We start from the raw sequence: 64,698 nt of genomic DNA on the forward strand, positions 1-64,698 counted from the left end.
GTGGTGCCAGGCATGGCTCCTGCCCTTCCAGGGAGCTTTAGTGAGACGTCCTCAAAATGATGTGCATCCTTGTGGTCTTTGCAATTCAAGCTGCAACAGGTGCAGAGGACACAGGACCTGGGTGGGCACAGATGGACAGAAACATTCTTTTAGCCTTCTTTAGCAAACATTATAAAAGATGCAAAGAAACACACATATCTGCATCCAGACATATTTTTCGTCCTGAAGGAAAAAAATTGAACTGGTTCCAGTTTGGAAGGTGAAAACCATGTGGTAGCTAGTTAAAGAGCACATGTGATTAATAATTTACCCCAGCTATTCAGGAGCTGAAGCCTTCACACAGGTGATAGCAGGAAGGAGTGAAAGGGAGCCATGCAAGCCATGCACTCTGCACTGGGACACTCCAATAATGCTTTGCCTAGGTCGGAGGGGAAAAGATTTACAGCTGTTTCCAGCTGGAATACCAAGTTTGGAGGGAGTGGCAAACCTTGCTAGCTATCATCATTCATCTCTCCTGTCTCTTGTGTTAGTCTCTAATTTTAAAAGTCAGTTTAAGAGCCATCATTATGTTTTCAATTTCCAAACTTTTCAGTTTCTCTAGAGAAACAACAGAGGAAAAAAATCCCAGCTTTTCACAGCTCATGAGGAAATGATGGGTTTAGTGTGATCATTTCCTTCTAGGAGTTGGGTTGGTAAAGGTTTTCCAAGAACAGACTCAAATCGGTGTGTGCTTTGTGTTCAGCAGTATTGCTGGGGAATTTACACACCCATCACTTAATTGCCACTTCCTTTGTAAAACAGAAATGACAAGCCCAAGTCATTTGCTTTTACAGTGGGTTTTTTTTTCTTTATAGTAAAACTCCACACCCTTTTGAAAAGAAGGGGCAGATTTCCTCCACACTTGGGATTTAGCATAGGCTGCAGTCTTGAAGATGTAAGTAGAGTGGGTTTCCTTTGGTATCAGACTGTGCAATGTATTATTAAAATCCAATTTAAACTTCCTAGTCTCAGGTGCCAGATGGCCAAACTATGTTTACAGTCCTGGAGGAAAGCTAGGATGGGCCTCTCACATGCTTCTGCCATTGTCACTTCTATCTACACAGAAATTTCTAATGTCACTTAGGTTTTTAAATAGCTGGGAGCCTGTTGGTCATTTCAGCTTCAGCACATACAAATGCTTCACAAGTCTGCATCACAATGTACAAACATACCTGAGACTGCAGAGATCCTGCTTACTTCTTGCAAAATGGAGGTTGTCCTCAGATGAATGGAAGTACCATTAATATTTCTATATTAATATTAATTTATATATTACGCTGGACCCTAATGTTTGTATCTTGTTCCACTGCAAAGCCATGAGAAAACAGAGACTCAACATACACAAAGAGACTACATTTCCAAGGTCAGACCATCTGGATACCAAACATGAGGATGGGGACTGCTTGTTAAACAATAAAAGGAGAGAGAAGTCAAGGAGAGAAGATTCTTATACCTCCAGGGTTTAGAAGTCTTCTCCCAGGAAAGTTTCCTTATTTATTTAATCTCAATTTATTTCTCACTGGTATTTTCTATGCTCCATTACATTCCACATTGCTTTGTAATTGAAGTTTTTAGAAGATGGGACAACTTCTGAGCTGGCAGGGTAACAAGGACTAGGAAATATTGTATAGGATGTGGCTTGGATAGAATTTAGCCCAATGACATCCTCGCTGCATTACAACCCCTTCCAAAAAAAAAAGTAGCCCCCAGATCACATATGGAGCAAGGCATCCTCTCTGGAGAACTGTCTCATGGTTGTCCCTGGGACAAATGGGATGGGGCAGATGCAGCTGGAATGTGATTACAGGGGAGGTGGGCACAGATTTACAGTCCTATGGCTGGAGCTCCTTCCCTGTGCTCAGCTGTACTCTTGTCTCCTCTGAGGAGGGATGCTTTGCTGCTTTGAGCCACTAAAGAGCACACAGCCTCTTCACTACTGAAGGCTCCATGCCTCTTAGTGTAGCTTCCATCTCCCCCAGAGAAAGGGGCCAACAAAATCTGCCTCATGAGGATGTGTCATGGAGCCTCCTGCAGGTTTTCTCCATGTATTTCCTTCAGAAAAACAAAGATCAGACTGGATTTCTCATCTGTAACTGGGGGAAAGGCAATCCCCCATGAGAGGGAGGAATGAGGAGAACGGCAATCTCAGCACGGGGATCATCATCAGAGGACTGGGCAGCACTCAAACTGTTTGGAGGCACTATCTGCCCTCTCTCAGCTAGCTCAGTGTGCTCAGTAGCACGACAACACGACCGAGTCATCTCTCTCGAAGCTAATACCCCATGGGGGGATTAACTGCAAGCAGGCAGGCAACAATAATGGGCTCATTGAAATTCAGGGAGAGCTCGGTTTAAGCCACACTGAAATGCCCCTTCTCCATGCCGAGCTTCTCTCCCTGCTGCAGGAGTAGCTGCCCTGCCTGCGTGGCACAGACCTGTCCCTGCCAGATGTCACCTGCACCGTGCCTGCACAGGGTGCTGCCACACAAGAGGTGTCAGAGAGTGATGTGAGATGGTGGCACAATGGCAGGGGAGTCCCCAGCCCATCACAAACTTGGGGCAGGAAAAGGAGAGCAGGGAGGAAGTGTGAAACTGGCAGCAGGTGGCAAACCGGGATGCAATTCCCAGCAGGGAAGCGTCTGACGGACACAGTGCTGAGAGGGGATTTATCCCCTCCTCCTTCTGCCTGCAGGCCCCAGAATAAGTTAAACAAGGCGTCAGATGTTTCTATTTTAAGAATAACCAGGAAGGCTGGCAACTACAAAAGGAAAAGGAGGGGAGGGCAGAAGTTGTCTAGTAAAATTAGCAACACATTTTCCTCCCTGCCTTCCAGAGAGCGTGCCCCCTTCCAGCAAGCCAGGGTCTGCACAGCATAAATTATTGCTGTCTAAATTTGAGCCTGTGCTGTTGATTCTGCCAAGTGTTTACTCTTGAATGCTATATTTTTTCAGGCGCAGATGACACTGGGTGACATGTGTCATCACAGTACATGCCCCTGAAAAATAGGCACTGTGAAATTGCTCTGACATTCTCCAAGACGGGCTGCTCACGTGTGCAGAGACAGGAGTCAGAAGGTCCTGGTGAAGAGGCAAGTCTGTCTCACTGTGCCAAAATGGGACAATGGGTTTGGGAAGATCCCTGCTGCACGTGTCATGGAGCTCACAGGTTATCACTGAACTCTGCTTGTATAGATAAGGCTTTTGGGCACCTTCTGCTTCAGATAGCTCTGCACTGTTGCTTCCCCTGTGAATAAGACCTGTCCTCATGGCAGTGAGTAGAGCCACAACTTCATCATTTATCACAGTCTCTACAATATCCAGGAGCTGCATCAGACATGGCACAGTGATTGTGCACCACTAGCAGAGGCTGCAAGGGTAAAAGAGATATGCTGGATAAATATTTGACAGCTATTTTCAGCCTCCCAAACCCATCTTCCCATTAATTCCTTTTGGCCACGTGTCACCTGCCAGCAGCAAGTCCAGAGTTCTTCAAACAGATTGGATGATCCCTTTTTGGTCATATTCAGATTGCTGAAAGCCCAGATCTGTGCAGTGTGACTGACAAACCAAATCAGTTGAATAGTCTGCAGGTCTGTTTTGATTGTGTCAGGCAATAGACTTTTATGGCTGTGGATGCAGTGGCTGTATTCTGCCATTGAAACAAAGAGCTCTAGGCTTGGCATGGTCACCTGCCTCCTCATCAGCTTTGGCCTTCACCTACTCACAGGTTTCTGTTCAATCTAAAGCACACAGAATAACACAAACCATACATTTAAAGAGAAGGCTTTATACCCCCAATTAGGGAAAAACGTTTTATGTTGGTATCTTAAGCCCTGGCATGTCAAGGTTAGAAATGTTCTTGTTTCATTGCTCTGACAACATATGGCCAAAGTCAACAAGGGGCTGATGTGAGCATTTGATATATGGCAGCCCAGCATGATCTCATCTTTGGCAGGTCACGGGATTAGAGCATAAAACAGTCAGATGTGATTAACATTAGGTACTATATCTGTGTGAAGATGTACAGGTCTGTTGCTGTGCCTACGGACAGAATGCCAAAGCTGGATGAAGGTCAGACTGTTTGGATAGACAAAACCTGTGGCATCCTACCCTGTGTGGTGCCACTGGTAGAGGAAAGCCACTTGTCCTGAAATGCCTCTGACTGCCATCAGCATTATTGTGCTTCGCAGCTCAGGTTCACCCCGCACACCTGTCTGCTCCACGAGCACACAGCAAATGGAGCAGGACATCTGTGCCAGGGAATTGGCTTCTGCCATCTTCTGCTATTTTTACATGGTGGCTGTGAAAGCTTCCAAAACGAGACTCATCGCCACAATTAAACTGCACGCGTTTAATAGTGAACTCTATCGCAAATTGCAGAGTGAAGCCACTTCATATTTCCATGGGGCTTGCTAGAAAAATAGCTCCAATTAATGAGGCACACTGTAGACTTGTTTATATTCAGCTGACTCTGTTCAAGCACCAAATTGTCTGTGTGTGATTATGAGGCCAAATTCACCCTGTAATTTTTCATTTAGCATTATTTTACTGCCTGGCCTGTTCTGCTGAGCTGAGTTACTCATGGAGCAGAACCTCCCTGTCCTCACTCCCAAGCTTCAGGGGACTTTACAGGTGTTGCACAAAGTCACAACATCCTGTAAATAGCCACCACTTGGTAGTATCAGCTTCCAGGCTCAGAGTTAGCAGGCAGAGGGCTGGCTCACTCTTCTGGCTTGGTTTGGCCTTGCTGGACTCCATAAACAGAAACTAAGCAGCAAGGATATTCTGAAATCAGCTTGGATTGGTAAAATTCATTTCACAAGCATGCACCAGCTCCAGGCAGAATTTGGGCTTTGACATTTGGAGGGAAAGGGCCTGATTTGCTTTATGACCTTTCCCATGGCACTCATGGTGCAGCACATCATTGGCTGCCCACATATGGGCACACTGGGATTCTGTGCAAGCCATGATGGAGCAAGGATGAAGAGAGACAGAATAGCCCTATATTGGAATCCCAAATTAGGACAAATGTCCCCTGCCCTTATGTAGTGCCTTCACTTGTGTCACACAAGCAGCACCAATCTCAAAGCACCAAGCTTCTCCTTTCCCTTCTCTAAGCTTCTGGAAGGCAGAGCCCAGCAGCAAAGCCCCTGTGCCCTGTGCACACCAGAGTGCTCAGTCCCAAGGACAGGGACACAGGACCCCTCATTTCCACAGTTACAATTGCACAGGGTTTGTATTTGTAGCCTCCCACAAATGTCCTGAAGAGGAAAAGATCACATAAAAGTGCCAACCAGAAAAGCAGTGTGTGTCTGTGTGATTCCACTTGTTGCTCAGATGCCTTTTATTTTTGGTGTCTGTCCTAGCAAGCAATCTCCCCTATCCTATTTCTACCCCAATCCTTCAGGCACAAGCTCTGAGGACAGTCAGGCCACGAGTTCAAGCCTGTACTTATAAATTGAGATGTGAGTGAGGCCAGGACACTGGAGCAGGCTGCACTTTCCCAAACAAACAGAAGATACTTCAGTGGTCCCTGGGATGACCAGGAATTGCCAGTACAGTCCTGCAGGGTTGGGTCTGCAGGGTCACACAAGGGCTGGATGGGGAGACACGTGGCTTCACTGCCACTGGGCACACCTCACACCCTCCTTGGGCAGGTCTGCACCTCTCAGCAGGGCTCAGTAGGGGACAGGTGAAACTCCCTAGTGCTAAATTCAGGTCAGATCTGGAGTGTCTGCTGTTTCATCTGTTTGGATTTTAGTGGCAATCCCCCCATTTTGTAATACTGGTAAAATCATGTCAGATAACATTCATCATTGTTATTTCCACATGATTAAATCATGGGTACTTTTTGTTATTTCAGATTTTTTCCTATATTACAATTCGTATAGTAAATCCATTTCTCTTCATCTATATAGTAAGACACAGGCAGACACAGTTAGCAAGACATACCAGGAGCAAACTCATTCAAGAGCATTTCTGCAAGCAAAGCACACCCAGGTACCTCCTTTCTTTTTAAATAAATGTATCTTAGAGACATTTTAACATGTGGGGAAAAAATCCACCTCTCAACCTCTTAGGTTCCACCAGTCCTGTTCATTTCTCACTTGGAGCCATAATCCTTTCCAGTGACAACTAGCTGGGATGTTACAAATAAAGGATTATACCTCCAGGTGAGGCAGAGCTTCTTATGAGCTTACTGTTTAACGATTATAGACCCTGTTCTCATGTAGAAATTACACACACGTAAGGATGTGTGCATTATTTAAGATGGAGCAGCAAGACTGCAGATGGATGGGTCTTCTAGCTCAGGAAATACTAATTATTCTTCCCGTGTAGCCATCCAGTGCTGAGGTGGGGAAAATAATGCACAGGGTATTAAATGGTCTTACAGACACACTTCTGAAACATGGTACTCAGCAGGGAAGCAGAAGTTCTTATCAGGATGTGTTTCTTATAGTCAAGTGACCAATGCTGGATTTAGGTTGATGTTTTGACAGGTTGCAGTTGTTAACCCCACAGTCAGGTTATTCCATTTGGATATTTCTGGCATGTTGCAAGATTTCAAGAAGAGAGTGCACTTACATTTTTAATGTGCATCCTGCTGACACACCACCTTTCCCAGTGGGAGAAGCAGTGCTAGAGGAGGGAAGACTAAGAAAGAAGATAAGTAATTCCTCTCAGTTGGATGAACTCATTGATTTCATGCGCACAAGATTAAAACAAATTGAAGTCATCACTCTAATGTGTTTATTATTTCAGTGAGTGGCAAAATGTCATTCTAAAAATAATATCAATTTACCATGGGAAGCCACATAATTCTTATCAGGATAATTGATAAATCAGACCTCTATCTAATATTTCCCTTCATAGAAAATTGCAGCCTTGGAGAAGAACATTTAATGCAGAGAAAGTCAGAGTATGCACTGAAGAGGTGACAGCCCAGACTGGAGAGAAAGATTGCTTTTCATGGACAAAACAATATTTTACCAGTGCTAAACTGATTTGGACTGTGTGACAATCAAAATAACAACATCTATGGAGCTCAATCTCCCCTACAACCCAAAGGGTTACAAGAAGATTGCCCTTTCACCGCACTTATCACTGAAACAAGTAATATATATATAAAAAACCACAAACTTGGAGGAAGTCTCCAATAATCACATGTTTTCCATCCTCTCTCCCCTGGATAAGAAGGATCTGTCATTCTGACACCAGATGAAGCCATTCCTGGCCATTGTTTTCTTGCATCACCTGGGCAGAAAGCCCACTGTGGCTGCTCTGCAACCGCTTCCGACAGCCTCGGTCATGGCTCCTGTTTTCCATTTCCTCTCTCCAAAAGGGAAGACAGGCAGCTGTTTGGGAAGCCTTGGAAAAAATCTTGTGCAAGAATTTAAAAGAAGGAGACAGTGTAAGAGTGTGTGTATCCAGGTTTTGGCCCATCTCCAGCTGGCTGATGGTATGGCACTAGCTTTCTTCTTTTTTCCCAAGACGCAAAAATGACCATAGAAAACCAAAAACCTAAATAATGTACTAATGGCTTGATTAATTTAACTTTCATTCATGTATCCCAGTATTTGTGCAGCCCCAGAGATGTTTCACTGTGTAACTCTAAATAAAGGAGCTCTCTTGCCTGAGGAAGGGGACAGAAGCCCTGGTGTGAGTTCACAACAGCAAATAACACTCTGCTCTTCCACATCTACAGCTTGTAAAAAAAAAACCAAAAAAAAAAAAACAGCCAACAACAAACCAGAGATATTTCAGTTCAGGGAGAATGAAGTGTTCTCTGAATTTTTTTCCTAAGTGCCTGAGAGCAAAATACAATGCAAACAAGCATTTCCAGGAACACCTGAGAAGATGGGTATATGCTGCCTTGGATTCCCAAGGACACTCATGTTACCCACGGCCCTGGATATTGCACAGTAGCAGAAGAGAGGCATTGGTACTGTTCTTGCTGATCTCAGGGTGGTCATTCGGAAGGCCAGGACTGCTTTTGAGAAACTATTTTCTTAAGAAAACAAGTCCCAAGAAAGGCAGTAGGGAGTAGTTCTTGTCCATTGCTTAGCTGAATTCTGGTTAATATTTAAAGAGATCAATCCAGAATCACTCAAAATTAATGTCGCTGTTCAGCTTCTCATAAGGCAGCATGAATGTTGCATCTTGTCCTTGACCTGCCACTTCGTAAATTCCCCATAAATTTACAAAACTAAACTAAATTTAATTCAGTTGAGGTCTTAGCTCTTTGTCCAGCAGAACACATACCAGCATGCACACAGCATTTTAAGTGACACAAGGAGCCACTAACACAACTGTGATAGGCACTACAGGCAAATATCTTTCAATGATGTTTTTATTTCTTCTGCTTGCAAATGATCACTTCTCATGGTGCATTCCACAAATCTTACTCATATCCTGTCACTGAGCTGCAAGAAGTCATCTGTCTTCTTTCAGAGGGAATCTGCAAAGAAAGACAGACAACCTAAATCCTGACTCTGGTCCTCCCATAGAGAGTGGCTGTGCTAAAGAAGCGTGGTTTGATATAGCCTGCAATCCAGCTGTATTTATGCTTTGCTGGCTTTATTGGTAGTGAAATCTCCATGCAAAGCTAAAAAACCCTCCCAAACACTTTATGTGCTCTGCTGTGAGTTCTTTATCCTGCAGAACATCAAATGTAGAGCAATGCCAGATAAACTGCTCAGTCTTTCCCAAGACATATTCCTAGTGCTTTCACTTTCAGAGTCCACAAGAGCAGCACGATGCCCTTGCCTTTTAATTAGTTTAAGCCAGAGGGAGCAAAGATCTGAGATCTGGGGCTGTACCAGAGAGAATGAGAGCTGAAGAGCCAAGGCAGAGCCACTGCTACCTGCCATAACTCCCCCTCACCATCAAGCCCCCATCAGTGTGAAAATCAATGTGGTTACTTCCCATAAATATGTGAAATCAGAGCCCTTGTGTAATTTCTGTTAACAACTACTTGATCACCCCATTTTTGTGCAAGTCTGGTGATTGCAGTCCTGTCAGGGGATGGGTGAGAGGCTGGAAGGGATCAACTTATTGCTTAAAAACAGAGTGCAAAAGCTAGAAGAACTGCATTTTTGCAGAGCTTTTTTATTCACGGGCTAAAATTGTCTCACATTAAACAAGCTAGGCTAATAGATGTGGCAAATTAAATGCTAAGACAAGCCTGCCTTGACCTGCCACTGCAGCTGTGAGTCTGATTTTTGCAGCCACCAGCTTGCTGGGCAGTATGAGCACAGTTTGCTGGATGCTCTCATGGCCAGTGGTGCAATGTAAGCATAACACTTGGAATACAATCCACCAGTGTCTCCACGCCAGATCCCAAAACCTACTTCCTAGGCCTGCTGCCAGAGTTGTGCTATGAGTCACGAAGAGAAACAAACACAAGGAATGTCAAATTAAATAGGACGCAACGCTTTCGCGGGATTTAAAAGCGGAGCAATTGTGCTGTAGAGTACAAACCTCCCTGGACTCCTCTTGGACTGCTTCTCATCTTGGTAATAAGAAACATCCCTTTAATTAGTTGCACCTAATGAAATTCATAAGTCAGGGAGTGGGAGTTTTGCTCCTGGGTAGAAACCGAAAACTTCTCTTCACTTGATCTGCCCATTTTCTGCAGCAGTCATTAGCAAATTTTATCAAATCTCTGCATTAAACAGTAACAACTATTGTTCACTCAGAACACAAGTCCATTTATGAGCTGCAATATGACACATCTTGGAAACCCCAGACTGAAAGGCACTTCTGAAAAAAAAAAGATTAGGACTGGCAAGGAAAAGTAGTTTCAAATTGTTAAGAAGAAACAATAGAGAAACTTCTACCTGATCTTTCCGGCTGTTGAGATCAGAGAAGTTCTTTTACCTTTCTGGGTTTGGGCAAAATAACTTACAAAATGTATTTGTCTTTCCTTACAACTAAGGGGCACCCATTTACCTCTCCAGCTGAACCTCTGGGTGCTTCACTCTACTTTCATTAGGGACAAGTAAAATAATACTAGGAAGCCTCAAACTGCATTTTCTTCTATGAAAATATTGACCCACAAGCATCTGTTTAAATTCATTTTGGTTATGTGTCTCTCAAGACAAAGTGATATCCATGGCAACAAACAATTTCACTGCAGAAGAGGGAGCACATCCAGAATGAGCATGTAATCGCTCTGTTTATCGATGACTAAAAGCCTGGAAGCACAAAGTTTGGGATCTCAGGCACAGCACCAGTGCTCTGCAGAAGACCAGGACCTTTATCAGGACACTTTTGTAAATGTCTGTCATAGAGGATGGAGAGGGAAACTGAAGCCTTGCCTGCTGTTTTCCTTTCCAAACTTTTTTGCAAATAGACATGGCTCACTGTGCAGTTGTTGGAATTGCCTTTCAAGAAGTTTTACAGAAGAGAATGGGAAGCAGGGATATGACGCTCACCTACATTTGGAGAGTGCAGAAGCACAAGTCACCACTAAGACAAACTGTTAGGACAGTCTGGATCTTGGTACAAACTGTTTTCAGCACCTACAGGGGCCCCTTGGTGCATCTGCACGTTTCCCTCGAAGTGGCTGCTGACCAATACATTCGTCCTGTTGCTCCCCGCTGGGCCCCATAATTACAGAGCTGATTTACAGGGCTAGTTATAGCTGCTATTATGGGAAGGTACGAGGTTGGACACAATTGCAGTGCTGATGGGGGAAGGAAGGAGGAAGGTGGCACGTGGCAGCTCTGGCATGAATGCTTGCTGCACTGGGCAGTGTTGGCAGAGGGAAAGTAAGAGGAAGCCATAGCCGTCCTAGGGTCTTCCTAAGAATCTTTCACACTTACAAAGCTATCTTTGATTTGGGTTGCATGGAGTAATTTTCTAGTTTAACACTCAGGGGCAACAGCTTGAAGCACTTCTGCTCTCAGGTCTGCTAGAGAAAGGTGTTGGTGCAGAGTGCATCTTGCTGTGGCCCTGCTGGAGCTACAGGACTGCTCTACAGGCTGGGTGCATTCTAAGCCAGGAGTGTCTTACCCTGACCTTAATCCCTTCCCCTCCAAGCCTGGCTGCCTGGTAGCATTTGCTCTGTTCTCCAGTCTCTGTTACACTGAGACAAAGAGCTCCTACCAGCACTGATCAATGCCTCCAAGACAATTTCTTGAGCTTTTGGGATCCTGCTACCTTCAAACCAGACCCAGCACTCACTTTTAGCCTTAAACTTCTGTGGAGGGTGATATGAATTTGTGTGACAGACACTGCTGTAGAGACACCCAGAAAGAAACCCAAGGACAGATCGTTCAAGCAATGTCTCGGTGCCATAACCCATGTAAACATTACACAGCCACTTGCAAATGATGTGATTGATTACAAATTACATCAACACCATCCCATCAGACCTTCTTGCCTACAGTGGTGCTGACAGAGCACTCACCAGCTTCATTTCTGAGAACCCATCAATGCAAGAGCTCTAAGGTCATAACACTCACAGGCAAAAGAAGAAACCCTTGTTTTGAAAGCCAAAGTAGCTCTATTAGGAATTCAAGGTCAAAGTTTTCAAAGGGGCACACACTGTCCCCAAAGGTGTATCCAAGCTGAGCTTACCTCCCATGGAAAACAGGATGTGCAAGATGCTTGCTTTGTCAGGGAGAAAAGACCAGGCTAATGGTTTCCTTCAGGGGGTTGGCTTCTTACACTGGTGCTTCCTGTCTCAAACAGAAACAGGTCCTACCTCTGGACACCAAACCTCATCCACTGAGGGCAGCAAATTATTTGAAGATCAGTACTGAATTTAGTGTCTCCAGCTGAGATCAGGAGGAGATTTTAGGGATTAGGTTCACCTGAGAAAAAAAATTGCAGAGGCACTGCCTCCCCCACCACCCATGAGCTTGCAGGTACCTACAAGTGACCCTCCCATATCTAGCTGCCCCCACCACCATCCTTTGGAGAAACCCCACCCCTGTTACTGCAGGGGTTTCCATTTCAGCTGCAATAGAGGGTGGCCTCTCTCTCTGCAGCAGCAGTGATGTATTACCCACCCAGGTACTGACCAGGCTCCACACATCAGCTTATCTGCCAAGGTCTGCTTCCATGACCCTTTGTCCCTGCTCTCCTGCTGAATTTATGCTCCTCCTCTGATGTGCTGCTACATGTAGCTAAAGCAGTGATGAAGGGGGTGCAGCTAAAACCATGAAGAAAAAGCAAAACTGACTCACTTTACCAAGATGAGGTGGGATGCAACCTTACTCTCTTGTTTGGAGTGCAGCAAATATCCATTGATCAAAATGGCTTCAGGTACAGAAATTTTTAATACAAATTTGAAAAAGCTATGAGAAAACATCCACGTTGTCTCTGGAGGATGCTGGCCTGAATTTAAAGAAACCTCCAAGTGAAATGAGCTCAACTACATGGGCTAGAGTGAGACTCTCTACTTCAGTGACTCTCAGTGGAAAGATACAGTGCCAAGCTAGGATTTTATTATGGTTAACCCTTTTTGATGCTTACTGCTGGACTTATGGATTCAGATGCCTATTTAGATGCTGCTGGTGTAAACAGCATCTTCTTGTGTCCAGAAACTGATGGCTGGTTGCACAACTGTCTCCTGGGTCTTTTCTCCCATGATATAATGGGTATTTATAAGCCATCACTCTCTCATTTACTTGCCCTTAATAGGGCAATACATTCCCAAAGCCAAAGCCAGCTCTCCAGAGCTGGGCTGGCTCTGGAGAATGTACCATCTCCTTATCTTCCCTCCCCTCCTCTCCCACATCATGCCCTATAATGCTTCCCTTAGTGGTGGCCAAGATCCTGCTGAAGGTGACCGAATTTCAGACTACTCAGCAATCCCAGCTCCCAGGGGAGCACGAGATGCAGGCTGGAGAAGCCTTTTCTGTCATTACAACCTGGAGCCATTAACAGCCAAGAAATGTTTTTGCTGGATCTCAGCTGGATCTCTCCAGTTACATCCCCACCACCCGTGACCCTAAGCAGAAATCCCAGGCTTATAAAATTAAACAGACCTTTCCCATGAGTCACCCTGGGACTCCATGCTTGGATGGGATCAGGGAAAAGAGCAGAGGCACGTCTGCTCTGGGAGCAGTGCAGAAAAAGCAGTGTGCAAATGCAGGCTCCAAGACTCCCCAGTCCCAGTTTTTCTCATAGCTGCAAGTCAAACTGGACACAGATATAGCACAGTAACCTATTGAACCAGATCTTGTTAGCTAACTACAGAGAAGTCTAGCAGACCATTAAAAATTAAACTAAATATAGGCACACATCAAAAAAATGGTGACTCTAAAGCTCTGTGCCTAATTCATCAGTGAGTAGAAAATCCTAACACATGGGATATTCTTCAGATGATGCAACTGCAGCTCTAGTGAGACAGGAAGCTTTAACCAGATCTCCCCAGAACCACAGCAAGGATGCTGTGCCTCTGCTCTCCTGCCAAAAAGACCCAGCTTCCTGCATGCCTGGTTATTTTCCACACTCAGACATGTGCAAGTTCACGCAGCATCTTAGGGATGTGCTACGCTTCCCAGCCTCTGGAGGCTCGCTGCTGCTTTCATGGCTTGCTTGGTAGGCCAAAGGACAGCACAGTTCATTTCCCTCGAGCCCAGGAGCGTTGGTGGCAGTCGGTGATGAGCAGGACAGGCAGCTGTGGACAGCTTTTAAAGAGCTGATGTCACCAGGACAATCTCCTGCTCCAACTCTGTGCAGGCACCACTGTCACTTCTGCTTTTGGGTCTCACTGGGGCAGTAAGGACACCTCACTGACAGTGTAAAGAAGGCACCTTTTAACTGAGAGAGTGTTATGCAGTGGTCTAAGCACAGGGCTTGGCAGCAAGAGCTATAGACCTCTCCACCTACAGCTTTCAGGTTTTATCAGGCTCTCATGGGGGCAGAATGAAGGAAGGAGACTGAGGAGAGACTCAACCAGAAATAAACCAGGACCTTCACAGTGGTCCCATGATGTTAAATTAGTTTGTGTGAAGACTTGGAAATAATCTCCTGGTTCAAATCCCCAACATTACATGAGACACAGTGCTTTGATAAGGGCTGAATTACTCTAGGAAACTTCAAAGCCATCAAAGAGCTAGTGCTGGGTGACGTCTGTGTGCAGTGCTTTGAGTGAGTTTTCTCAGCTTTCCTCAGTCACCATGCAACAGCCAATTAAAAGCACTGCTCTCTTTGTAGCCTTCACTGCAGTACCAGGTTTATTGTCCTATTTATCACCATTGAACTGCCTCGGGCTGAATTATTTATAACTCTGGAGAAGATGAATTAAGTGGTAAATTCAAAGTGGGTCACAGGAATGTTGACTTGGCCTTGAGATACAGACGGGTCAGTGGGCTGATGTCTTGGGCTCCTTGGCTTAATGGGATGGAGCATCCTCGTCTGCACTCCCACCAAAACCTTGAGCTGCCTGCACCCAGCCAGTGCTCCCTCCCCTTGGGCCAGAGGGGCAGGAGGCAGGTGCATTTTCTTCCACAGGTGACTTGCCCCCAATTTTTTTATCTGTGCATGCTGTGGTATTTCAATTAAGAACACCATTTCAGCACCCTCATCAAGAAACTCCACCACAGAGCTGCATTTCTAGCATGTGACATGGCATGTCAGGACATCACACTGTCAGTGACGTGATGCAGGGTGAGCCAAAACACCCCAAAAATTCAGAAAGCAGCCCACTAGCCCGAGGTTTTTAGTTTTTAGTGTAGCAACAAAACAGCTACTCAAGCACAGGGCTTTTTAAAGGAAATCCTGCGTGTGTTTCTGTCCCTAAATCCCAACAGAATCTTGTAATCCTCCATCAAGAACAGCCTGTGCTCCACATTGCCTCTAACTTTAATGATGACAATGAATCAGTTGTTTCCCAAAGAGGAGATTCTCTTTTCACATTACTGCTGTTTTTATGCCACGTCTGACTGCATAGCAGAGGCACCAGCAAGATGCCAGGGTTCCCCCAACATTTTCCATGCAGGAAAGTAAGGAGAATTCCCACAGGCAAAGGGGATGGGGTTCCTGCCTGGCATGGCCCTGGAACCAACAATATGAGAATATTAATCTCATAAATATTGCAAATTTACATTATTTGACCAATATCTATGTTCAAATACAATGCCCAAACACTATTTAAATCCACTTCAAAAAATAAATACATACAGGAAGCGAAATGCTGCTCCCTCCACATTGCCCTTTTTCTTGGAAAGACCAGGCATGTTGATTCTGGTCATCTTGGGGTTTCCCCAGGGGATGTCACAGAAGCTCAGACACCAGCTCTGAGCTCCCATGTGTGGATGGAAGTCAGGGGCTCGCAGACACCAAATTGTCTGAAAGAGTCATCTGAAACTGAGGTAGAAAATGTGCTCCTGGCTATGAAACCAAAGGGCAATAAAAGAAGAATCTTTTTCCCATATTGGTATTTTCTCTCCATACTGCAAGGGCAGACAAATTTCATTCTCTCTTGTGAGAAAATATCTATCAACAGTACCACCCAATAACACAAAAGACCAGAGAGGCACCAAAATTCAGAATGAATTGGCTGTAATAGAAGGGAGGGGGGACCACCTCTACTTTTGGAAATCTGCAATAACATTTTGCTGCTATATGATGCAATTACCTTCCCTCCAATGTTGCTTGGTACAATACTGACATCTTGCCCTTGAAAGTCAAAATCTTTTTGCTAAGGGACCAAAAGAAAATAAAGAGGGTTTAGATTTAAGCACAGCAGAATTAAGAGTTTTACAAACCGTGAACTTGCTGAGGAATGTGGTTTTAAGTAATCCCACTGCTATTTTCAAATTCAGGTTGGGTTTACTTAGTAGCTCCAGTAAATGAGAGAGAGTGTGGACTATGCTCTCCATTCCCAGCAGAAGAGGAGCAGGAGAAGGAGGGGGAGGAGTAGGTGAAAGAAGCAGACAGCTTTGATTTACAAGAAAATTAGTGAAGGCACTTGCTTTGGAGATGGTCATCCCACAGACATGGAGCCTCCATGTCTCCCTGACCAGGAATACTCCAAACATGTCCTTGCCTCTCTCCAGCATCCTCTGGCTTTTTTTTTTTTAATTTCATTTTGCAGAGGTCTAGCCTGCCAGGCAAGAGATGCAGCCCCTCTGCAAAGCAGCCTGGTTCTCTCTCCACCAGGAGACAAACACACTGGGCCAAGTGGAGGCACGGAGAGGCTGGAGATGGGATCAACCAGCCCTGCATGTGCCGAGGGTGCTGCTCTGAGCAGCCCTCTCTTGGGAGCCTGGGAGTGGGGAGTCACCTTCTCCCATGCTGAGGAGGATCTGCTCTGGCTTCCTCATGTCTGTTTTAACAGAAACAAAATGCTTTTGTCCCAAGTGAAATGAAAGGTTTCACCAATCTAAAACCAATGCTCCAAAAATGTTATACTCCAGACAAACATAAGAAAGAAATCTCTTCTGAAATCATTAATAACAGGTGTACTTTGGCATGTTTCAGAGCATTTCTGGAACTGAAAAAAGTATCCCTCTTGCCAGATCCATGCAAAAGTCAATCACTGGGAAATCCAATTATTTCACCCCAACTGTTTGCCAAGGAAACAGAGTTCAAAGGCACACAGCTCTGAACAGACACCCACTAGTCAAGAGAGTGTGCATCAGTGTAGACAAATATTGCTGGCAATTTTCTTTCAGCCTCCCCAAATCCAAGGATATACTTCCACCATTCAAGCAGATCAGCTCATGTTTAGAAAGTAAGGTGGTGAGACTGGAGTGGGGGAAGCAGGTTTAGCAAGTCAGTACCTGGCTTGCTACGACAAATAGAAAACAAATTTGCTGTTTCCTTCAAAATACATATTGCATTTGTTTCAGTTTCTTCTCTCTTTTTCCCCAACAAGTACTCACATCAGTTTTTTCATGAGGACCTTAGTCAACCTGAAAGAAAATTAAATCCACACTGGATTTCCCCTCACCCAAAACAACTGCTCCTATGACCTCTTAGGGGTCTTGATGTGTCAGATACTCCTCAGGACAAGCCTTATTTTACTGAGCTGATATTGCTTTCATACAAGAGCCCATGCTCATACACAATCTGTACAGCTTCCTTTATGTATACAATAAAGATGGAAAAATTATACCATGCCAAGAAAGCTGTCTTGCCAAACAAGAACCACCCCCTGAAGGGTATATTTAGAAATCAGAGGACAATTTAGGAAGAGAGTCACACAACATAAGCCAGAGAGTAATGAAAAGTAGGGAGAGTGGGAGTTTCTTTCAGGTATTGAGCACTTCCAGACTACACCAGTGAATACCCAGACCAACACGACTCTTTTTCACCTCACCAAGTAAAGCAAAACCCAACACTTACACAGCATTTTTCATTCATCTGTCTCAAATTGCACTGTAAGGAGAGTTAAAGTGCTGGATTTAGCCTCTCTCTCTGCAAATTGATGCACAGAGCTGAAGTTCAAGGTTGCACAAGGGCAAACACTAGGGACAAATGTAGGCCATGGAGTTGTGTCAGCTGTCGTGGATGCTGAGTTTGGACCTTCTCTTCAATACTTGATGCAGTAAATCAGCCCTGTGCATGCAGGGCAGCCTGTGGGGTCTGTCTGCTCTGTCATTTCATTAGGGACAGTGCCTTCAGTGCCTTCACAGTAGGGGTTTTACACCAACAAGCAAATCTGAGCAGCACATCCCCTTCAGCATGCAGAGTCCTAGCACTGCAGAGGGTGATGAGCACCTCTGGAGATCATCCATCCCAACTCCCACTCACAGCAGCCTGCTCAGGGCTGCATCCTCTCAGGTTTTGAATACCCCCACAGATGGACATGCCGCAACTTTTCTGGGCAATCTGTGTTGGTGTTTGACCCCTCTCACAGCAAAAATATTTCTTCTGATATTTAAAAGACACTTCCCGTATTTCCATTAGTGTTGCTTTTCTCAAGTCTTGTCTATGGGCACTACTGAGGAAACCCTGGCTACAACTTCTTCACTTTCCCTATCAGATATCTACCCATGTGGATAAAAGCCAACTGAGCCTTCTCTTCTCCAGGCTCTCTCAGCTTCTCCCCATAACAAAGATGCTCCAACCCCTTCATCACCTTTTTGTCCCTGCACTGGACTTGCAGTATGTCCATGTCTCTCTGACACTAGGCAGATCAGCACTGGACCCAGCACTCCAGATGCACATCACCAGTGCTGGACAGAGAGAACAGATCACTTCTTTCAACCTGCTGGTGACTGATCACAGCCCCTTGAGCCTGGCACTTCAGCAAGTGTTCAATCTACCTCATCATCCACCTACCCAGCCCATGCCTCACCAACAAGGATTTCATAGGACTCAGCGTCAAAAGCCTTGCCAAATCTACAGTGAGCAACATCCACTGCCCTTCCCTCAGCTGATCAAGCGTCTCTCTGTGAAAGACCAGCCCATTAATCAAGCATTCCTCCTTCACAAAACCATGCTGACTAAACCCAAACACCTTCTTGTGCGGTACATATTATGGAAAAAATTCTTTACTGTGTGATGGTGTGAACGAGAATAGTTTGCACAGAGATTTCCAGGGATGCTTCATCCCTAGAAATGCTCAAGGCCAAGTTGGATGGGGCTTGGAGCAACCTGGTTTAGTGGAAGGTGTCCCTGCCCATGGCAGGGGGGTTGGAACCAGAGGATCTATAAGGGCCCTTCCAACCCAAACCATTCCATAGTTCAATGATTGTCTTTATTATGTCTGGAAATAGTTTCTAGGCTCATCTGTTCCACCTTCTGTGGGGTCAAGGGGAAGCTGATGAGCCTCTAGGGCCTGAGATCCTCCTGAACTGATACTTGTTTTCCTTCCAGTCCTCATGAACTTTCTCCAATTGCCCCATGCTTTCGCAGATAGTCAAGAGCAGCCTCAGGATGATACTGGATGATACCGGAGTATCATATGCTGGATGACATATGAGAGTATGCTGGATGGACAGCTTGGGGATTGCAGTATTGCTGTGCAGACTTCTGCCTTTGATAGAACAACCTGACCAAAGATCCTGCATTTGTTCCTCAACATTTTTCAAACATCTAAGATCTGCTAGGACTGTATGACTGTCATTCTGAATAATGACTGCACCACATGACTTGGATTAGCAGTCACAGGAACAAGGGGAAACACGAGGGACACCCAGTTGTGACACAGGATAAGAGTGCTGGCTGCAGGGATAGCATCTCCCTCTAGAGCAGGGCTAATCAAACCACCCCCTCTCCTGTGCTTTCAGTGCAAGGACTGCAACATCAACATGTAAAATCATTTGCAAAAGTCCTCACTGACCAAGGAGTCATACAGATTAGAATTGCAGACCACTCGTTTCCCTTACCCTCAGGGGCAGCTGTGCTATAGCACAAATGATTTCGTTCACAGACAAGCCTAAATTGCCTAAGCTGCACCTCCACAAATGACTAGTCTTGATTTCTTTCTTCCCTCTCTCAACTCTTCTAGCTCAGTAGGTGAGATGGGTTTAAAACAAACAAAAAACCACCAAAGCCCAAGGGAACTGAATTTAAACTAGACGCCTACAACTACATTTTCAGTAGCTAAGTTATAAAAGAAGAAAGATAAAAAATAAAATTTCAGAAGTGTGAAGGTTGTCACTGGCATATTTTTATCTAAAGTGAGTCACAAAGACTGAGCAGTAGGATTCTTTTTTTCTTAATAACATTGCAAAAAAAATTTAAGAAACTACCACCCCAAATCAAGACAATGAGAAAGCTAAAAGCTACACAAAGCTTACTAAAGACATTGGCTCCAGCAGCATGTCAGAACAACAGGCTCTTCTTACAGACACAGAGAGGTATTTTATTCAAGTGAACAAAACTCACCTCTGCTAACCCAGAGCAGAAAAACTGCAGGGACCAGAAAAGCCTGCAGGCATTTGACAGTACCAGAGGAGGTCATTATGGCACCTTTTCTTTAGAAAGGCTGAATCCAAAGTACTAAGAAAGCACATCCTTGATTAGCAGGAAGGGGTATGTGAAGTCTGAATGTGGTCTGGAAGAACAGGAAAAGAAAAGTGGGTGACAGGATGGGACAAAGACCTCCTACTCATTGACCAAGAGGCGTTTGACATCACTGCAGCGTATGTCTCCACATGACTGTTGTAAGAGTTGGCAGAAATGGCTTGTTGTGAGAAAAACAGCAAATTTCACGTGTGCAACAAGTAATAGGTTAAAACTTCCGGTTTAGGCCAGGTACAGATCTCCTTATAAAGAAACCTACTTCTTTTACCTATATGAAACAGACTCTTAAAAGATTTTTTTTCGGACACAGTGTTTGGTTTTGTGTGAAAATTTAATATTCTTAAGTCATAATGACAACAGTATAAAGAATTCAGGGTGAAGGTTTAGTCTTTTTAAACACAAGGTGAAAGTGTACAGTCAAAGCTCTGATAGGACACAGGGTTGTTTAAAGTGCAATTCAGTAGCAAATTTAAGACATCCATTTGTTTTCCTGCAGCTGTTACTTATGCTTTCAACAGCACTGGTACCACTCCACTGAAACCAGGTTCTGCTCGAGTGCCAGATCTCCGTGGCTGAGTGTTCTTCACTGGTATTTTCATTGCAGTAAAACGGTAAGAGCCAGGGGCAAGTCAGTGAGATTGAGATGGCTCGTGAGATCATCATGGGAAGAATGAATCATCGGCCTTGGAAATATAAATGTTTATCATCACTGCTTCTATTCTGCACATACATTCTTGAGACACACAACTTTTACAAGGGTGTTGGTATTTATATAATTCCATAAATTCAGACAGTGCATTAGAAACACAATATGCAGTTGTAATTATAAATAGTGGAGCAGCAGGACAGAATTTTCAACTATTTCTTGTTTCCTATACTCCACAAATGAGATGTGTGACACAAGTTAAGGAACTAAAGGAAAGAAAATACAGCTATTGGGCAATAAAAAACCCCCATGTGAATCTCCCTATTTCAGATGGTGGAATGGAAGGCTAGACTTCTACCAAAGACAAAGAAAACAAAGCCAGTCCCTGAGATTTAACTGCAACATTTAACCATGACTAAATGACAAAGAGCAGATTCTGAAGTGGATGTTTTGAGAATAGGTTATTTTTGTGGCATGTTTCAGTGTCAATGTGACAAACTAACACCTGCCCTTGACAAGAAGCATTCTGGCAAACAAATGCACAATATAATCAAAAGACTAAATTTGTTTCTAAACCTTGGCTGATGCTTTTTTTTAGTGCTCACAACAGTACAGATGTACGCACAAATCCATGAAAAAAACCAATCACTGGGTACTGTGGGACCATCATAACAATGTACCAAGGCATTCTTCCAGAAGGCAAACTAATAAATTCCCAACATCAATGAAAAAGGTAACCAGTAACTCTTGGTAAACTTTCTAAACTTTGATAATAATATTGAGGGCTTGCTTCAGGAGTTAATTTGTCAGGCAATAACTCTAACAGCAGTTAAGGCCAATGGCCCAGTATGGGGTACCTGAGGTCAACATAGCAACCCAGCACTGATGCAAGCAGCTATAGTATCTTTATTTTTTTAAATACATAAAGCCTGTGCCCTCATTTCCATTTCCCTGCTCAATTAACAAATTAATTCAGGGAGGAAGAGACTCCTGGTACAAGCAGGACTTTTTGAGCCAGATCAGTTATATCTTCCCTATTTTACGCTGGATCTACTAGATTTATCTTGGATATATCTTATAACAGCTGAAGTAAAACAATGTGTGCACTGAATCATCATTTTGAAATGACACTGAAATACTTCTGGACACTCAAGATACTCAACACACACCAGGGCATGAGGAAGATCCATCCTACTTGGCTCTAGTGATGAACTCACACACATTTCATGAGAAGGTAAGACATTCCAGAATTCCAAAGCTCTAGAGTGAGGATCTGCAGATCTGCACCTGCTCTAGGGAAGGTGTGCACTGTGCCACTGCTGCCTTTGTGGAAATGGAATTATTCAACATGTTTTCCATGTTGAAATGGCCACCTTGGGCAGAACAGATCAGGAAAGTGGTTTTAACAGCTCTCAGTATGTACTTTAATGATTTTTTATTACACTGATGTCTTTTAAAAAGCATCAATTGGGTAGAAAATGTGAGCCTTTGCTTTACTGTCCACAACAGACATCCTCTACAGTGCTCCTTCACACTGAACTGATGGGGTTTCCCACGTGTCCTCATCTGCCAGCTGAGCCATCTGTGAAGTCTGATCCACAGGTTCTTTCTCACCCTGGGCTATTAATAATGCATCTTCTTGTCCTCCTTCTAACTGAAGGTCAGCGTTACAAGAACAATTTGATTCTTCAGGTTTGTCCATAGGAGACTCTGCTGTAGTTGTAGAGGACTGTTCAGTTTCTGCTTCAGCCTGTGGTTCTGTTTTATTATGAAGTCCAAACATGTTATTTCTGATAAGGTATCGAACACACTGCAAAATCACATTCCTTTCATGTCGGATGTCCTGGGCCAGCAACTGGAAATAAATAAAAAAACCAGAAGATGATGCACATCTCCCTCTATTGCTCTGAAGCTGATACAAGCATAGCAAGATGTACTGATCTACTCAGTAATTTACAACATCTTCCAGCTTAACCAGTTGGCTCTCTCACACAGGTCCTGGACACAGGGGGCTGGAGACATGGGGCAATATCAGAGACAATGATGTTCTCATATCACAGACTGTAATACCAGGCCATACATTCCAGTATATCAGGGTAGCAGGTCTACTAGCATCTTTTACACTTCCTAAGCTATACTGTATCTGCAATATTTAATATCCCATGCATTTTTAATTCAAATCCCCTCTGAGTAGAAGACAAATACAAGGAAAGGGCATCTTTCATCAGGTACCAGACCATGGATTTAAGCAGCAGTAACTAGTTTGGGCTATAATACACCAACCTAATTCTAGTAGTTTATTTTAAGTGCTAGAAGCCTCCCTATTGACTTTAACCTTGTTGAAGTTCATTTTGGCAGTAGGAAAAAGAAACCTATCAGCCAGGGAGCTGAATGAACTTTTTTTCATTGCGAGCGTCAGCAGAACTAGTACTCTGAACAAACACAAAATCTGAGGCAAGTGGCTAAATCTGTAACTACCTGATCATTTGCAGGAGAGCTGTATTAGACACTGCAGAACATTTGGCTAAGTTTGGCTTGCAACGTCACCAACATGCTTTTTTTTATTGTTGCAAGTTTTAACAGTGGTTTAACTGGCCACTTTTAAGTCTGAATACTTCTACTTAGACTAGTTGCTTAAAAGGCATTACAAGCAGATGACACCTAAAATGAGCCTTCAGGAACCTTCCATCTGAACTAGAAGATGTATTTCAGGGCAGACAAGGGACAGCATAGTGATATTATCTTTGTCTGATTGGGAGAAACTGCTGAATTCCCAAATGGCCAAATTAAGGAACAGATGGGCTGCACCAATCACCCTATCAAAGACTGTATCTTTGTATTTTATTTTTTCATGCAGGGTTGGGTATCAATGGTATGACAGTACACAGGCTTTTGATTTTGTCAGCATAGAGAATGACTAAATACACATCAGTGTTTGCATGGCTACAATAAACATGCTTTAGTAGTGTCCAAGCTCACTGCCAGACAACTGCCAAGAAACATCTGTAGCTATTCTCCTACCTCCCTTTTTTTGTTTTTTTAAAGAATCATTTCATTCATACAACATCCTTTTTTTAGCATTCTAATTCATTTTCTGGATGCATTTTGTAAAATTTCAACCTTGCTCCCTCTCCAGGTTTTTATACACTGACCATTTCTGATGACAGTGGAAGCCTACCTGCAAACATCAGGTCCTTCTCTGTGATTCACAGCCACAGTACACATTCTTAAACAACAGCTTTGAGCAACATGAAAAGGCAAAAAAACCTCACTAAAATGCAATTTTAAAAATGGACTATACTGGCAAGCTTCAACTCAGGTTTCCTATGTTCTGCCAGCTTCTCTCAGCATGTGGGACTTCATGTGACTTTCTTCCAGAGTCATCACTGCTTTGATCACCTACAACTTTGAAGAGCAAGTGATAAAGGCAACTGCATGCTTAGTGAGCTACACAAAGGACAAACATTTCCTTTTCAGTCACTAGGAACTTTAATTATTGGCAGCAATGGTCTTATGTGCCAAAAAGACTACTAAGGGATTTCTCCCACATCTGCAGCTTGGGATGTACCTTATCAGGTATATCTAGCTGAAACATCCTGTGCTATTTCAGAGCTCTGATGTCAGTGGCATCCTGCTTTCCCCTCTGTTTAACCCACAGCAAGTCTTCCCTTGATGGAAGAGCTTTATGTTGACTATTTATAGAATCACAAGGGTAGTACTGCTTTTGAGTAACAGATACAATAAAAGCTCCAAGGTTTTGTCAGAGCTTTCTAAAGAAAGACACCAAGCTTTGTGGCCAAATGGGTTGCTTTGCACTGCTACTGGGAACACCTTGGACTCACCCCTACAAACCTCCTTCTACCCTTCTGAGACACCAACCTGCTGCTCTTCAAGGTGCTGTCCCTTCCTCAGATTGATCTAAACATGCCTAGAGAAGAACCCTTGTGCATGCAGGTTGCAGCTAAACACCACTCTGTAGTTTAAGTCACCAACACACTTCTCAACAAGATCTCTTTGCATGTGCAAAAAGAACTGTGTGCTCCTCCAGCAGAGAAAGGTGGCTGAACAGTAAAGCTGGGAGCAAAAAGATCAGATCAAGGCCGCTGGGATTACACTCAAACAAAACTTAATGGATACTACCACAGGGAAGGGAAGAGAGAGGAACAAAGGTCTTGTTCCTTGTGCAGCTCATTTCAGACACATGATTCAGCTGTCATCTCTTGCTTACCAAAGTCAGTCATTACCTGAATGCATGCCAGGGTATTTCTGTTTGTCTATTGAAGCATCTTCACCTTCTCCAAGGGAAACACTCACTTCCCTATTTTTAAGCCAGGCCCTGTGCTAACAGACTGCTCTAGCTTCCCGCAGGGAGGAGGAGAACCGCTCACAAACAGTTTTACTCTTGTACAGGAGGCATTATTTTAGCACTAAGACCATTTCTTACCATTTCCAGCAGAGTTGGACGGCGCTTGGGAAGGGGAGGCAATGTTTTCCTGCCCCGTTTCTCAGGCCCTCTGGGGGGACGTGCATTTGAATTGGAGCTCCTTAACGTCGTGCCTGTGCATTCTGGGCGGCTTTGATTTGGTTTCTGACTCTGAGGAATGGGAGTAGTTTGAGGTGTATTTCTGAGCACAGCCTGGTTTCTCTCAGCTTTTGTTGCAGTCTTGACAGGGATTTCTTAAAGAAAAAGAACACACTTTCATCTCAAACTTAAAAGCCTCTTTAACATGCTCATATCCCCATGCACTGGCAGTTCATTAGTACTATTCCTGTTCACACATCCTGATGTGAAGATGTTCAAGGTTTACCTGGAGGAAGGGAGGGTTTTGTTTGGCTTGGGTTTTCTTTTTAAATACAAAGAATAATCTCTGAATATTCACAGAAAGGAAAACAAGGTATTTAAATTCTGCAGCACACAAAGAAAAATAAAAGGAGTAAGACCTGAATGAGATTTTCAAACCTCTGCCTTCTAAACACCTAAGAAGTACATTCCTTCACATTACAGCTTGCTGCAATTTTGGCTGCTGAGAAAATCATGATACAGTTAGGGCAGAGGATGCCCAAGTTCAAGTCACTGTCTGCTAGATGGTTTCTAACTTTGTGTAGGCCACCCAGGGCAAGTAAGGCATAGTAAATACCAAAAAAAAGCAGCAGCAGCAATTCCTCACCACACACTGATGCATACATTCAGCGAAGCACAAAATCCAAGTAACTGAGAGTTCAAGTCCTACTGCAACACCCAGCAGCCTTCCGTGGAAAAAGACCTTATGGATGTGAAAATTAGTTCACAGGGTGACAATAACAGCCTTTTCCTGGCACTACTCAAGCACGATTTGAAGCAAGACTGAAAACAGGTTCCTTATTTTCCCCCAGCTAGGGGAAAAAAGGCTGGGGAAATTTGATGACACCCAATCTAACCAAAGATATTTTATGCCTCCCCTCTCAACCCAGGACATACTGCTGAGAAAAGGACAGCAGAAACAGACACAGTCCTGCCTGCAGTCCACATCACTGCAGAGTGACACAGAGTAGAAGGGGAGAGGAGAAGGGCAGAGGTTGTTTTACACACCTTCAGGCTCGCTGTCGGATGCACTGCCATAGTTGACTGACAGCGCGCTAAGGGCAGATGTCACCTGCTTGGGGACAACTGTCGTTCCCAGCCTCCCATCTTCCTCAGCTGCCTCATCCTTGTCGGATTCTGCAGGGAAAGAAAAGGCAAGAGAGATTTTTCCTAACAATCCTGCATGCCAACAGCCAGCCTTGCTGCTACATCTCCATCTCAGCACCACACAAGCCTGATGTTGGGCACCACTGCCCAATGCCATGGACTGACAGAAAACTCCCCACATTTGTCTACCCTCTACAGACGTGGTGGCAAACTGGTGCTTCCACTGGTTTACAGTCCTGCCAGCAAAGTTACAGAAACAAAGAGTTTCCTGAACATAAGCTTGAGCTTTCTGCTTCCTTATTTGCATACCAAATATAATTATAGGTTTTGTTATCAAGTGTAGGTGAAGAGAGAGAGGATTTTGTAATATGTTTTGAAGTCTTGCTGGACTTAGTCCCCTGGAGATGGAGGAGAAGGACTTAGAAGCCAGTCAGGGGGAATAAAAAAAAATAAAAGAAAAAAGGAGAATCAAAAAAATGTACCTATACAGTAAAATAATGGATTTGGGTTGATTTTTTTTTTAAATTCTACTTAGTTATATTGTGTTTGTTATTATTTGTTCTGGCTATATTTCTCAATTGTATAAAAAATCGCAACTGGCTTTAATAATGTATAATGAGCAAGTACCACATTCCTTTTCTACCTACTGTAACAGAAGTCACTAGCTATACTTTGGCATAATTAGACCTTTGATCATTAAGTAAAACAGAGATGATGCAGGGAAATACAGACATATTTAAGCATACTTAAGTTTCTCAACATGCAAAGATTAATGGAATAAACAAATTGCACAGGGATGCTGAGTTCTTGTTCTCACTAATTGAAGATTATGCTTTCAAGAGGAAAAACTCAGCATCAGACATCTTTCCAGGGAATGTATTCTACCCTTGTTGCTAAAAATAGCTAGAGTAGAATATGACATGTAAGCTGACTTATAAGAGTACTGCATCTCTGCTGACTATATTATAAATAGTTACATCTGAAGAATTTATATTGCTGCCTGCCAGCACGAGGAAACAAGACATGCTCACAAAAAAAAACAACAAAAAAACCAAACCCAAAAAAACTAAGCAGCAATACTTCAGAGAATGCACACATATGGAGAATATCAAGAGTAATAATACAGCAAAGAATAGAATTAAAAGAAAAATACTGACATTTAAAGTAATTCACTTAACTCATACAAGGAAATACATTTGTTTTCACATTCTAAATATTGTTATTTTCAAAACCACAAAGGGATATTTAACAGTCTTTAAAAAATAATTTGACTGTTGAAGTGCTTCTTTCTTCTTCTGGCTTTACAAATATTTTCTTATCTCACATGCTAATTTAGCAACCTAAGTTGGTACATATCCTTTACACTATTGTACAATATTCACATCAGAACATGTAATACTGCACACAAACTTCATGTCAGACTTCCAAAATGGTGACTAGCAAGCACAAAGTCTCAGCATCTAAATTTCAAACAACTATTTAAAGTTCTCCAACTTTCTTCATCTTACCAACATCACCGTTTGCCAGAAGACTAAGAGGATCCACATCTTTCTCGTATGCTTGGTCTGCCAAAGCATTTTGCTTTTCATGTTCTTTTTCACACATGCTGTTTTCTGGTCCACTGGTCTCATTTTGAGTTTTATGTGCATGATAATCGCCGCCATTTTTCCTAAATTTCTTCCAGAATGGGCGCCACTGTCTTCTCCTGTGTCTTCCTTGGTGCCCAGGAGCCTCTCCATTTTCTGGAGGTTTCCACATGCCCTTCATTTTGCTGGAGAATAGAAACACAAAATTCATACAGATTATAAACTATGAGAATAAAAACAACTGATGTGACCAAATGGCTCAGGCCCTCATTTAAGGTTCAGCAACACAGAATGACGCCAGGACTTACACCAGCTCAGCTAACACGAGGCAGCAAACCATAAAATCAGTCACACCTCTTCTCAGGCAGGGCAGTGGGACAAAGCTGGAACCTGAATGAACAGCTTGAAGTTCATGACTTTTAGTTTCTAGTTTTTAATAAGGCCAAGGGTACATCAGCTAGGAAAGTTCCTCTACAATCTACAGTGTGAGGACATGGTGTTTTCATTTTGGATAACAAAGTCAACAAATACTCTCTTCACTTAAGCATTTAAATCATTCAAAACAGCGGCAACATGAAGTTAAAAGGAAAGCATCTACTACAAACATACTTCCACTGCTGAAGTCCCTTTTTTCTAGTTACAGCTTTGAGAAGCATTTTGCTGCACCAAATCCATTCAGCCATCTGACACCATCAGCTGCAATGACTACCTACTCCCGCCTCCAAATAACATGCCATTCATCTTTTCCATTCCAAGGAAAAGGAATAAAAGATATGTCCACCAGAATAACGCATTTTTAAAAACCTGAAACAAAATAACTAGCCCTAAAATACAGGCAAAGCACAGCATGCTGGTTCCACTTGTCTTTCATGGTTCCATAATTTTCCAGGTTATCCTATAAACACATGTTGATAGAAAGATACCTGGAAAGCTTAACAAACTCTGGTCAAAGTCTGTAGATACAAGAACGAATGTGCCCAAGACAGAAAAGAAAATATAGAAGGGACAACCTAAGCTTACTGAAAATATTTATTTTCAAGCAACAGAAACTTAATTCAGCAAAACAAGACTGTAACTAACCATCAGTACATTACAACAACAAAAACTATGCAAGATCTCCTGTCCTGAATGAGCCCCATGATTCATTCTGATCAGAACCCCCTGCCTCAGCCTCACCTACAGCATGGCAGAGGTCCTACTAGCCCTAGTCAACCACATGCCTCATGATAAGGGATGCTGTGTTCACGTCTGGCATCCCTGAAATCTTGCAGCAAAGTGCTAATATTTTGTGACAAAGGACTGTTTTGTCTGTGTTCATTCTGACATCTAAACAAATCATTTGATACCCCATCCTTCTTGAGTTACAAGAAACACTTTATTCACCTCTTCCACCTATGCAATTTTTCTAGGCCTCCATCATACAGCCTTTTCAAGCCACCTACTAATTTGCTTGTTCAGAAATGTTCCCATTATCTGCATTCCTCTCTTCCATGCTTTTCTGGCCTTATTAAGTCCTTCTTGAGAAGAGAACAAGGCCTGTCATGGCACTCAAAATAACTTTATTTCACAGCAAAACATAGTTAATTCTCCAGTCATTTCATGACAATGTCTACACTGATTGCTCAGCCCTGATGGCATCACCCACCACAGTGCTCCTGTGGCAAGCCACTGCCTTCCTGTGGATCAGTCCCTCACCCACAAAAGAAGGCTAATATTAACTCCTGTGATTCAACTCCAACAAGATAGAAAACTGCATTTCTGAATTTGTTCAACCAGGCTCTAAATCCAGCACGTTGTTGTACAAACTAGAAGATATCGAGCAAATATAGGCTCAATTACAGGTGCTATCCTTGACCACGATTAAAAACAACTTTCCCAGTTCTTTAGGGCCTCAAACACTCAAAAAGCAACCCCAAGGTCACAGACATGTCCCAACAAACATCAGCCTGGCATCTGCCTTCTGCCACTCCCTCATGAAAGCTATCCTGCTCTTCACTCCACATTCAGAAGGGATGGAGAGCTGTGCACTATCACTCAGGTGCTGTAAGACACCAGACAGACTTCCAAAGTGGTCCTTCTGCATCTCTAATCTCACACACAGGGATGCTGAGACTTAGGAGTTGTAAAGCACTTCAGAGAACCACAAATGGAAAGCGCTGTGGAAGCATTAAGCATCTAATCCTTTCTAAACCCTTACTTAGCTATTTGCTTTAATAGTACAGCTTGCAGGGAACAAGCTGTATTATATTTTTGCCTCATGCATCAGTAAATTTGCCAGATAATTCCAGAATCTTTACTGCTGATATATAAAGCAGAAATGACAGTTTATGGACAGTTCACCAAGGCTAGAGTGCTACCAGCTCAGGGGAGGGAGGAGAAAAAGAGATTTCTAGAATCAACTCGAGTAACAAGTTGCTAAGTGAAAGTAAACAACCTGCAATTTTGAGGGCTTCTTTTCCCAAACAGTTTTCCAGCTACAAAGCTACTAACAAATGAAAGAGCATGGAATTGCTGATGGACATTTAAGACTACTTGATGCATCTGACTCACGGCCACAAAAGTTAGCAAATAAAACCTGTAGGCATAAAGAGTTTGTTACTGTGACAAGGAAAACTCATCTTTGCTCCTAAGAAACCCTAAACATAATATCATATGTGTTTGCAGCTTTAGTTTCAATGCCCAGGTTTGGTTCCCTGGGTACAAAGCACTCCTGCAACTTTATATCCTTTGAAGGAAATTTTAGTTCAGTCTTCTACAAATAGTTCCTTTCACTCATGAAAGGCAACCAGCTGGATGGGTGCAGGTAAGTGCTGGATCTTCTGAAGCAAAATGTTACACCAAGGTAATTTGCACTGTCCACATTTAATAAATCACACTAAGTTCTTATTCTGCACTAGTTCAACCATTTTACCACGGTACAAGTTTTGCTTTGTTTGCTGTCATCCCATATACAAAAAGCTTGGCAAGCCCCAGCTTCATTTCCATGCAGCAGCAAATGGCATTTAGCAAGAGTCCCTTAGGACTGAGTCTGCTCCTTCCTTCCAGCTCATTCCAGTTCAAATAAGTGATATTTTAGGAATGTGGCTCATTATAATGTTGTTTAAAAAAAAAAATCTTCCCACAGGTCTTAAAGCAGAGCTAATGAAGTGAGCTGGTTCCACCTAACAATGAAACTGAGAGAAGAGTAAAGAATAAAACCATATGGGAAAATAATTTATAAGGGAGAGAACAGATAAAAATCCAAGACGAGTAAGCACTAGCTCAGAACAACAATAGCTGATACATTTAACTTTATTTTTATATAGTTTTCATTATTACTTAAGTAGTGCTACTTCTTTCTTCTACCCTCCATCATCGTTTTTGCCCTCTACACTTGATTATTGATTTATCATCAGAAAGGAGAGAGAGTAAGAAGTCAAATCTGCTCATAAAATCTCTGTTGGCCATTTTCAGGCATTAAAGGATTAAACCATGTGGAATCATTATGTTGAATGACTTTTGACTCCATTACTACTTTTTCCACAGACCAAGGTTATGCTGCTAATGAATGGTCACTAGAATGTGGTTTTCTCAAACAAGCCAGAATAGCAGATTATTAACAGTTATTGTTTCATTTAACTGAAGTGGACTTTGAAGCACAATGAAGGAAACAAAAGAATATTACATCTGCAGTTTGTCAAATGCCCTGTCCTCTCTTAAAGGGCAGCCAGAGTGTATATACAGTGGAAGCAGTAAGTGTTGCGAGACCACAGTAAGCATACTTCTGAACTCAAGAGGAGGAAGGCAACAAGCTTGGTTCAAAACACTTACCCAAACTGTTGGGTTGTCAGCACTTCTCCCCTTTCCTCCTTCTGCATCTGCATTTCCTTCTTCCTTTCAATGTTTGCCAACGTAGGAAAATTTCTAGAAGAAAAAAAAATAGTTTCACTGGCTCTTAAAGGATTCACTGTACTTTCTCAATTCCCCCTTTACCAAACCAGCTTCCTCTATAAACATTACAGGTTTTTAAAACTTTTCAAGGAAGTTTAACAGACTGTTTCTTTCTTAAAGAGGCATTAGTGAGGAAAAGAAATCTTAGAGCATTTACGCTTACATATCCAGACGCAACGAACAGCAACAAAAAATTTTTAAAAAAGCTACCACATTAGCACTCTTTGATTTACCAACACATCAGGTGAGGTACAAACAATTTGGTTACAGTCATGGACTCTCTGTTTTCCCCAACACATAACATCATGGTTTAGTCTCTCTTTCATAAAAATTTTTATTTTTATGAAGCTTCAATTGGATTATTTGAATGACATGTCTTTAGCAAACTAACTGCTGAGTTCTCGTAAACTTTAAAAAAAAAAAGTTATAGGAACAGCTTCTGGGTGCACAAGATTCCTTTAGCATGACAGTTAGGGAAAAGCACACAAGTTCCTTCTTGAGCAATATTCAGCATTGTGCTTGCACACTGACCTCTAGTTCACCAAAATCACTGCCCCTTTTTAATTCCAGGTTCAAGAAAAATTGCCAAATCATGCAGACGAAAAAATCTGCTGTTACAACCATCACCCAAACTATTCATTCTCTTCCATTTCCCACCTCCCTTAACATCCTTCCCCCCAGACAAATGTCTCGCTGGTTCTAACATGCAGAGCCTGTGCAGCAGGCTTTTTACCATCAAAGCCCAAAAATGGCTACACTGCTTGCTCTGCAAACATTAGTTAGCTTAATCCCAGTGCTTTGAGATAAAGGTGGTAAATGAGAAACACATGCACATGCTCCCTCAGCTTCTGGATAGAAACACAAAGTATAAATATTTGATGTCTATTAAAATGGAGTAAAGAGAAATGTACAAGAGCTTCTCACTATATATAGCTATCAAAAAAGACACATATCTTTCTTTAAATATTTAATCTTATCACATGCATTTCCCCCATATTACAGCATGAATGCTAAGTGTCACACTGATTCATGACAGCTTCAACCACATACCAAGGGAAAAAGAGAAGCATTTTTCACAAGACAAACCTAAACACACTACAGAACTTGTCTGCCATAAGAGGATTTGAACAACAAAGCTGTCAACATCTATTTTCATTGGATTTCTCCCAGAAATCTGCCACACAGCTCAAGTGAGCACAGAGATGTGCTGTTCTACCTCTGCTTTTCCCTGTTAGTTACATTTGTTCATCCATGTTCTAAGACTCCCAGCACACAGCAAAGGTGCAATGAACTCTTTAATCTCAAGAGCTTCTCATTGACAAAGATCCCTGTGCTTGGCACCGCTCCGCAGTTTTAGGATAAGGTGCTTTCCTCCACACACAAAGGAGGACATCAAACTATAAAATAAGCAGTTATGCTCAAAAAATCCCCAAGCTTGTTGTAGAGATTGGGGAGATGTTTTAAATATAAGACCCTATATACTAGAGCAAAGGAGTCTTCAAATGCTCTAGCACTTATTCTGATTAAGGACATATTCAGACACGCTCTCCCAGCATGATTTGAGACATGAATGCCTCCCACTTTCATTCCTGTGAGTTACCACTCCCTCCACGAGCCACCGTAATGGACTGCACAAATGCTTTCGGTTCCATTCACTGCCAAGACTGACAGACTTCTCCTAAACCACCCTTCCAGCTGACACAGGCAGTAATTGACAGCTGGCAAGAGCTCAAGTCACAAGTCCCAGTATGCCTGCAGAAGCACATCTGAAGGCATCTGTAGTGGCTGTGTTTATTTTCTCCAGCTCCTCTCAAATGTTAAACGGCATTTTACTCACTGCCTTTACCTCGTGCCTATACTGAGTCTCTCCACATAAAAGGCCATATGCTTAAATCCAGTGAGCTGACTTGAGTTTGTACCCTTCTGAGATAGCAAGCAATCCTCCTCTCCTAAGAAAATGACATTGTTCAAATGTTACCTACAAACACCACTGAAGTAGAAGTAGCCCAGGACTTACACCTAGCAAACAACTTGTAAGAGATTAAACACCAACAGCTTTGTCAGTCCCCACAGGGCTTTACAAACCTAAGCAACTTACTGTAAAAGGGAGAGTTAAACCAGGATGTGATGGTCCGGCACAGCAGACTTCATGAAGCCAGGACTGCCTGAGAAGGCAGCCCCATTTCATAGCAGCTGCAGTTCCCAACCATACACACTTCCACAATCCAAACTGGAAGTTTTTCAGAACAAAATGTCAGGACAGTATCAGAAAAGTGGTTTTCAGGGTGAGTATATTACATACACCCCAACAAAGTGAGACATGCAGCTAAAGGATAACCTAAGCTTCCAGAGACAGGGAATGGTGACACTGAGCATTATCACTAACATGTGTATCTTAGTGAATAGATTTTTTTTCAATAAATGAGTGCACTAGCCAGAGTCATGCTTTTTTTTATAGGCCAGCATACTTTATCTTGCTCACATAAACATTGGAGTAAAGTAGCTCTTAGTGAGCAGTGAAGAAACAGAGCTTTGCCAACATCTAACAGAAAAGAGACCTGTTTCTGTAGCAGTTTACACAACGAATTCCTGAGTCAAGAGCTATACAGGTTCATCATTTTTATAGGAACAGCACTGTGATCACAATGCCTCAATAATTTCTTGAGTTGGTCTTAAATGCACATGCACAGCCAACAGCAAAAGAGACATGGATAGCCCAAAGGGAACAAAAATGACCCAACTGAGCTGATAATATCTTGGCTTAACTTTCCCACATCTGACTTAACCATATGTTAGCTAAGGCAGTTTTATTGCTAATCTATCCCAGCAGATCAGAGTAAACTTTATTGCATCTATGTTTACCTTGATCTACCAATGCATTCCTTCTATTTTGCTTCATCTTCTCTGCTTTTACCAAGTTCTAAGCAATTATTTTCTACGTTACATATTTCACTACTTCAAATGCAACACCACGTAGGATTCCAAACTATTCTAGGATTATCATTATGCAACTAGAGAACCACAAATTAATTAAAAGTGGTGTGGTTAACAGTACTGGACTTCAATCACTAAGCACATGCTCAACCTATGAGATGTATTGCAAAGAAATACAACAGACAATTCCTATCTGAACAAACCAACACCAAGAGATTAAAGAAAGGGGGGCAGAAAGGGGAGAATTTACAAGGAACACATAAGTTCAAGAAAATCCTCAAATGTATTAGTAGCTAAGCAAAAGTAAGTTTAACATTTTAACACTAAAGCAGCCTTGCCACATTCTTACTAACAACCATTGCTCAAGAGATGTTGGTGAGAAACAGATGGGCTGGCAGGACCCAGATCTCACTTGTGAAGTAGGGAAGACAGCAATACCTCATTCTGACACATTAAGGAAGTGCATTGCAGATAATTCCCTTAAAGCTCATGTTGAAGGAAAAATATGCTGAAGACAGCACATTTCTCAACACTTGGAAGGGACAGGACAAATCAAAACAAGAAAAATTGATGTCAGACTTCACAGCCATCTGTCTGCAAAACACAGGGAAACCCTGAGATCCCACGGAACTTCATCTCTATTGCTCTTGGCTTAATTAGATTTCTTGGCTCAGCAGGTTCAACAGGAAAACAGCATTCCGACCCAGCATGCTTCATCCAGAGATACTCCTTACCAGCTCTCCCCCTCCTCTTTCCTCTATGAGAGTAAGGCTACACTTTAAACACAAGCTCTTTCTTAAAGATTTTAAGCAGGATACACAATTGAGCAACACAGGAGCTAATTAAGAAGAAAAATCTCAACTCTGCAAGTAATTATTTATAACGGCTGAAAGAACAAGCTAGACAGGATGCAGCATGGAAACACACATATTAAATCACTGCAACCTAATTAGAAACAAACTATTAAAGACCTAAAAAGATTCATTCTTAGCTCTGACTGGAGCTTCTAGAAGGAAAAAGGTTTTCTGCTGTCACCATAAACCAAAACTGCTTAATAGCTCAGACTCCCTCTGGTGTCCTTTTTTCCTGTACAATGCAATGTTTACTGTGAATCAACAACAGACCTTCAGTACTAAACTGCTGCTTTGCTGGCGACCCAATTAATGCCTGAAAAAAGTTCCAGCTGGCTTTCTCTCTCTGCCTGCCTCCCACACCCCCACCCCCCCTTTTTTTTTAATTAAAAAAAGAAGGATGCTCGTAGAGCTTCCTTGCTGTACAAAGAGTAACAAAAGCCACCCAGGTAGTCATTCTACACCCATCCATCACGGCTACATTCGATGCCCACAGAAAGCCCGAAGTACCAAGATAAGGCACAGCACTACTCCATCTAGTGGCCTTGGCTCAGACACTCCTAATCCCATTTCGCCTTTCTGGTTGGTGGCTGAGACCACACGACTTTGTTTCCTTTGATTTCACTGTGCTGCAGAGAGAAAAGGCTTTGAGCAATGTTGTATCACAGCCAAATTATATTAATCTGTAAAACCAACAGTATTTACCATGAGATCCTTCTGAAACTCAGCAAAACTATCTCAGCACAGCATGACCCTTACAAGTAAGTGTGGATAAAGGTTGCTATGACTCCCAATTCCCCACAGTAACTTAACAACAATTCTACATTCAATTCCCACTTCCCTGATGTTCTAGTATACAGGAGAGCACATCATGACATATACACCTTAAACATCATTTCAACACTTAAACCTCAGTAACAGCAACTAGACAGAAACTCTCCTGAGCTCTTCCCAAAACAGAAAAGTGTATGAAAAGTTGAAAATGAGTAGCAAAGACTCATTCAAAGACTGCACACAAGTACTGATCTTTTCCTTGGAGTTCCTGTTAGAAAATTAGGTCACTGAAAAGCACAACAGCAAGATGTAAACTGAAAGCAATAAAAAACCAAGCCCTCAAGCATCTTTTGAATAACAGGAAACCCTGGAATGAAAACTAATCTAACAACAAAACTTGCCTAATATAACACCAAACTTGTGTTTGCACAGATCACAACCAGTGATTTTTGTCAGGTTCACAATGGCATTTTAAGCATGAGAAAAAATAATTTCTTGTTTCTGTATAAAAAAAGGATTTTTTTTTAAAGAACCTATGGATTATTTTCATTTGTAAAAAATGAACAGCAGGTGCAACAGTTGACTGCTGTGATGTACAGACATAGTGGTAAGATTTCCCTTTGCCTTTCTGAAATTTGCAGAAAAAGCTGAAACCATGCCCAAAACAAAATTAAAACTTGCAAGAATGAACTTAAATGGGGAGAAATTTTGCTTCTCCATACAGAAAAAAATGGATGGGAGGCAGTTAAAAAAATCTACAATAAAATCCATTCATTTTTCTTTTTTAACAAAAACAGTGTAAAAACTTAAGAAGGGGAGTTTAAAGCAAGGATGAATTAATATTGCCTTCTGACATGAATGCAAGGTGGATACATCAATAAGACTTCATCAGACCACTGAGTTTATTTCCACTAAAAAAACCCCATGAAACTAGTACACTGCCCTAACTCATCACCACTGATCTCAAAATCAAATTTATGTCACTTCCTATTCTGCATATAGGACTCTTGCTCATGGAAACAAAACTCGTGCACTGATCACTTGCAAGACTATATTCTAAATTATTAATAGAAGTGCGAAAAGCCTGCAGCATCTTTCTCCTGCTAGAAATATGTAGATTTTAATCCATTCAACTCTGAGGGAAAAAAAAATTAATCTGTGAGATAAACACTTCAACCCTGGTCCACTATACCCTCTCACACCACAGAACGAGAAATAATGAGAAATATTGCTTAGAGGAGAATTTTACCTTGCACCCTGCATACAATGTAAGTTAGACTACCTGAGAAAGTATCATTCATTGTTTCTGTTCTCTTTCACTAGAAAAGCATCAAGCAATACAGAAAGTCCTTAAGAAATGATGAAAACTCCCTGGTGGGATCTACTGGAACAACTTAAGGTGGGGAAATCTGCACGCAGTATTATAATTACAGTCAGTACAATAGTTCCAGATTTCTTAGCCATTAAAAACCACCATACAAATGTATTTCTGATGTAAAAGGTGATCAGTGATCAGGCTAAAAGGAATGAGACATTTACCTAACCTGAGGTACCAAATCAAGCATCTGGGAAAGCTGCTTCCTTCTCAGCTGATACTTTGCCTTCTATTATAATCTTCCAAATTATTATAGTTTCTGCAGCTCACAGTCTCCTGACTCAGGCATTCTGACACAGATCACTACTGCAGGAGTTTTGCAGGGTCAATGGAACAGCAGCAACAGCAAGCAATGTGCTGCTGCTGTCCTTCAGCTGTCAGCTAATGATCACACAGGGAAAATTCCAGAAAACAAATTCAGAGCTCACAGATCTTACCTTTTTCTTTCTTCTCTCCATCTAGCAATCTCTTCTGGACTATCCAGTTTTATTCTCTTAGCACCAGGTGCATGTGCCTAAGGAAAAAGTATTTCACAGGTGTTTAAAAGGGGAAGAAAAATAAATGCAAGTTAAAAAAGAAAGCATCATTGTCTTAGCTATAGTGGTATCACACTGTTTTCATCTCTAAAACTGGTGAGACTGTACACAGAGATGATAAAATGAATTCATTAAGAAAACTCCACAGTACTTAATGTATTTTCATCCCCAATGTTGTCTTAAAACAAATTCTCCTCAGAGGTGATACATTTTCTTTCCAGATGAATGAAAACAAACCACCCAAAAATGAGAAAAGGGGCTATGGTAAAGATAGCACAGACTCCTATCCTGGGCCCAGAGAGATACTTACATTCTTCCAGTGTATCTGAACTATCTTCTCATGTGCACTGAAATTGCAACCTTCTTCTGTGCACTGCAAGATAAGAGGGTGAACTTAAAACACACCAATTTACACAAATCATAAACAAGCTTTGAGCACACTTCAAACAAACTCAGTGCCAGTTGCCTGTACAGTTTGTTACACAGGCTGTGTAAGTGTTGGTTGTTGTGTGTTGTTTTTTTTGGGTTGTGTTTGGTGGGTGGGTGTTTTTTCTTGCTAACGACCCACCCGATGACAGGCAATGGGCCATCAGACCCACCGTGTGACTCATGGACTTATCTCATCCCATTGTGAGATGCTCTGCCGAAGAGGGAGGAGCCAGGTGTTCCCACCTGGATATAACCTGGCCCTGGAACTGCCTGAGCTAGCCCTGTCTACTGGGTTCCCAGAGGACCAGAGCTACTACTGATCTTCAGCTGGAGACTAGACCTTCACAGGATCACCCTTCAACTGGACTACTTCAGTGGACTGCTACTACCACCCTAACAGGGTGTTAGGTTGTATCTGACTTTGTCAGTGCTTTTCCTTGTATTATTTCACTTATTTTTAATTTCAATCCTGACTTGTGATCTCCCACTGGTTTGTTTTCAAACCAATACAGTAAGCTATCCAGTTTCCAAACAAAGGTGATTGTAAACACAGTAGGAAAGTGTACTTTTAAATTTCATCTGATTTTAGAATAACCAGTGTAACCAATGTATCAGACAACTGAAGATAACGTGAAGTTTACATAAGATAAAAATTTGCAAGACTGTCCAATTTTAACTTTTGATATTTGCAAATTTTGATCATTTGCAATAGCAGAGATTTTAAAAATGTTTTTCACATGAAAACTGTATGTGCTATACTGATATCAATGAATTAATTATTATGACTTAGCTATACTTCACAAGAAAAACAGTTAAAAAGGCTACAGTAATAAAACCAAAAACATAACTGAAACCTCCCCTACACACAGCATTCCCGAAAAAAAATCCCCCACTAATACTTGACTTAGCTCTGGAATCTCTTTTCCTAAGTCTTCCATTTCAAAGAGTGACTACAGCTAACTGCTTGTCAGGCACAAAGGTAAAAATCAAAGTGTGAATAAAAGAAGCCAAACTCATCAACCTGTTTATGCTGTGAAATATGTTCATCATACTTCTCCTGGTTTTTATAGCCACGGTCACAGGTATCACAGTAATGAGAGAAAACTGGCTCTTTTTTCTTTTTGGTCTGCAGGGGAAAAAGAAAAGGAAGAAATAATCTCAAGATTGAAGTTACAAGATACTCCTATGCTTACTTAGCTGTGAAACACTGTAAATAGTATTTATGTTAATAAAGCCATCAGTTACATGTTTCAAAAGTTTCAAAGATAAGCTAACATAACATGAAAGTGAAGATCAAATTACTTAATCTTCTAAATAAAGTGCCCAGCACTCATGGTCTTCCCACCACCACCTTTGAATCAATCATTGCTCCTGCAAACACACCAGTCTGTCCGCACAGACTCACCGAGGGCTGTGAGAATTAGGCTAAAACCCCATACCTCTTCCCTACTGAGACAGATCATGACTGCTCTCCCTTGACATGTACTTGCTCAGAGGGCAACACAGATCCTTCTCTCTCCCACTACACACATCACTGTTTTCTGGCTGTCTGGTCTTGACCATGTAACAGAGCACTAATGTAATTTAGGCAGTCAGGCATCACCACAGTAAGGTGACATAAACCTGTGTAAGAATTTGGTTGACATGTATCTTTCAACACGCTCAAGAGTTACAGACTGTCTCATGTTTGCTCTCTTGTAAGGGCAAGCATGTCAGACAGGAGAATGGGATCTCTTTAGCACCTTGGGCCAAGCCCCATAGAACTGACACCGTCAAAGAATGACAGAATGGTTTGGGTGGGAAGGGACCTTCCAAGATCATCTGCTTCCAACCCCCTTGCCTAGGCAGGGACAATCTATCACTAGATCAGGCTGCTCACAGCCCCATCATATCCAGCCTTCAACACCTCCAGGGACGGGGCACTCACAGCTTCTATGGACAATCTGTGCCAGTACCTCATCCCCTTCATAGTAAAAAATGTTTTCCTTACGTCCAACCTAAATCTACTCTGCTTCAGTTTAAAACCAGTGCTCCCTGTTCTATCACTACAGGCCCTACTAAAAGTCCATCCCCATCTTTCTCCTAAGTTCCCTTGAAGTATTAAAAGGATGCTGCAAGGTTCTTCCTGAAGCCTTCTCCAGGCTGAACAAGCCCAGCTCTCTCAGCCTTCACAGGAGAGGTGTTCCACCCACAAAGCATTTTGGTGGCCTTTCCCTGGACCCACTCCAACACGTACATGTCCCTCTTGCACTGGGGACCCCACTCCATACCTTTGGCTTGTTATTTTCTTCTGGACAACGCTTACTAAATGGAAGCACTTGCTTGCCTTGCCATTTCTGGGAGAAATTACCATTTCCACCTTCGGAACAGAGAAAAAAAGGATGAGATATGCACAGACACAGCTTGTAAAATACACCCCCCTCCTACCTTGGTGGGCAACAGTCTAGGGAAGAGACAAGACAGGGAAGAGATGGAAAAGCCCTCCAGCCCCAAGGGCTCAGGACAGCCCCGGGGCCGCTGCCTGTGTGGGATAGGAAGGAGCCCATGGAGACACCTTCTCCCCTCCCCTCCCCTCACCAGCGTGCGGGCCCTGCGGTCGCGCTCCGTAGGCCGGCGGGAACCAGGCGGCGGGCGAGGTGTAGCCGTGAGGGGGAAGGAAGCTCTTGGGCTGCGAGTAGCTGTCCGCAGGAGGGTAGCTCTGAGCAGGCGGGTAGCCCTCGGGCTGCGAGTAGTTCTGGGCAGGCTGGGAGTAGCTGTCGGCGGGAGGGACGCTCTGGGAGGGTTCCGAGTAGCTGTCGGCGGGTTGCGAGTAGCTGTCGGCGGCCGCGTAGGTGCTGGGCGGCGGGAGGCTGTCAGGAGGCGGGTAGCGGCCGGGCGGCGGGTAGGGCCCGGGGGCAGCCCAGAAGCTCGCGTCCCAGGGGGGCGGCGGGCAGAAGAAGGGTGGGGGGATGCCCGGCGGGGGCAGCCCCGGCGGGGGCGGCGGGTACCAGGCGAAGGGGTTCATGTCGGGCCCGGAGAGAGAGAGGCCGCTCGGACACAGACCCGCTGCCGATGCGCTCGCACCACCACGTGGGTCCGTCCGGCGGCGGCCGCTGAACGCGTCACGTCCGGGCTGAGGGAGGCGAGCCCACCGGGCGGGCGGGTGTGCGTCATCCGGGAGCGCCGCGGGGCGGGAGCGGGGCAGCGGCACCGGGAGAGGCCCGGGCTGCCCCCGAGCCTGCGCCATGGCCCGGCAGCTCATCGGCCCCGCGCTGCCGCCCGGCTTCCCGCGCCGCGCCGAGGCCGAGCCGGGCGAGGACTTCAGCCAGGGTGAGGGCGCAGGGGTGTGCCGGCGGCGGGACAGCGGGGCTCCGCAGCCAGTGGGGTGCGCCCGGGGGCGGGAGGAGAGGGCTCTGCGGCCTTTGCTGCACAGCGCGGGATGCCCGGTGGGTGGGATGGCGTGAGGTGCTCTGTGAGGGGACAGAGGGCTCTGCAGCCCAGAGTGCCACAGCGCGGGGTGTGCCGGTGCGGCAGCTGAACCTAAACTGCCCCAGGGGGTATTACAGGGACCTTGCCAGAAAAACAAACAAACAAAAAAGAAAGCCATACGTAATGAAATGTTACAGATATGAAACTCTCTAAAACTTTTTTTTAGAAAAATACTGCATTGAGTTGTTTGCTTTTGTCCTGCTCAAGTCTCGCGTGTGCTTTGAAGCCTGAGCTCTTCAGTAGCTCCAAGTGTGAAATTAGTGAGTAGGAGAAGAGGAGGCTGGGGCTGTGCAGCGTGCTTTCCTTTGCCAGAGCGGAACACTTCGTCAGCCGTGGTTTTCCAGGCAGTACACCCCAGGATGTGGAGCAGGCTGGCGGGCAGTGGGGCTGTGGTGCTTGGCTGCCAGGGTCTCTCATGCTGAGAGCAGTCCCGTCAGCAGTGGGGTCCCACCGAGCCCAGCTGACTGCCAGGCTGGAGCTCAGTTCCCCCACTTAAACTCTTGCATGTTCTCTATCAGTAATACCTCTGGAAGCAGCACTTCGAGCATTTGAACTCCTTGTCTTTAATCCAGGTTTGGGGCACTAGTACATGGATTCAATTTTTGGCAGTGTGTCAGTGATCATTCGGTTACTCCAAAGAAAGCAGCTCCAAAGGGAAAGGTTTGCTGTGCTTGTCTGCTCTCTAAGTTTTTAATCCAGAAGAGGGAGCACTAGGAAGAGGGACAAAGCTTCTGCATTAGCTGACACCATGGCAACATCAAGCTCCAGGTCCAGAGCTGGGGTTTGTATGGAAGCCCTGAGTACACCCTTATTTGAGCTCATGCAGCTTTTCCTTGTCATAGCTGTGTTGGTGTTTTATTCACTTTCCATCGACACACTGATGTGTGATATCATGCGTGAATCCACTGAACAAAGCAAGTTAAACATCATTATGCCATGGGTTTGTTACTTCGGGTGTTTTGGCAGTGTCTAGGTTACTCAGCCATGTTTGTCCACTCTCTGTCCCAGTGTATATCAGTTCCATGGTATTACAGCTGCGCTGGCAACTGATCCAAGAGCTGCTTGGAAATGTCCTTGTGAAGTGGGTGAGGGAATTTATTTGCCTTTGAAAACAAACAAACACAAAAACCCCAAAGCCCAGCTACTGGGAGGTTGTTTTTATAACTTTTACAAACTTTTCCTGACTTTGACTTGCAACAGCTAAGTGTCCCTGCTCACCTCATGAGGCAGTCTGCTGCAGTGCAGAGGAAAAAAGGAGAACAAGTACTTTGGCATAACACACTTTGCTGTACAGAACTACAGCTCCATCTGGAGCCCTGCACCTGGAGTGACAAAAATCATGCGGTGGGGCTGCCACAAGCACCTTCTGCGCTGTAACAGTTGCTGGGTCTTGAGTCAAATGGGCCTAGCATTTGTACTGTAACAATTTCCTCTGTGTTTTCTAGCTATTTTAAAAGATGCTTCACCTTTTAAAGCTGAACGGCTTTTCCAGTATTTTTACTTTCCTAGTAGTCTCACTGATGTTTGAGCTACTCATTGCTTTTCTTTAAGAGCACTTGCTTTTTTTAATACTTTTGTAGTTTCTGCCTCCCAACAGCAACAAAGTAGGACTTAGAGCAGCCTATGGCAGAGAAGGCTCTCAGACAGGCACAAGAGAAGGCTCTCAGACACAAGAAATAGGAAGAGTGATTAGGTATGATTATGATTAGATTTATTGATAATACATTCCTGCTGGGGGCAATCCACCTGAGAGCTGTCTGCAGCCTTGGGAGACCAGTTGGCCCAGTTTCCATCGGCATTTTATACCTTTGTGCAGGCTGATGTGCACCACAGTCAGCAGCAAACATCTCAGCCCTCCTTGAGCCCCACTCCCACCACCCCACTGGATACGAGCATCCAGACACTTTCTCCTGCAGTACCCACTTGGTGTTCTTACCACTGGACAAACCACATTGCTCTAGGACCACCTGTGGTGTCAGAGAAGTGATGCTAGTAATACTTTCTGTGACCCTTAATCAGGAACAGATGGAAACAAATGGTAGTTGGGCAGATCCGAAAGCTCATCCCTGGTAAATGCTTTCCTTTCTTCAGCTTGTTCATCCCATGGGGCACATTCATCTCCCCATTCTTTGCCTCACAATAGTGCTTTGAAGCTGTGCTCCTGCAGGAAGAATCATACTTCCCTTGGCCCATTTGTCCCTGCTGCTGTGCCAGGGCTTGCCACTGTCCCTATCCTTGTACCAACAAGAGAGAAGTGCTACAGAATGGCTAAAAATAACCAGAGATGCAAAAAGGAGTTTTGTCTGTTTCAGCATTGAGGCCAATGTTACAATTTGTTACAATACAGATGTGTTGATGTGATGTGCCTGAGTTGATCTACCACTGTGCTGAAGGTGAAAGGCCCTGTCCTCGAGAGCTTCCCAGTGCATGTCAGATGGTGTGGTACATCGCTTAGAATTCCCAAATACAGCAGAAGTAACCCTAGCAGAACAAAACAAAAAGTTTTAATTTGGTTTCTGAATTGAATTGATTTCATTTTCAGGTAGATGGTCACCAGACCCAGCTCACTGGGGAAGGCAAGTCAGAGAATCATTAGTAGGATGCTCTCTTCTAGTAGCTGTGAATGTTTCATTCACTTCAGTCTCACTTGGTCCTCTCTGTCACCAAAATTTTCTTCTCATACTTTTTTATCCCATTGTCCTGCTCTGAATTGTTCTGCTACATCCATTTATGGATGTTCTGCTACATCCATTTATCCTCCTCACCTCATTAGTTTTAGTTTCCAGATGCTTTGAGCTCTCCTCTGTTCCTCCTTTCATTTCCACTTTTCCCTGGCTCTTGGGGATTAAATGGCTGATTAGATCTTGGCCTCCCTCCTCACCCTTTTATTTCTATGCTTCCAGAATTTACACTTAGCAATTTCTATTCCTACCTTTCTACGCTTTCTTGTGCCTCCCCAAACCACCCTGATCCAAGGCTATATCTTTGTCTGTGCTGATTGTTAGTCTCAGTCAGTACCATGACCATATTAATTTTTAATCCCAAGTCTCTCTTCTCTCCATTTCTTTTCACCCTGTCCAATGACTTTTTCTTCCTCAGGCTTTAAATGCCATTTTCCCTTCATTAGTCAGTCTCTCTCTATTTCATTTCTGTTTGTCCTGCTTAGGCTGCAGTTCCACGAACAAACAGTTCTAACAGGGACATGCTGGGGTTTGCAGTGTTATTTTTATGCCTCTTAAGTTCCCTGATCCAGTGTATAGCACAGCCCATGCAAACAGTTTTGTGAACATAACGGAGAGGAGCTGGGATGAAAGTATGTATGTTAGCTGTGACGTTGGACAACATGCCAGTGGGACCAGTCTCCTTCCTTAAACAGTTTTGGTTTTACTAGTTCTGTGCAGCTCACAGAACTTCTCTCTACCTCTCTAGTATCAGACTCATCTGATCAAGCTGCATCTGAGTTTGTTCCTTTCATTTCAAGCCCTTTCCTTTGCATTTAGAGCAAATGAAGCCTGCTTGCGTGGTGTCAGGGCACCAGCTGGCTGGAGAAAGCAGTTGTGCAGGTTTTGTCTCAGTTTCAAGTGCTTTTTATCAAGTGGTGCTTTTCATACCAAAAGAGGAGACTTCTTGATAGCAGTTTTTATTCCTTTTTATCATTAATCTGTTTGTTTCCTTTCATCTTGAACTTATTTTACCTTTATAGGCTAGGGTGTTGTGTTTGGGGATTTTTTGCAGGGAGAGAAGTGGTTTGTTGTGTTGGTTTTTCCCTTCTTATTGCTGAAATGGATTTGTGTGTCCCAATTAAAGTCTTTTCCATTAAAACAGGAAACAAAAAAGTGGCAGATCTGCCTGTATGCTTTGTAACTAGTGGACTGTCCTTGTTTGTGTCTTGTACTAAAGATGATTAAAAGCTTTGTGAAGCTCACTCGAAGGGCTCGATTTCTGCCTAGCCTTTGTCAGCTAACAATGGAACCATAACCTGCATCAGGTTGTATTTTGTACTATCAAAAAGTTGTAGTTCTTTAACTGGAGAAGTAATATCCTGGTGCCATTTATCTTTTCATCTGACCCTTGACTATTCATAAAGGGAACAATGTGTTTTGCTCACCAAAACACCTCTCTGTCCTGCAAGTCTTGTACTCAGTGCTCGAAATATGGAGGGGAGGAAAGGTGTCTGTGTCTCAGGATGCTAAATAATCAGGAGAATCAAATCTGCATTATGTGGGAACATGGGCTGTTTGTACTGTGTTTGTGTAAATGGGTGCTGGCCCTGTGTGCCTTGCCCTGGATCTGGGAAGGCCTCTTGGGACCATTGCTGGGTTTTGCTTGCTCTAGCTGAGTCCTTGTGGATTGAGCCTGTGAGGGTGTCTGTGTTAAGGGTTTTGTTTGGGGGGCACTGCTGTTAAGATCAATGGCTGAGCTGCTTCTGGACCCGCTGCGTGTGCTACTATATCCAAATAAATCTGTAAAGGTCAGTGTCTGCTGGTGGGCACAGTGCCAGAAACAGCTCAGGCCTGTTAGCAGTATTAGTGTCTGAATTTTAACTTTGCTGAGATACCATCCCCCCCATTACCCCAGAGGGTATGACTGGAGCATGAGAGCTTCATCCACTTTCCTGGCCTTCCGACAGCAACAATTCTTTGAATTCGTTCTTTGAATGCCTAAATCATCCCTTTTTCAGCAGAGTACTTAAATCTGTCCTTGCTGTTCACATTTAACTGAATTGGGAATAACCTTAAATGTTAAACCATTCCTAAAGCAGGCTGGCAATTAATTTAATACTTTATGGTCACAAATGCTCCCATTTAATAATTTATGGCTTCCCGTGCTGTGTGTGCACAAATGATGTGTTTCTTCACTAGTAAGCTTCAAATGCTTTATTAAGGTGGTAGTTTCTTTTAAATATACTGGTTTATGCCATATGCATTGTACATAAGTTGTTATATAAAACAGGGCTTTCTAGTCGTGTTCCAGAAGGTGCTCATGTAGTAATGGCTTAGTAATGTCCTAAATTAGAACATTAGAACATTAGGTTGTTCATGGAAATACGGTGCTCAAAGTAACTTCTAGAATGTTGTTTAGATATCTACTCTAAATGCTATAGAGAGCAGTGGTTGAATAAACTTAATTCCAAGTAGATATGTGTTTTGTAAATGCCATGATTGATCATATTCATTTTAAACATTTAATAAGTATCCTTATTAAACCTGGTGTAGTAGAAGGTTGCCTACCCATGGCTGGGAGATTGGAATTAGGTAATCTTTAAGGTCCCTTCCAATCCAAACCATTCTGTGATTTTATGATCCCAAAAATCTCTGGATGTTCAGTTGCAGGACCAGCACTGCCTCCAGATTACAAAAGCAGCTGTAGCTCAGAAACTCCTGACAGTGATGACGACTCAGAATCTCTTCCTCTACCCAGAGACACAAACAGAGATTCTGAAGAGGAGACAGAAGGAGATCCAGCACCCAAGTAAGTATGTTTCTTGGGTTATTTGTAAATTTACGTTGTCTCTTTTACCTAAGTTAGACATGTTACATTTGCAATACAATGTTGTTTAAAAAAAAAAGGGTATTAAAAAAGGGTAAACTCTGTACCTGTGTAAAACTTGTGATTACATGCTCTGCATGTTCTTCATGGCCAAGAATGTTCAGCTGACCTGTTTGATACCCTATGGAGCAATTAAGTGATTTGGGGCAATCAGATCTCTGCATTTACATGTTTTATTTCAGTTCTGCAGTTTTGTGTGTTTATACTAAGGACAGACACCATTTACCATGTACATAAGTATTTGGTGCTTGAGTTTTGCCCTGATTTTGTTGTACAAGCTCTCTTTGAGAGGCCTAAGAACTGTTTATGGACGTGAATTTATGCATTCAATTAAGTCAACTCTAATGAAAAAAATCTGAATTGTTTAGCAAGTAACAGGAATCTGCAAATACTCTCATTAGTTGGTTGATTATTCACAATTGCTGTGTTAAGAATTTGTGTGTGTTTGCTCTAAGCCTTGTATAAGAGACTTGAAGGCCATTATGCCATATTAATGAGTGTTAGAGTAATTATAACTCACTCTTTTCTTGTTTTCTTATTCAGCGGTTTTCCAGCTAATTACAAATGAACAGGGAAAAATACTACTCAAAATGCAGTGTATAAAAATGGAGAAAGAAGTGTTCTGAATTTTAAATTACTTTGTGGCTGGAAAAGGGTATTTCAACATTATACTAAACTTTCTACATCAAAAGCATTCCTAATGTTTTTTTCAATTTTTTTTCTTTTTTTAATGTCAGAGTGTTTCTGGAGTGAAGCTTGTACTCCCAGTTTTTTAATTGCTTCAAATCATTTTGGATCCTTTTGCACTGTTTCCTTGGCAACGGCAGGATATTTAGTACATAAGACCCTATGAAATAATTTTTTTTTCCTTTTTAAAATGTAGATAATTGCTATGCATGTCAAGGTAATTATTAAATGAAATCTGTATTTGCAGAAAGCCAAAAAGAATTCATGAAGACGATGATGATGATGGCTTTTTTGGGCCAGCTCTTCCTCCTGGATTTAAAAAACAGGATGATTCTCCAGAGAGGTAATTAAAATGGAATTATATGCAGATTCATTTCCTTAAAACACAATTATTTTAGATTAAATATTTTGTGTCACTATTACAGAACACTTCAGTTGTGCACTTCAGATTCAGATGATTAGAGCTAATTCTTTCTCCACTTTATGAGAATGGGAGCAGCATTCCCTTGAAACAGAGCACACAGCCCTCGTACACCTGGTTGGAAGGAGAGTAAAAGAACTAATGTGAATTTTCTGAGATGTATTTTGGATGTCAAATTCCTTCCATTTCTTTTGATAGGTCTCAGATCAGTGGAGAAAAAACAAATTACAGGTAGAAGGACCCATAGTTCTGTAGCTCATTCTGGTGTGTGAGGGAGTAGGGCAGTCAGCTTTTGTGTTGTGCAGTACCATGTCATTTGCTAATGCATCAAGGATTGTTGTTGATGTGTCTCCAGGTACAAAACTACTCTGAACAGTGTAGGTTTCTAGAAAAGAGGCTGTCAGGTCTAAACAAACAAGCATTATTTATGGTCTATGTCAGTAAGTTTTCCATTTGATGGCTTACAATTATAAAATACTTCCCCCAAAAAATATTATATGGATTTTCTCTACAGAACTCAGCTGTGTCTCACAGCCTTTTAGTCTTTACATCAATCTGTACACTTCCTTCTGTAATTTGAAATGATAGTCCATAGTGAAATTGGTTCTTCCAAGGGAATGCTTTCTGATGAAAAGTACAAGAGTTCCTTGCTCACTTTTATCTTCCCCAGAGCATTAGGGAGTTGGTAGATAAAATAAAGCATGCTTGCCTGTCAGGTATGAGTTTTCACTTCTAGAAGGTGACTCAATTTACTGTTGAGCTGTGTGTGTAATATATCACCTCAAAAGAAATTTCAAAGTGTAATTTTTTTTTTTTTTTAGTTTGGATACATTTTCATGATGCTTGTCAGCAGCTACGAAAATGAGAATTTATGTAACTAAGGTTATTTGGAAGTATCTTCTTCATGTACATTTGGTTATACTTTGCTGTAATTAAAAACTCTTTTGTAGTTGTGGGTATCATGCTCAATGGGCTCATTTGGTGCTTTGATGGTACCAAAAATAACTACATTTTTTTTCCTTTTTCTTGTGTTCTGTATGCACAAAGTATCATTTTATTTATAAAATCTGGCAGGTCATTGAAAATCATGTAGTCTCTAATAAAGAAAATAAATGCTTGTAACTTTTAATATCAGCAGAGGTAGCCTTCTTGCTTTCTTGATTTTTGACATGAATACTGATGTGGTAAAATGGAAGAGGAAGGGGCGATTCACTTAAGAGCTGGACTTAATGATCCTTGTGGGTCACTTCCAATCAGAATATTCTGTGATTCTGTGACATTGAGGCAAGACTCTGCTGTGTTTCTATGAGAGATTAAAGCAGTAGAAGGCACTTGGCACATGCTCTATTTTCTTTCCTACCTCACCATACAATTGCTCCTAGCACACACTGAGAAAGCAGATTGAGGAGAGCTGTTTTGCAGCCAGCCTGATTCCCTGAATAGGTGGCAACGGTGTGATGTGTGGGAAGAGCCTTGTCTATCTTCCACCCCCTCACACCTGGGAGTCTGGGAGGCTTGTAAGCTGTGCAGGGCGCAGACACAATGCTGCTGTCTCCCTGCTGCATTGCCCTTAGCCTTGAGCAGATTGCCAGCTGACAACTGAGCCATGAATAATTGAAACAAATGCAGGTCGTTTGTTTCAGTCTATGGACAGGCTGTTTATTAGTTCTGTGTGACATACTCATTCTTTTAGAAAAGCTTTTATTCTGTTACATCTTTTCCAGACTTGTCAAAGCAATATGTTCATGATGTGGGGCAGCTCATGTGGCAATTTGCGGCTTGTTGAAAATTGTTTGGATCATTACAGCATGAAATATATATGTGAAAAGATTTCCATCAACTTTGAAAATTATATTACTGTTTATCAATGTTAGACAGAAGTGCAGCACTCATAAGTATTTCTGAAGCATCCACACATTGAGGTAAAAAGCAGAGGTTATCTTAAAAAAATTGTTATACATCAGAAGAGTGCTTAAATACCCATCTTTAAACAAGCATTAGCAAGGACTCCCAAGTCCAACAACAGGAGAAAGTTCTTTGCCATATATGAAATGCAACATTCCTTAAATTAAAGCTTAGTCCATACATTTTGAGGGTATTTCTGAACATAAGTACTGAAGCTGCCAACAGTAGTAAAATGTGTTTACCAGTTATTTAGTGGTAGTTAATATATTATTAGAGTAAATATATTATCAGGGTTAATTTATTACTAGTATTTAGATTCAAGTCACCTGTTCAGAGACCTTTTGGACATCCAGGAAACTTTGGACATCCAAGGATCATGGCACCTCTGTGCTGCTGAGGAAAGACTAAAGAGAGAGGGTTGTTCATGTGGGATAAAAAAAGCAAAAGAAATGGAAAGCATGGGAAGGGTGAATACAAGAACCACTTTTCTATAACCTAAAAGAGCCTTTGAGCTGTGACAGAATCAAGACAGAGCATTTGAGATTGTTTCTTTTCCACAGGCTGCACAGATACAGCCCACAACAGAGATGTTCATATGTATTTTAGTAGAGAGCTTTTTTTATAGTTTGGTTTAACTGTCTCTCCATGCAAAATAAAGGTACTTGTATACTAAAATAAAATAATTTTTTTTGCTGTATCTGTATATGTTTAAACTCAATGTCTTTAAATTGTATTAGGAATTTAAAACATGGGACAGAGGGAGGAAGGAAGGAGGGAAGGGAAAGGAAAGGAAAGGAAAGGAAAGGAAAGGAAAGGAAAGGAAAGGAAAGGAAAGGAAAGGAAAGGAAAGGAAAGGAAAGGAAAGGAAAGGAAAGGAAAGGAAAGGAAAGGATGGAAGGATGGACAGACGGATGGATGGACTGCAGCAGCTAGGTGGGGGTGGAACTTCAGAATTAACCAAGACTTCTTGCTTGAGTTTGAAACCTCACCAGTGCTCTTGTCCTGGCCTGAGCACATATTTATTGCTCATGTCTGTGTATCTGTGGTTGGTTCTTCAGCAAGACTTTCTGCCTTTTATTTCCACTCTTTAAACCCTGACAATATCACTACATCAGGGCTATACTGATTAGATTATGTGGGATTGAGTAAAGACCATAATTAGCAAATTGAATTCATGAGTTGTTACGTTTGATAACCTAAAGCTCACAGCTGAAGGTCATAATAAACAAAGTCTGCTGTTACATTGTGAGGATACTGTCACTTGGATATGTCTTCAGGTGACAGTTGTTTGGGTTTTTAACTAGCTGTTATTAGCTTTAAAGAATATTGTGGTGGATTATTGAGGAACTTTCCTACAAAAGACTTGCAATAAAGCAAGCACAGTTTCTTTCAGCACAGTTTGCAGTAGTCTTTTCACCATTGCAAAGAGATTCTCATAACTGAGTTACATTGCTTGCCAAGCTGCTGCATAAAACCAAATCAGTGAAGTTACGTGGAATCACAGAACTTTTCTTCTCTCTTTCCCACTCCCAGGTAAAACAAAACCAGAGCAGTTCACTATTTCTGCTTATTGAAGGACAGTGAAACTGAGGTGCAACACTTTTCAACGTTTTATTTTTATATTGACCTGCTAAATTTGTTCCTGCCTCACCTGAAAAATCAAGATTTTTTTTTTTCTTTTTTTTTGCCTTCTGTCAAGGCCCATTATAGGTCCTGCATTACCACCTGGCTTTAGGAAACCTTCAGAGGACACTAGGAGTGGCAGATGTTTCATAGGACCATCTGTTTCATCAGAATCCCATCCCCAGGTTTGTGAAAACAGAAGCCTTTTGTTGTAGTACAAGCTATCTGGAATGGTTAAACAAGTTGCAGCCTGAAAGAGACCACTAGACATACTTCCCAGGATGACAGTTTAATTTTGGACCAGGATGTGTCTGGTATATTTTTGCTGGAGTCAAATACTGGAGCATAAATAAGCCTTAAACAAATGAACAAAAACCCCAAACAACAACAAAACAAACAAACAAAACAAACAAAAAAACCCCACAACAACAAGTAAAACCCCCCCAAAAAAACCCAAAAAAACAAGAGGCCAAAAAGCTTGGTCTGGTTTGTTGTGCTTTTGCAGTTAGATAGATGATTCACTCACTGAACACAAGCAATCTTGACATTCTAAACTGCACGCACAGTAATTCTTCCTTACATTTTTTCATTTTTCTTTTGTTGTGCCATCCTTAACAAGTGAACATCTTGGCAAAGTTCACATTTTTAAAGGCATTAAAGAAGTAATTAAATTGTTAGAATGGAAGTATTTACCTGTAATTCCAGCTTTTACTCCTTTGCTGATGGGGGAGCAAAACAATTGAATGTTTCACACATCTTCACCTCCTTAAAGATGTTTATTAGTGGCTACTACCTTTAAAGAAGTTTTTCCAAAAGAATACAATCGAGAATGGCATTACAGTGTCACTAAATTGTTCTTACTAAATGCAAAGTGATACCTGTAACTTTGGTTAGGTGCAGGATGGTTGCACTGACACACCTTTTTGGTTCATGTCTTTTGACTGTTCTGGTCACGTTAGGTAAAAACCAGGTAGAAGTTTTGTAGTCTGCGATCCCTGGTTGTTTAATAATGCATGTGCTACTAAAGAACATTCAGGAACAAGATGTGTGATAAAATACAGGTAGAAGTGAGGGGAAGATTCAAGTCTCATAACATGGGCTTCCAGTACCATTCTGAGGGATCCACATTGCCTGTGGGAGGACCTGGCAGGTAGGGAATAGCACCTCTAGAGAAGGTGGTGCCCTTCTTGAGCAGCACCTCTTAAGCCAGGCAGGATACCCTAAGACACCAAAAATGGTGCTGGATACCAGTGCTTAGGCGACTGAATCTCACACTGTGATAAACCAAGTATTCATTCTGTGGGAGAATTAATGTTTATTCTGTTTATTTTTAAAATACTTATATTTTTACATTTAACTCCCAGACAGTATGGGAGATGATAGATACTCTAGGGAGGAAAGATGCAAAGGCTGCTCTAAAACTTCACTTTTTTTGGTTAGTGGTTGCAAAGCATATAATTCTCCAGCCTCCTACAGCGAGTGTTGTTGTAATTCATCGTGAAGAATGATTATCTGACATTTCTGAGATACTCATCGTCTCATAACTCCAAATAACGATTAAGCAATTTATCATAGTGACAAATCTCTTGAGGCAGAGATGTCAAAACTGGTCTGCTTTTATATTTTGCAAACAAAAAAGTCTCTTTTCTCATAAATACGTCTTCTAGCATCAGCTTTTTAACAGGTTTTACAGAGCTTACCTTTTTTCTCTTCCTAATAATTATCTCTTTTTTACCTCTTCCTAATAATACTCTTTTTCTCATTTTTGATTATGAGTAATTTCTTGTTGGCTTTTTAAAATAATTTAATTATTTGTATTCAAGTACATCTTTAGAGGTAGCTTATCCCATGCTGACTCTTCACTTTGCATTAGTGAATATAATGACTCACCACCTTGTGTATTCTCAAGTAGTGCTTTGTGCTTCCTGGCTGCACAGCCTTGTCATCCCACTCCCATTGCTTTATCACACACAGTCAGACTGTAGCAAAATCTTTGCACTTTTGTGGATACTGGGCACCCTAGTTTTGCTCCCAGGGCACTGTGACATCACCATTTGCTGTTGAGTTTTGCCTCCATCCACATCTGTACTGTTTGAACTTGGAGGGAGGGAGCAGTGAGCTTTCTGTACAACTCCTGGCAACTACGAATATTCTTACTGACATCTGGTCCCTTACAAACTTATTTTTATTAGCCCTTCTCCAAATAATTGCTTTGAATGCGATGTCAGAATCATGGAATCATTATTTTGGAAAAGACCTCCAGGATCATTGGGTGCAACCTTTGACCCATCACCACCTTGTCAACTAGACCATGGCACTAAGGGCCACATCCAGTCATTTCTTGAATGCTTCCAGGAATGGTGGCTCCACCACCTCCCTGGCAGCCTGTTCCAATGCTTGACAACCCTTTCAGTGAAGAAATTCTTCCTGAAGGGATCCATGAGGGATCAAAGAAGCAAATGACAGAGCCAAGGGATTAGAGTTGGAGATACTGTACACCCAGGGGCATAGTACCAATGCATGCTACTGGTATCCTTACCTTGCACTTTAATGCTTCTGGCATCCTTACAGAATCTGAGCTCGAGACAGTTCTTGCAGTGTGAAATTGTGATTTGAGATGCATTTGAGAAATGCATCCAAACAATACTACTGATGGTAAAGCCCAAAGTATGGAAATTGTATGCTTGGCGTTTCAAACTTACCCACAGCCACAGAGGGTGTGTGGCTGCATGCAGAGCAATGTAAAGTAGCAGGGCTTTGTGTGCTGCCACTGCCTTTACCAGCAGTCTTGCCTCAGACAAGAGATGCTGCTTTTGGCAAAATGGAGACAAAATGTCTACTGTAAAGTGCTAGAACAGGTCTAATCTGGAGTTTTAATCCAGGTTTTTGTTGTCTGGGAAATGCATTGCATTAGGATTATATGCTCTTCTAGATGAAACCATTCTAATCCTATAAATCTAAAGCATTTCTTGATGCTCCTAAGACTATGTTTGAAAGAAATGTTTTATTTTTGGAAGCTGACAGATAGTAGTGAGGACGAAGAGGATCTTATAGGCCCAATGCCTGCAAAAGGACCAGTGGAGTCTGATGTGACTAAAGACTTTGAACGCAGAGCTCAGAGAATGAAAGAAAAACTAACTTCAGCAGACAATGTAAGTTGTATTTCCTAATTTCTAATATTTTGCTGCTGGAGTGTATTTGTCTTTCTCTTCGCCTGTTTCGGTGTGAACCCAGTTGCAGTTCTACTTGGGATTCTAAGTGTTTGCAGGAGTTAACACAAAGAAAAAAAATCCATGATTTCTGCTGGAAGCTAAGAGATTTAGACAATAATTTTTGATTGTGCTTTTTTCACTCTTCCCCCCACCCCTACTTCTTTTGCAAAGGATGAACCCAAACAAGTTACCAGGGAATCATGGATGACAGAGCTTCCACCCGAGTTGAAAAGCTTTGGATTTGGCCCAAGAACATTCAAGAGGCGAGCTGATGACAAATCAGGTGATAGATCTATTTGGACAGATACTCCAGCTGACAGAGAGAGAAAAGCCAAGGTGAGTATTTATTTATTCATTCATATACACCTGCAGGCAGTAGGTGTTTCTGATGTTCTGTGAAAACAAAGTAAAGATACCATGGGCCATTTGGTGAAGTTTTTTTACCAGATTTTTCTTTGTTAGCAAAATTTACTAATTCAGGCTTAAAGATAAAGACAATGAAGTAACAATATTAAGTATCATTGATATTATTTCTGCTCCCTTTTTGCACTAGTCAGATACTCTGCATCAGCTCATTGGATTTCCAATTAGCATGTCCAGCTTTTTCTTCTGTCAAGCTGAGCAGAAAATATCTAATGGCCTCTATCACAGCCTTTACTCTCCAGATTTAATTAAAGTAGATACAGACTTGCTTGCTTTTTACTTTAGACATTCTTATTACTATATTGTGTGATTTTCTTCTACTCATCAGGAAAGAGAAGAGGCAAAAAAGTCAAGCAATAAGGATAATGAAGAAATTGTATTATCTGGTAGAGACAAGAGGCTTATTGAGCAGGTGACTTCATACAATGTAAGTATAATCATAAGATACTTCTGTTCCTGTTGTTCCTTTAGTTCTTTCCTCTTTTCTTCTGGTTCTCATTTCTAGTGCTGCTGGTTTCCATGGTGATGCCACTACAGTTTTCCCTTTTAGTGCACAAACCTACTGCTGTTTTAAGACATTAGATCATTTGCCATTGGCTTCAACAAGAGCAGGATTGGGTCCTCTCCAAAGTGACAGAGGGTTTGTGTATATTGTCCTAGTTTTAGATGGTGTTTTCCTTAAATCATCCTTATGTGAGGATGTGGTTGCTGGGACCTTAATTCAAATATTAGCTTGCTTCACCCAATTACTGACATCCCAAGAATAAAACAATAGTACAGATTTAACTTTTAGGCCAACATATGCACTAACCTAAAAGAGGCTTGATGGGATAAGAAGGTCACAAGTAATTACCCTATGTCATTAATTACATTAACTGCTCCTTACAGCAACTTCATTACATGCAGTTTTTCTCAATCTGTACAGGAGCAGATAACATTCACAGACAGATGTTGATTACTAGAAATCTGAATTCCATGTCAAATTCCCTCTCACTTTTCTGTCTGTCAGCTCTGTCCCTCAGAGTGTGCAGACCATTGCCTGCCCTACAGCTGTTAGTTCCAGTTCTTCCCTGATGTATGGCCTGAACTCTTATGGAAGGCAGTCTTGTCTCTTGGGAGGACAGTTAATTTGAGAATCACAGCTTTGGCTTATTTTACATATAATATGTTTAGCTGGCACTTCTGGTAATTTATTTGTAATTCATTAAATCATATGTCCCTCCTGACTTGGAGACTTGCAAATCCAGGGCTATTAGCATTCTGTCTTAAGGTTCTTCTTTAGTGTCTGTTTCTACTGTCACTATGAATGTAGTAAAATAATTTCAATGTAAAACTATGGGTTTTGCTCTCTACCGTTGCCAGAATAAAGCATACACAGGCCTTTGCTATTTCTGAGATTCATGGAGTTGTCTCAAAGTTTAAGAACAGTGCTTCTTGGGTTGTTTTATTGTTTGTTTTTCTTTTTGTTAAATCAACTCTTTTCTGATTTCCAAGTGGTGAGTTGTGGGTATTTTTCTTTTAAAGCTTTTTCCTCTATTCTTTCCTGTTTCTTTCTCCACTGACATTTACCAAGAATATTTTGCTAGAACAGAAGCTTTCATTCTTTAAATAGTTTCTTGCAGTTTATTCTTTCCATGCTGATGCCACATACATTCTCTGGTGCAATTTTGTCAACACTGACACAGTTACATCATGAATAAGTATTGTCTATTTTCAGTTTTCCATGAGAATCTTTTCTTAATTCATGCATAAACTATTATTTGCATGTGTGATGTAGTGTTTGCACAGGAAGTGAAGGAAAATCACAAGAAAGCAGAGCTGCTCAACTTTTGCACTTTTTGACAAGAGAATTGGTTTGGATTCATAAATGCACTGTATCTGAGTAAATGAAGGGCCACATGGTCTTGTGAGAGCTAATCCTGCTCCTGCATGAAATCAGAAGTTTTATGTTATGTTTGGGCTGGATCATGCTTGTTAAGAAATGCAGCTGAAGTCCTGGACTTGGCAAAACACATGCTCCAGCTCAAACCTGTGACTTCATCCTGTGGGCTTTCAGTAGATGAGTCAAAATTAGGAGCACACATTAAAAAATCCACCATAGTACATGAAAGATGAAAACTAGATATCTAGCTTGTTCCTGCCCCTAGCAGTGACCAAATCCAGGTGCTTAGGAGAACAGCTTTTATATATCTTTTGCTTTATTTTTATAATTTATCTGCATTGTCTGCAGAGATTCTACAGCATCGTTGCTATCTACAACATCATGGCTATCTACATCAGTGAATTATTGGTATTTTAGCCTATTCAAGATTGCTCACACTTTCTACTCCATGTATTCTAAATTTATCATTCTATATGCATTTACTAAACTGTCTTCTTTTTCTGGAATGTTTAGCCTTCCTAACTTCGATCTTTCCATTTGGGTATCTGTATGTTGTTGATATTCTTTAGTACTTTACTTCCTCTTCCTTCTCCCTTTTTCCAGGAGTCAAAGAGGTCAGAGTCTCTCATGGACATCCATCAGAAAAAGCTGAAGAGCAAAGCATCCGAAGAAAAGACCAAACCTCAGGAAAGAAGACCATTTGACCGAGAGCAGGATCTCAAAGTCAATCGATTTGATGAAGCACAAAAGAAAGCTCTTATAAGAAAGTCCAGAGATCTGAATAGTAAATTTGAGCACAGTAAAGGCAATATGTTTTTATAAGGTGAAAGCATTAAGCTTTTTTGAAGTAAAGTCAATTAAAGTTTGAATACTTAATTTTTGTAAGTATTTTTCTGTAAATATTTGTATGCAAAATAAATATCCTGATGTTTAACTATTTTTCCTTGTCTGTAAATACTCTCTTAGGGAGGATCATCTGTACTAAAACTAAACTAGTAAAGGAAAGTCTTGGTATAAAAAAATTATATAAATTTGCTACTATAAAACTTTGATAGGTATGTCTTTTGTTGTTAGCATAAAAATAATTAATTAAAATTGGTGAGTTTTTAAGGAGCTCTAGATTTGATCTTGCAATGGACTTGGCAGTTTTCCCTTTTCTTCTGCCATGCTTAAGATTCTCCTTCTGAGCCTGACCTGAAGGCCATGGAAAAATCCCCTTTAGGTTTTTGTGCAGAACATGGCTTGACTGGAGTTCCTGCTGGGGAGTATAAACTCAAATGGCAGCTTTTATATTTGCCCAGGGCTTTTATTTCTGTGATTCTGTGTCTGTACATAAACAGGTTTATATGTATGCAGAATAGTTTCTGTACTATAGCATGAAGAGCTAGTGGTAGCAGGAGTAGTAAAACCTCAAGGTTTTCCGAGTTAGTTGTAAAATGGTACTATATGAGAAAAGAAAATCTAATTTGAGTTTCAACTTGTAGGATTCTCATCAGAAATCCATCTTTTTTTAAGCACATACAATGTGAAAATCAAAACAAAGCTTATGTTGTCCATTAATTTGCAGAGCAGAACAGCTCTTCTGTATCAAAAAGGAAATAAATCTGACATTTTAAAAAGTCTGCAGTCATGTTTAGAGTTCTTTACCTCTTCTGTGTGTTAGCAGCAGAAAGGGTTGTTAAACTTTGGAATGGACTGCTCAGGGAGGTGGTGGAGTCACCATCCCTGAAGGTGTTCAAAAAAACAACTGGACATGGCACTCAGTGCTTTGGTCTACAAGGTGGTGATCAGTCCAACGTTGGTCTCAATGATCTTAGAGCTCTTTTCCAATCTAAATTATTCTGTGATTCTGTGTTACTTATTTGAAATTAGACCTCTACTTTCACCCGTTGTCTCAAATAATGTTTAGGATCCTTTTTAAGCAGTTACTAAAAGTACTTATACATTAAAACAATGTTACTTATATATGAGATGCTGATAATTTGTTTGGAAGTATTAAATACTGTGGGGTTTGCTGTAATTTGAAAAATATTCATGTAATTTGAAAAAAGGCTACCCCAAGAGATGGTGTCTGGGTTACTTCATGTTTAATGGAGCAGTGACCTAACAAGCTCCAGAATTGAATAGCTAAAAACTTGGTATTATTTTACTGCACTTGTGTGTGAGCTGGAGGCACAGGCTTCATGTGCTGAGAAGTCTTGGAGAGTTTCCAACATTGCAAATGAGTGTTTATGCGGAATGTATTTAGATATCACTTTTTCAATACACAATTTATTTTGCCACCTGAAAAATCTCCTATCTTCAGGAAGAAGAGAGACTGATTTTGTATTGTGTTTGCCTTTAATTTAATCAGTTTTCAGTTTGAGCCTTTTATTTTGAGGTGAGAGGAGGGTTTAAACAAGGGCTATTTATTTTTCCTCCCCTAAAACAGATTTCTCTTGGCGCCTCATGCTTTTTGACTTAGCAGGCAAGACATCATTAGGTTTCTACCGTCTCAACAAGTATAGATTTCTTAATTGGAAAAGCAGAATTAGAAATGTCTGGGATTTTTTTAGGCAACCAAAGCCATGACAGAGTGAGCATTGCATGACTAGCTAAATCTTCACAGTTGAGAAAAAATTAATTCATGAGCACGTTGTACAGTTCTTGCTTATTCAAAGTCTGGAGCAGGGATGAGGGCTGCTTGAACAAAGATTTTGTTGTTATGTGCTCTGTTTTCATTTTTGTTCTTTGCCCCCCCTCCAAACTAAGGATGGGTCATCGGGTGTCACAGGTGGCCAGACCTTGCCATCCAGTTGGCTTCCTGATGTTTGCTCTTTGCCCTGCCTGGCCCCATCATGGTCTCCTGCCCTCTCCAAGGCCATGTTTGAGAGGAGGCTTTGCAGTGTTACCCGAGAGGAGAGCTCTCATGACAGGAGTGCAGAAGCCCCTTTGCCATCATTCACTACCCCTCCCTATGTGGGACACATGGTTCTAATTAGTAAAGCCTTGATGGGAGCTGGGAACTTAGTTTTGAGTCTTGTTTTTCCTGCACTCTGAGGCAGCTTCTTAAAGACTCAATAATGTCAGTGTCATGAACTTGAGGTGGGAGAAGTGGAATTGTTGAGAGTTCAAGTTAAGGTTTTCATGACTTTGTGTAAATCGCATGAAACTTTGAACTGAAGTGATACAAAAAGTCATCTCTTACTCATGCCAAAACATTCCCTCAGATAGCCATTAGAACAAGCAATAACTGAGTAAATTACAAGCTCTGTAAGATTTAATGGTAAAAGATGACACATCTACAATTTGGATGCGTTTCTGCTGAAATGTTAGGAGGTGATTTTTTCAGAATCTCATTTGGAAAGCCAGAATCTATTTCACAGAGAATCTTCACCATAATTACTATGCAGTGTTTCTGGTAACGAGCTCCCAAAACAGATTTAATGTATGCTATTGCTATTCTGCAGTGCCAGCCTGTGTCACAGCATATTGACTCCAGGCACATCAAGAAATCCTGTTTTGTAAAAAAAAAAATGTCAGGGAGGTTTTCCTGGATGTGGAAAGTCTACCAGCCGAGATTTTAGCGTGCTTGCCTTTGATTTGTGCTGGCATAGACATCCTTTATACCGGTGTTGAACATTCCTGCTCAAGACTAGGGTCCCCCTCCTTCTGAAACGTTAAATAGGCGTGTATTTCATAGTATAGCTGATAAAAAGGCTTTTTTGGTAGGCATATGATACATTGGGTGTTTAAAAGGAATTTTAAGGAATGTTATATGTTAATAACAAAAAAGAAAGAGAAAAAAACAAAAGACAATCGTTGAGTTTGCAGTTACCAAGGAACAATTAAAAGCAATAAAGACATTTCAAGAAGACTTACTGATTGTTTTGTATGTGTCTTCAGGACAAATGTATTGAGCTACCATGATGTCTGAGCTGGAAAATTTTGTTAGAATATGATACAGTAATACCTGGATAAAATCTCTATGCTCTTCTAATGTAAGCACCTAGTTGTGGAGTTATTTTTTGCTTTTCCTGTTGCAGAATGGATATTGGTGGATGCCCTGTGCATGTTGGCTTTTCTGGATGAACTGCATTTCCCAAATAATCAACAGCAATAGAAATGTGTTTTATTTAGGGCTTTGATGGCATCATGTTGGTAGCACCAAAGTGGCATTGTTGAAATAGCTTTCTTCCAGAAGGAAAGGTTGAGATGAAATATTGATATATTTCTGTCCAATGGGAAAGGGGGTTTTCCACGTAAAAGAAGATTTAAAATGCTCCAGAAGACTCTGAGGGTCCAGAGCTAATTGAGCTTGGGGACTTGTTGGTTTTTTTTTTCTGAAATGTAAATTTGTTGTTATTTCTGTCCAACCAATTACAACTCACATGTTGATTTAAGAGTAATATAGCATTAAAAATCAGAATCTGTGAAAACTTCCTGTGCATGCATCCTCAACTTCTGCCACCCCACTTACATACAGTGCATTTAATTGCATAATTACCTAATTCTCAAATAAAACATGTGCATGGGATTTCCTGTCCTTATGAATTGTGTGCAGTGGTTTGTATGCTGAGAGGAAAAAAACCCAAGTTATGCAGTGCCTTTCAGACAACATCTTTAGATTTTTCTCATGTGCTCCCAAACAAAGATGATGTCTTTCTACCTGAGGAAAATTGTGGGTCCCTGTTGTTGTGCACCTCTGAAATGCATCTTCCTGATGCTTCCAGCTCTGGCAGATGAATGAGAAGTGGTGACCCTCAACAGTATCTCACACAAATGTGGCATTTCTCTTCTTTTCAAACATGACATGAAGGCTGAGGCATTACCCATGCAGAGCTGTTTTCTTCATGACAGCCACTTCTGGGTCCTCCCAAAGTTGCTGTCACTGCAACAGCCACTGGTTCTCTTCATCTGTTTTCTTACATTGGTTCTTAAACCAGTAATAAGTCCCATTGCTCTTTGAAATTACACCCATTTTGAATCAGCATGGAAATCAAGCCTTAGTTTTAAAAAATAAGCTCTTTCTTTTCAGAGTGAAAATTTAAGGTCTCTAGGAGACAGCAGCACAAACTGTCACTTCAGCAGGAGCAGATGCAGCTGTGACTTCTTCCAAATAATTATTCCAAACATAAATATTCAAAAACAATTTTTATAAACAGATTTAGAGAAGGGGGGCAGGGCGGGGGGTGTGGGGAAGAAGTGGCCCAGGCTTTTGGCTGCTTAACATTGCTTCATTTCACAGACCTGTAGCCAATTGTCCTTGCACATGTAACAGCTGGCCAGGTGTTTGACAACCGGGGGCAAATTACATCTCTCTGTCCTTACCTGCCTGTCTCTCTCACAGAGCCTCGCTGGTACCTGGCCATGCAAGCTCCCAGTTCGCAGCCCTGCTGCAGCTGCACCACTCAGCCCTCTTCTGCTGAAGCTGCTCCAGTCCAGCATCATCTTTGCTGTGCTCACACACACCCACTCAGACCAGCAAGAACACTCTGGTTCAAACCAGATAAAAATAGGTTTTAATGAGAATACAGAACAGATTGGAATGATCAAGTGCAGGCAGGGCGCAGCCAAGCACACTGACCTGCCCTTTTTATACTCTTTTCCCCACTCTTGTTCCTTTCCAATCCACTTCAATTCCTTTCTTTCCCCACTTTTAATCCATCCACCAACATCCTGAACTAAGTCTTTTATGTTCCCTCTTTTAATCCATCCACCAACATCCTGAACTAAGTCTTGTATGTTCCCTCAGCCCCTGAAAAACATCCCAAAACAAGTTGTAGACAATCCCTAAAAATGCTTTTTCCACCATGTCCCTCAATGTGTCTTATATCCATCATCTTCTGGTAAATACCTCTAGGTGTTTCTCCATGACCCACAAGAAGGTGATGTGTCTGCTCTGCAGGGCCTCACACACCATTGACACTGAAGCCACGGAACAGTAATGAACCTTTCCACTGCTTGAAATTCACTTTTTTCTGTTCAGCCAAGCCCACTGCTGCTTCCCAGTGCAGTGCTGCTCCATGTCTGGTGCCCCAGAGCACCAGGGGATGGTAAATCATAGTGGTTGGTTCCTATCCAGGGAGCAAAGGCAAGATGGAAAACAGCAGCTTCAGGAAAAGGAGACCAGCTGGCTGCTGATGTGTTCAAAGCCTGTAGCCAGGGAGAAGCTGTCTAGAAGCTATCAAGGTGTTCCTGCTGTTTCCAAGGTAACTTCCATCTTCTGCCATCCAGGTGAGGCTCTGCCTTTATCTTCATGTGAGCAGAATACAAATAATGGGTCTGATGTGGAAAACAAAATGCACACAAAATGCCATGTGTTACCCCAGCTGCTCTGCTTGTGGCTTCTCACCTTCCACCCTTCCACATCAGCCCACTGAGGCAAAGTGCCAGGAACAAGGAATTCATCAACTGCAGCTGAACCTTCATGACTTGCTGCCAGATGGAAGTCAGCTGATTCAAAATTACCATAGGTGGCTTTCCAACTGGAGTCATGACTCCAGAGCCCAGGGACCTCACCAATGCACAGCTCTTTGATGCCCACACCACACACATCTGACCTTCCCTGTGTGCTTACTTGAGAGGATCCATGAGCTCTCCAGCTGGCATCAGCATCAGCTAGGCTTGGCTGTTGCCTGGGATCCTCTAGGGAAATAAAGGAATGAAGGCTTCTCAGACTTCATCTCTGTGGCAATCATGAGAGAGCTGGGCTGCTGCCACAGAACCAAGTAGCACTTCATGTAGGGAGTCACACAGGTCAGGTGCTAGTCACCTCTGCACCCCCTGTGACAAAAGCCACTGGGTTTTAATTGCCTCTTCAAATCCGGCATGAGAGAGTAAGAGT

General features: G+C 42.1%; 2 protein-coding genes across 2 annotated transcripts; one reads left to right on the plus strand and one right to left on the minus strand.

The window, feature by feature from the left end:
* Positions 1-20,284: 20,284 nt before the first annotated feature.
* On the minus strand, positions 20,285-41,828 carry NUFIP1 (nuclear FMR1 interacting protein 1). Its single transcript, XM_085059516.1, has 10 exons — positions 41,279-41,828; positions 40,972-41,060; positions 39,723-39,827; positions 38,583-38,645; positions 38,174-38,250; positions 31,683-31,775; positions 27,795-28,057; positions 26,188-26,316; positions 25,063-25,295; positions 20,285-22,473 (listed from the first exon to the last, which is right to left on the minus strand). Exons 1-10 carry the CDS (start codon positions 41,703-41,705, stop codon positions 22,135-22,137), a joined length of 1,818 nt encoding a protein of 605 aa, XP_084915642.1. The 5' UTR covers positions 41,706-41,828; the 3' UTR covers positions 20,285-22,134.
* Positions 41,829-41,847: 19 nt separating this feature from the next.
* GPALPP1 (GPALPP motifs containing 1) lies at positions 41,848-58,811 on the plus strand. Its single transcript, XM_085059528.1, has 8 exons — positions 41,848-42,010; positions 47,497-47,641; positions 48,654-48,749; positions 52,432-52,540; positions 55,373-55,507; positions 55,739-55,903; positions 56,319-56,417; positions 58,476-58,811. The coding sequence occupies exons 1-8, from the start codon at positions 41,926-41,928 to the stop codon at positions 58,692-58,694; spliced, it is 1,053 nt and encodes a 350-aa protein (XP_084915654.1). The 5' UTR covers positions 41,848-41,925; the 3' UTR covers positions 58,695-58,811.
* The last annotated feature ends 5,887 nt before the right edge of the window (positions 58,812-64,698 follow it).

This window comes from Lichenostomus cassidix, chromosome 1 (assembly GCF_008360975.1).
Source record: "Lichenostomus cassidix isolate B80296 chromosome 1, HeHo_3.0, whole genome shotgun sequence".
In the NCBI taxonomy this organism is placed as follows: domain Eukaryota; kingdom Metazoa; phylum Chordata; class Aves; order Passeriformes; family Meliphagidae; genus Lichenostomus; species Lichenostomus cassidix.

Excerpts from the sequence above, each read along its gene's own strand:
- GPALPP1 (XM_085059528.1), top strand. The coding sequence starts at position 41,926 with ATGGCCCGGCAGCTCATCGGCCCCGCGCTGCCGCCCGGCTTCCCGCGC. Across the intron at positions 52,541-55,372 it reads CATCAGAATCCCATCCCCAG|CTGACAGATAGTAGTGAGGA; the intron begins GTTTGTGAAAAC and ends TATTTTTGGAAG. Across the intron at positions 55,508-55,738 it reads AACTAACTTCAGCAGACAAT|GATGAACCCAAACAAGTTAC; the intron begins GTAAGTTGTATT and ends TCTTTTGCAAAG.
- NUFIP1 (XM_085059516.1), bottom strand. The coding sequence starts at position 41,705 with ATGAACCCCTTCGCCTGGTACCCGCCGCCCCCGCCGGGGCTGCCCCCG. Across the intron at positions 39,828-40,971 it reads AAGAAAATAACAAGCCAAAG|ACCAAAAAGAAAAAAGAGCC; the intron begins GTATGGAGTGGG and ends TTTCCCCTGCAG. Across the intron at positions 22,474-25,062 it reads GTCCAACTCTGCTGGAAATG|TTGCTGGCCCAGGACATCCG; the intron begins GTAAGAAATGGT and ends ATTTATTTCCAG.